The sequence below is a fragment of the Balaenoptera physalus genome, assembly GCF_965194825.1.
Source record: "Balaenoptera physalus genome assembly, chromosome: 17".
Taxonomy (NCBI): Eukaryota; Metazoa; Chordata; class Mammalia; order Artiodactyla; family Balaenopteridae; genus Balaenoptera; species Balaenoptera physalus.
Genome location: NC_138895.1, coordinates 41,414,486 through 41,486,574, shown reverse-complemented (window position 1 = coordinate 41,486,574; position 72,089 = coordinate 41,414,486). Strand labels below are relative to the sequence as shown.

At 37.7% G+C, this 72,089-nt stretch overlaps 1 long non-coding RNA gene across 1 annotated transcript; it reads left to right on the top strand.

The window, feature by feature from the left end:
- Nucleotides 1-28,477: 28,477 nt before the first annotated feature.
- Nucleotides 28,478-46,853, top strand: LOC309647161. The gene is made up of 2 exons (XR_014255842.1): nt 28,478-33,316; nt 33,643-46,853. It is a non-coding gene; the product is annotated as an uncharacterized lncRNA (long non-coding RNA).
- The last annotated feature ends 25,236 nt before the right edge of the window (nt 46,854-72,089 follow it).

Below are 72,089 nucleotides of genomic sequence, written 5' to 3'. Positions count from 1 at the left end.
AGTATTGATTTTTTTACTTTTTACTTTTCTGAGAAGCTCTTTATCTCTCCTTCCATTCTAAATGATAAACCTGCTGGATGGAGTATCATAGATTGCAGGTTTTCCCCTTTCAGCACCTTGAATATATTATGCCACTCCCTCTAGCCTGCAATGTTTCTGCAGAGAAATTAGCTAATAGCCTTAGGGGGATTCCCTTGTGTACATATGACTCTTTGTTTTTCTCTTTCTGCCTTTAGAGTTATCTCTATATCTTTAATTTTTGCCATTTTAATTATGATATGTCTTAGTGTGGGTCTGTTATGCTTCATCTTGTTTGGGACCCTCCATGCTTACTGAACCTGGATATCTGTTTCCTTCTTTAGTTTTGGGAAGTTCTCAGTCATAATTTCTTCACATATATTTTGATACCCTTCTCTCTGTCTATTCTCCTTCTGGAACCACGATAACGTGACTGTTGGCATGTTTAATGTTATCCGATAGATCTTGTATGTTGCACTCTTTTTTTCTTAAATCTGACTTTCTGTTTGCTGTTCTGATTGGGTGATTTTCATTATTCTGTTTTCCTGATCATTTATGCATTCTTTGTCATTTAGCCTGTTATTCATTGCTTCTAGAGTGCTTTTTATCTCAGCTATTGAATTATCTATTTTTGATTGGGTCTTCATTGTAGTTTTTAGTTCCTTGTTAAAATGAGCTCTCTCAAATCAGTTCTCTTCCCTAATTCAATTCATTTTTATTACCAGTGTTTGAATTATTTGTCAGGTAGATTGCTTATTTCTGTTTCATTATTAATTTATTTTCATTCATTTTCTCTTATTATTTCAATTGAGAGTGGTTTCTCTGCCTTTTCATTTTATTTAACTTTCTCTGTCTCAATGAATTTAGGTGAAAACAACTGTGGTCTTGAAGGGGGTTTCTTATGTGTGAGTGTCCCCTGTGTATACTGCATTTGCCCAATGCCTTTGGTAAGAGGACAGGATTTGATGTGGACACCAGTCACATCTTTCTTCAGGGTGTGCTGATCACTATTACTTCAGTAGGGGGTGTGGCTGGTGATGGAGGAGCTAGAGCCTGCACAGTGTGTGAGGCAGGACTTCTTCTCTGCTCAGTGGCCATCCCCACCTTGTCAGGGGTGGGGTCTGCTCCCAAGTTGCTGTAGCAGAAGCCCTGATGGTTGAGGTGAAGTTGGCTCTGTTTCCTTTAAGTTTGTGTTTTTCCTTCTCCCTGCACTGGGGCCTCTGTCCCAAAGGAGAGGAGTGCTGAAGAAAATGCAGCTTGTGAACTTACTAAGTCTGATGCACTACTTCTGTATGCATCTGCAGCTCTGCTGAGATGCAGCCCATGGTTGCATCTTTTCCCCTGTCATGGCTGACCCAGCTCTAGTGCTAGGCTGTGGTGTGCAGTGGGCAGGGATGGTGCATTGCCTCAGCTTGGGCTGAGGCTTACAGCAAGGCAGTCGCAGGGATTCTGGCAGATGTGCTACAGTCAGAAGTGTGAGCTAATTCTGGGAATCTGCTTGAGTAAGTGCTGACAATGGCTGCTGCCACCCCACTGGGGCTATGTCTCGGGCTTCTGGTCACCTCTGCATCCCTAGATCAAGTCTTTTGCCAGATTCTCTCTACCCTAGATGCAGTGCCAAGTTCTGGCATGGAGTGTTGTTCACTTGGCTTGGAATGGAGAGTGTGATGAGGCAGCAGCTACTAGGGCAGATCCCTTTCTGCCTGCCTGGAGGCAAGCCAGCACCTATGTGCTCCTCACAAGTGGAATCTAGTCTTCTTCAGTCTTTCTATCTGTCCCAGTGGGTCTCCAAGCAGCCAATGGGGCTTGTCTCTTATGCATAGGACCCAGAACTGGGATGCCCAATATGTAGCTCAACCCACTTACTCTCTAGTGCAAGTGTACACCAGTGTGGTCTTTTTCCACTTAGTCCCCTCTCAGGGGTACAGGTCCTGACCCAATGCTTTTCTTCCCATCCTACCTGATTATGTGTATAATCTTTTTTATAGCCTCAGTTGTTTAAGAGTCTTTCTACCAGCTTTCAGTTAGTTTTCTGTGGGAATTGTTCCACATGTAGATGCATTTTTGATGTGTTCATGGAGGGAGGTGAGCCCCACGTCCTCTTACTCTGCCATCTTGATCTCTTTGCCTTTCTTGTCTTATAAGGACACCAGCAATATTAGATTAAGCACTCCCTCAACTCCATTATGACCCCATCTTAACTTACATTTGTAAAGACACAAGTTCCAACATTCACAGAGGTTAGGACTTTACTATTTGGGGGGCACACAATAATTCAACTCACAGCACCCCAATACTTACCACTTCTATTGCTCTTCCTCCATTCCCAAAGATATAATTTTCCTCTAGTATCAGTTTTATTCATCCTGAAGAACTTCTTTTAGCATCTTTTGTAGATCAATTCATAGGAAAATTGTCTTTAATTTTTCTTTATCTGAAAATATCTTTATTTTTATTTTTGAAAGATAATTTCACTGGTTATAGAAATATGGTTTGACATGTCCTTTATTTCTTCACTTTGAAGATGTTCTACCTTATAGCCTCTGTGGGTTTTAATGAGAAATCCAGGGTCATTTGAATTGTTGTTTCCCTGTAAGTACCTTATAATTCCTCTCTAGTTGCTTAATTTTTTCCTGTATCTTTATTTTCTATCAGTATGTATTTGATGTGTTGAGGGGTGATTTTCGTTGAACTCATCTTGTTTGGGGTTTGTTGAATGTCTTGAGTCTGTAAATTTATGTATTTTAGTAAATCTGGGATAATTTCAGCCATTATTTTTCAAATACTTTTCCTGACTTAGTTTTTCTCTTTTTCACATGAAACTCTAATTACATTCATATTAAACATTTGATATTGTCCCTCACATTATTTAGGCTCTGTCCATTTATTCAATATTTTTTCTCTGTTTTTCAGATTGGATAATTTCTATTCACCTAGCTTCAATTTCACTTACTATTCCCTCTGACATTTTTATTCTGTTATTAAATCCTCACAGTGAGACTTTTTTAAATTTTCAAATATTGTATATTTTTTCCTAAAACCTGCACTTATCTCTCTTTTATAGTCTCCATTTCTCAGCTGAGTTTCTATCTTCATTAAATTCAAGTGTGCTTTCTATTACTTCAATGAGCATAGTTGTAATAGCTGCTATAAAATCCTTGTATTACAGCTCCAGCATCCAGGTCATCTCAGGGTTGGTATCTGTTGGTTGTCTTTTCTCTTGAGAATCTGTCACATTTGTTTTGTTTTGTTTTTTTATTTTTAAACATCTTTATTGGAGTATAATTGCTTTACAATGGTGTGTTAGTTTCTGCTTTATAACAAAGTGAATCAGCTATACATATACATATGTTCCCATATCTCTTCCCTCTTGCGTCTCCCTCCCTCCCACCCTCCCTATCCCACCCCTCTAGGTGGTCACAAACTACCGAGCTGATCTCTCTGTACTATGTGGCTGCTTCCCACTAGCTATCTATTTTACGTTTGGTAGTGTATATATGTCCATGCCACTCTCTCACTTTGTCACAGCTTACCCTTCCCCTCCCCATATCCTCAAGTCCATTCTCTAGTAGGTCTGTGTCTTTATTCCCGTCTTACCCCTAGGTTCTTCATGACCTTTTTTTTTTTTCCTTATATTCCATATATATGTGTTAGCATACTGTATTTGTTTTTCTCTTTCTGACTTACTTCACTCTGTATGATAGATTCTAACTCCATCCACCTCACTACAAATAGCTCAATTTCGTTTCTTTTTATGGCTGAGTAATATTCCATTGTATATATGTGCCACATCTTCTTTATCCATTCATCCGATAATGGACACTTAGGTTTCTTCCATGTCCTGGCTATTTTAAATAGAGCTGCAATGAACATTTTCGTACATGACTCTTTTTGAATTATGGTTTTCTCAGGGTATATGCCCAGTAGTGGGATGGCTGGGTCGTATGGTAGTTCTATTTTTAGTTTTTTAAGGAACCTCCATACTGTTCTCCATAGTGGCTGTATCAATTTACACTCCCACCAACAGTGCAAGAGTGTTCCCTTTTCTCCACACCCTCTCCAGCATTTATTGTTTCTAGATTTTTTGATGATGGCCATTCTGACCGGTGTGAGATGATATCTCATTGTAGTTTTGATTTGCATTTCTCTAATGATTAATGATGTTGAGCATTATTCCATGTGTCTGTTGGCAATCTGTATATCTTCTTTGGAGAAATGTCTATTTAGGTCTTGAGCCCATTTTTGGATTGGGTTGTTTGTTTTTTTGTTATTGAGCTGCATGAGCTGCTTGTAAATCTTGGAGATTAATCCTTTGTCAGTTGCTTCATTTGCAAATATTTTCTCCCATTCTGAGGGTTGTCTTTTGGTCTTGTTTATGGTTTCCTTTGCTGTGCAAAAGCTTTTAAGTTTCATTAGGTCCCATTTGTTTATTTTTGTTTTTATTTCCATTACTCTAGGAGCTGGGTCAAAAAGGATCTTGCTGTGATTTATGTCATAGAGTGTTCTGCCTATGTTTTCCTCTAAGAGTTTTATCGTGTCTGGCCTTACACTTAGGTCTTTCATCCATTTTGAGTTTATTTTTGTGTGTGGTGTCAGGGAGTGTTCTAATTTCATACTTTTACATGTACCTGTCCAGATTTCCCAGCACCACTTATTGAAGAGGCTGTCTTTTCTCCACTGTATATGCTTGCCTCCTTTATCAAAGACAAGGTGACCATATGTGCGTGGGTTAATCTCTGGGCTTTCTATCCTGTTCCATTGATCTATATTTCTGTTTTTGTGCCAGTACCAAACTGTCTTGATTACTGTAGCTTTGTAATATAGTCTGAAGTCAGGGAGCCTGATTCCTCCGGCTCCATTTTTCGTTCTCAAGATTGCTTTGGCTATTCGGGGTCTTTTGTGTTTCCATACAAATTGTGAAATTTTTTGTTCTAGTTCTGTGAAAAATGCCAGTGGCAGTTTGATAGGGATCGCATTGAATCTGTAGATTGCTTTGGGTAATAGAGTCATGTTCACAATGTTGATTCTTCCAATCCAAGAACATGGTATATCTCTCCATCTATTTGTATCATCTTTAATTTCTTTCATCAGTGTCCTATAATTTTCTGCATACAGCTCTTTTGTCTCCTTAGGTAGATTTATTCCTAGATATTTTATTCTTTTTGTTGCAGTGGTAAACGGGAGTGTTTTCTTAATTTCACTTTCAGATTTTTCATCATTAGTGTATAGGAATGCAAGATATTTCTGTGCATTAATTTTGTATCCTGCTACTTTACCAAATTCATTGATTAGCTCTAGGAGTTTTCTGGTAGCATCTTTAGGATTCTCTACGTATAGTATCATGTCATCTGCAAACAGTGACAGCTTTACTTTTTCTTTTCTGATTTGGATTCCTTTTATTTCTTTTTCTTCTCTGATTGCTGTGGCTAACACTTCCAAAACTATGTTGAATAATAGTGGTGAGAGTGGGCAACCTGGTCTTGTTCCTGATCTTAGTGGAAATGGTTTCAGTTTTTCACCATTGAGGACAATGTTGGCTGTGGGTTTGTCATATATGGCCTTTATTATGTTGAGGAAAATTCCCTCTATGCCTACTTTCTGCAGGGCTTTTATCATAAATGGGTGTTGAATTTTGTCGAAAGCTTTCTCTGCATCTATTGAGATGATCATATGGTTTTTCTCCTTCAATTTGTTAATATGATGTACCACGTTGATTGATCTGCGTATATTGAAGAATCCTTGCATTACTGGAATAAACCCCACTTGATCATGGTGTATGATCCTTTTAATGTGCTGTTGTATTCTGTTTGCTAGTATTTTGTTGACGATTTTTGCATCTATGTTCATCAATGATATTGGCCTGTAGTTTTCTTTCTTTGTGACATCTTTGTCTGGTTTTGGTATCAGGGTGATGGTGGCCTCGTAGAATGAGTTGGGGAGTGTTCCTCCCTCTGTAATATTTTAGAAGAGTTTGAGAAGGATAGGTGTTAGGTCTTCCCTAAATGTTTGATAGAATTCTCCTGTGAAGCCATCTGGTCCTGGGCTTTTGTTTGTTGGAAGATTTTTAATCACAGTTTCAATTTCAGTGCTTGTGATTGGTCTGTTCATATTTTCTATTTCTTCCTGGTTCAGTCTCAGGAGGTTGTGCATTTCTAAGAATCTGTCCATTTCTTCCAGGTTGTCCATTTTATTGGCATAGAGTTGCTTGTAGTAATGTCTCATGATCGTTTGTATTTCTTCAGTGTCAGTGGTGACTTCTTTTTCATTTCTAATTCTATTGATTTGAGTCTTCTCCCTTTTTCTCTTGATGTGTCTGGCTAATGGTTTATCAATTTTGTTTATCTTCTCAAAGAACCCGCTTTTAGTTTTATTGATGTTTGCTATCATTTCCTTCATTTCTTTTTCATTTATTTCTGATCTGATCTTTATGATTTCTTTCCTTCTGCAAGCTTCGGGGTTTTTTTGTTCTTCTTTCTCTAATTGCTTTAGGTGCAAGGTTAGGTTGTTTATTCGAGATGTTTCCTCTTTCTTGATGTAGGCTTGTATTGCTATAAACTTCCCTCTTAGAACTGCTTTTGCTGCATCCCATAGGTTTTGGGTCGTTGTTTCTCCATTGTCATTTGTTTCTAGGTATTTTTTGATTTCCTCTTTGATTTCTTCAGTGATCACTTCGTTATTAAGTAGTGTCTTGTGTAGCCTCCATGTGTTTGTATTTTTTACAGAGCTTTTCCTATAATTTTTATGTAGTCTCATAGCGTGGTTGGAAAAGATACTTGATACAATTTCAATATTCTTAAATTTACCAAGGCTTGATTTGTTACCCAAGATATGATCTATCCTGGAGAATGTTCCATGAGCACTTGAGAAAAATATGTATTCTCAAGAATGTGAGAGGTGGAATGTCCTATAAATATCAATTAAGTCCATCTTGTTTAAAGTATCATTTAAAGCTTGTGTTTCCTTATTTATTTTCATTTTGGATGATCTGTCCATTGGTGAAAGTGGTGTGTTAAAGTTCCCTACTATGATTGTGTTACTGTCGATTTCCCCTTTTATGGCTGTTAGTATTTGCCTTATATATTGAGGTGTTCCTATGTTGGGTGCATAAGTATTTACAATTGTTATACCTTCCTCTTGGATCAATCCCTTGATCATTATATAGTGTCCTTCTTTGTCTCTTGTAATAGTCTTTATTTTAAAGTCTATTTTGTCTGATATGAGAATTGCTACTCCAGCTTTCTTTTGATTTCCATTTGCATGGAATGTCTTTTTCCATCCCCTCACTTTCAATCTGTATGTGTCTCTAGGTCTGAAGTGGGTCTCTTGTAGACAGCATATATATGGGTTTTGTTTATGTATCCATTCAGCCAGTCTGTGTCTTTTGGTGGGAGTATTTAATCCATTTACATTTAAGGTAATTATCGATTTGTATGTTCCTATTCCCATTTTCTTAAATGTTTTGGGTTTGTTATTGTAGGTGTTTTCCTTCTCTTGTGTTTCTTGCCTAGAGAAGTTCCTTTAGCATTTGTTGTAAAGCTGGTTTGGTGGTGCTGAACTCTCTCAGCTTTTGCTTGTCTGTAAAGGTTTTAATTTCTCCATCAAATCTGAATGAGATCCTTGATGGGTAGAGTAATTTTGGTTGTAGGATTTTCTCCTTTATCACCTTAAGTATATCCTGCCACTCCCTTCTGGCTTGCAGAGTTTCTGCTGAAAGTTCAGCTGTTAACCTTATGGGGATTCCCTTGTGTGTTATTTGTTGTTTTTCCCTTGCTGCTTTTAATATGTTTTCTTTATATTAATTTTTGATAGTTTGATTAATATGTGTCTTGGTGTGTTTCTCCTTGGATTTATCCTGTATGGGACTCTCTGTGCTTCCAGGACTTGATTAACTATTTCCTATCCCATATTAGGGAAGTTTTCAACTATAATCACTTCAAATATTTTCTCAGTCCCTTTCTTTTTCTCTTCTTCTTCTGGGACCCCTATAATTCGAATGTTGGTGCATTTAATGTTGTCCCAGAGGTCTCTGAGACTGTCCTCAGCTCTTTTCATTCTTTTTTCTTTATTCTGCTCTGCAGTAGTTATTTCCACTATTTTATCTTCCAGATCCCTTATCCATTCTTCTGCCTCAGTTATTCTGCTATTGATCCCTTCTAGAGTGTTTTTAATTTCATTTATTGTGTTTTTCATCGTTGCTTGGTTCCTCTTTAGTTCTTCTACGTCCTTGTTAAATGTTTCTTGCATTTTGTCTATTCTATTTCCAAGATTTTGGATCATCTTTACTATCATTATTCTGAATTCTTTTTCAGGTAGACTGCCTATTTCCTCTTCATTTGTTAGGTCTGGTGTGTTTTGACCCTGCTCTTTCATCTGCTGTGTGTTTTTTGTCTTCTCATTTTGCTTATCTTACTGTGTTTGGGGTCTCCTTCTCACAGGCTGCATGTTCGTAGTTCCTGTTGTTTTGGTTATCTGTCCCCAGTGGCTAAATTTGGTTCAGTGGGTTTTGTAGGCTTCCTGGTGGAGGGGACTAGTGCCTGTGTTCTGGTGGAAGAGGCTGGATCTTATCTTTCTGGTGGGCATATCCACGTCTGGTGGTGTGTTTTGGGGTGTCTGTGGCCTTATTATGATTTTAGGCAGCCTCTCTGCTAATGAATGGGGCTGTGTTCCTGTTTTGCTAGTTGTTTGGCCTAGGGTGTCCAGCACTGTAGCTTGCTGGTCGTTGAATGAAGCTGGGTCTTGATGTTGAGATGGAGATCTCTGAGAGATTATCACCGTTTGGTATTACGTGGACCTGGGAGGTCTCTTGTGGACCAGTGTCCTGAAGTTGGCTCTCCCACCTCAGAGGCACAGCCCTGATGCCTGGCTGGAGCACCAAGAGCCTTTCATCCACACGGTTCAGAATAAAAGGGAGAAAAAATAGAAAGAAAGAAAGAGGATAAAATAAAATAAAATAAAATAAAGCTATTATAATAAAAAATAAGAAAAAAATTATTAAGAAAAAATTTTTTTTAATTTTTAGAAATAAATTTATTAATTTTGTATAATAAAAATAAGAGAAAATTAAGAAAAAATTTATTAAGAAAAATTGTTTAATTTTTAAAAATAAAAAATAAGAAAAAACTTATTGAGAAAAAAAGTTTGTTAATTTTTTAAAATAGACAATAAGGAAAAAATTATTAAGAAAACATTTATTAAGAAAAAAAAATTTTTTTAAGTAAAAAAAAAAAAAACAAAAAAAACGGACAGACCAAACCCTAGGACAAGTGGTGAAAGCAAAGCTATACAGACAAAATCCCACCCAGAAGCATACACATATACACTCACAAAAAAAGGAAAAGGGGGAAAATTAATATATCCTGCTCCCAAAGTCCACCTCCTGAATTTGGGATGATTCGTTGTCTATTCAGGTATTCAACAGATGCAGGTACATCAAGTTGTTTGCGGAGCTTTAATCCGCTGCTTCTGAGGCTGCTGGGAGAGATTTCCCTTTCTCTTCTTTGTTCGTACAGCTCCCGGGGTTCAGCTTTGGATTTGGACCCGCCTCTGCGTGTAGGTCGCCTGAGGGCATCTGTTCCCCACCCAGACAGAATGGGGTTAAAGGAGCAGCTGCTTCGGGGGCTCTGGCTCACTCAGGCAGGGGGCCGGGCGGGGGAGGGAAGGGTACAGATGTGGGGCGAGCCTGCGGTGGCAGAGGCCAGCGTGACGTTGCACCAGCCCGAGGCATGCCGTGCGTTCTCCCGAGGAAGTTGTCCCCGGATCACAGGAGCCTGGCCGTGGCGGGCTGCACCAGCTCCCGGGAGGGGCGGTGTGGAGAGTGACCTGTGCTTGCACACAGGCTTCTTGGTGGCGGCAGCAGCAGCCTTAGCATCTCATGCCCGTCTCTGGGGTCCGCGCTGATAGCCGCAGCTCGCGCCCTTCTCTGGAGTTCGTTTAGGCGGCACTCTGAATCCCCTCTCCTTGCGTGCCTCGAAACAAAGAGGCAAGAAAAAGTCTCTTGCCTCTTTGGCAGCTGCAGACCTTTTCCCGGACTCCCTACTGGCTAGCTGTGGTGCACTAGCCCCCTTCAGGCTCTGTTCATGATGCCAACCCCAGTCCTCTCCCTGCGATCCGACCGAAGCTGGAGCCTCAGCTCCCAGCCCCTGCTCGCCCCGGCAGGTGAGCAGAAAAGCCTCTCGGGCTGGTGAGTGCTGCTCGGCACCGATCCTCCATGTGGGAATCTCTCTGCTTTGCCCTCCACACCCCTGTGGCTGCGCTCTCCTCCGTGGCTCCGAAGCTTCCCCCCTCTGCCACCCGCAGTCTCCGTCCGCGAAGGGGTTTCCTAGTGTGTGGAAACCTTTCCTCCTTCACAGCTCCCTCCCACTGGTGCAGGTCCCGTCCCTATTCTTTTGTCTCTGTTATTTCTTTTTTCTTTTGCCCTACCCACGTACGTGGGGAGTTTCTTGCCTTTTGGGAGGTCTGACGTCTTCTGCCAGCGTTCAGTGGGTGTTCTCTAGGAGCAGTACCACGTGTAGAAGTATTTCTAATGTATCTGTGGGAAGGAAGGTGATCTCCGCATCTTACTCTTCCGCCATCTTGCCTGTTTTGTTTTATTTATTGGTATGTTAATGGTAGGATATATAACCTTGTAACTCATATTGTGTAGACTCTAGAACTTGTTATAATCTTCTGGAGAATGTTGATTTTTTTTTTTCAATCCGGCACTCTACCTAGGAGGGACAGACAGAATGCCCTGTAAAGGACTGGGAACATGGTGGCACCCAGTGGAGGTCCACTGTGCACTGCTCCTCCACAGAGGACTTTGTTACTATCCAGACTCCAAATACCTCTAATGGGAAAATAACCTCAAAGAGAGTCAACCTAGAAACAGCTGTTGAAATGCCTGTTGAAATAGCAGCAACACCTGGAAGGAAAAACTTATTGATGAATAAGCATATATGATCCTCTGGGGTCTCTTATTGGGGTAGTTGGGATCTTCCTAGGAAATCAAAGATCTGACAGGAGTACTTGGTGGCAAAGGCCAGTGAGATCTGATTTGGTTCTGTATCAGAGTTCATTATATAATAATGAATTACATAAAATACATAAACTGATGACACTTGCAGAAACTTGGTTGCACTAAGGTAATGTCATTAAGTAGTTTTGCTATTTTAGTGTGGTTTTAGTTCCATCCACCTTTTAAGTAGTTAATAATCTCACTATTGTGATTCTCACTTCAAATTCTCTTAACATGCTCTTGCTACAAGAGCTGATAAAGAGAAAATTTTTTTGACAAAGTCACCTCCTTGATTTCTTTATCTGTGCTACATCTGCCTTAGAGATTAAATAATTATATACTTCTGGAAAGTAATTAATCTTCTGGGAGGACAAAAATCCAAAGAGGCCTCTTGGAGAGATCATCTTGTTTAACCTCTGACCTATTTAGGGAGAGAACTCCATTGGATGGAGCATTTCTGGTTTCTCTATTATAGTTACTCTGTTGTTGTTGATTCCAAAAGTGCTTCTGCAAAGAGGGAAGTGAAGTCAGTGAGCCACTTTATTAAACAAGATATGGGCTTATTCTAGAACTTTCTGTGTCTTTTCATACAGGCTTGAGTTTATGCTCTCCTGGCTCCTTTGATTCTAATTTTTAAATAATCTAAAAGGGACTTCTTCCTAAGGGACAGGGAGTGGGTTAATCTTTATTTGCATATTTGAAACAAACACACTTACTCTCTGCCCTTCACTTTTTTCTCCCAAATTTTCTTCACCCTGTTCAACTAGATTATCACATTACTCTAGTTTTTACTACCTCCTGACTTAATGAGATACAATGCACTGCACTCATGGTGTGAAAAAAAAAGTGATTAAAGCATACTGTAGCAGATGTGTCAGGGAGAATACTATTTCTAAGCCTGAGGGAAGCCACTGGAAATTTCCCAAAGAATTATTTAATAAATCCTTCTGCTCATGCAACTAAGAATGAGATTATTACTGATATATTCATTCAAGACAAAAAGTAACATAGAAAAGAGAAGATTGTTTGGTTAGAGAAAGAAATGAAAGCAAAAAGAAGATTTTAAGACATAGTTCTAAAATGAGTTTATAGATAGTCTGAAGAACATCTGGATAGCCTACAGTGAATAGTTAAACTCTTTTTAAAAAAATCACAAGGTGAAAAAGAATAAAAAGAAAAAAAAAGACTTTCCAAGTAGCTTCCATGCTGTTGGTGAGTGGATCAGTGTGAGTGCTGGAGGAAACTGTGGAGATGTTTTTGTGTAAATAATACAGGTAATCGAGGTTTTAAAGCAGTTTGTTCTAAAGTTCCCAAAGGAAGGTCTTATTTGATGAATAGTGAAGACAAACAGAACCTTTAGGTTTTTAATAACAACTCTACTTTTGACCAATTTAGTTCAGGATTTTTCCTGTAGCCAAGTGACACAACACATTTGACAGTCAGTTTGGGGTTATTTAGAGTCTGCATGTTTCTGTACCTTTCCTCTCCATTGATTCATTTACTTTTATGCAGGGAAGGGAAGTGAAACCAGTTATTTGGTTCTATGTTATAACAAATGTTTGATTGGGTGAGAATTGTTGACTAAAATGATATTTTGAAGTCTATTTGTAATTCCAATAATTAGGAAAGCAGTGACACCACCACTTTCATATTGATTTATCTGAAATTTAACATTCAAGACTAATTATTCTAAGCGTCATAAGAATAGTTCAGATAACACCTACAATTTTATACCAACAAATTCTGTCTATAATATAATATTTTTGAATGATTCTTCTGATGGTTTTATATACATTTTGAACTGCTTTTCATATCCTCATTCATATTCTATTATCCTCTATGATAGAATTATTTTCACATATCCAATAATGGCTACTTCACATTATGTATTTGGAAAATGTTGATGTTCATGCTTTTGTACATCATAATGAGTAAAGTAGTGAAAAGCATATGTGGCCAGGTTGTCTGTCTTCTAGAAAACTTTCTACCAGTCAAGTAGACAGCCTAATCATTCCTTTTTTTCTCTTCACCCTATAGATATATGCACTCACATACATACCTTATCCATTACTGTTTTAGCTTCTTAAAAATACTGTTTTCGTTAAGCATCTTCTGCCTAAAAGAATTAAAAAACAAACAAACAAACAAACCCAGTGAAGTTCTAATAGTCTGAAATTTGTCTAAGCTGGTCAACGTTTCTTCTTGCTCACAAGTTCTCCATTTATAAGTTTGGCTCAAGCCACAATATATGCTTAATAGAGTTAAGATTGAAGAGGGCTTAGAAAAATGCCTAGAAAGCATGCTGGAAGGTGTAGATCTCAGAAAAATTAGTTAAGAACAGCTCTACAAAGTAAGCACAATCTGAGAGAAAAAGGAAATAATTTCCTATTTCAAACAGTTAAAAACAGGGTATATGGACCAGTGGTCAGAACTTCCATCCTATTCGGGTGGGATGATGGAATAAGGAAATGGGGATGATGCAGTGGTGATGGTGAGGAAACCAATAGATGTGCCATTTTTGCAGGGAATAATGGTAAAGGCAGAGCGCAAGAGGATATCTTTGAGTGATAGTAGCCTTACGCTGACAACCTGTTGTGAGAGAAATGTAAATACTAAAACAGTTCACTCACATGCACAATTTTTATTTAAAGAAACCTCAAGGTATACCAGGGAGAATTTCTGCTGGCCTGGAATTCTGACCTGGTCTCTCCCTCTACACAGATCTCTTCCAGATTGATGATCCAGGGAGAAATATTATCATTCAAAAATGATATAAACCAGATAATAGCACAGGATCAATATAAAAACACTATAAGTAAAACAGAAGAAAGGAATAAGGAAAATAAATGACAGATGAAGAACATTCACTAGAAAAATGTTACTAAAAAGTGTATAAAAAAAGAGACCAAACATGTTGCTATGACTTATAAAACAAATATATTTTGCAAGTATGAATCCAGAGTAGATATTTGGGAGTGTAGGGGAGACATAATGATAACCAGAGGAGATAAACAGAAGCAGTTATAATTCAGGAATGAAAGAAAAGAAAAAAAATACCATTCTCGATATAAAGACAATTTTGTAAGTAGCACAAGGGAGACTCGGCACTATTGAAAATGTAAGGTATAAGGACAGGATTGAGATGAAGTAGTAATGAACAAAGGATTAAAAATAGAGAGAAAGATAGATACTGGGCACAAGGAAAATTCAACCCAAGTGTAATAGGTGGTTTTGCAAAAGAGAATAAAACATAGGAGAAATACTTTAAAATTGTCTTCATTTTCTATTGCTGCATAACAAATTCCACAAATTTAATAGCTTAAAACAACACTCATTATTATCTCATAGCTTCTGCAGAGTAGAAGCTTCTGCATGGTTGTACTGAGTTCTTCTGCTTAGGGTTTCACGAAGCTGAAATCAATTTGACCAAGTTCTTACCTGAATGATCTGGGAATAAACCTGCTTCCAAGCTTATTCAGGTTGATGGCAAAATTCAGGCTTTTGGCAACTATAGGACTGATGTCCCTTTTTCTTGGCTGTTAACTGTGGGTCACCCTCACCTTTTAGAGGGCTGCATGCCTTCCTCATTATGTGACTCCATCTCTCTTCAAAGCCAGCAACAGCACATCAGATTATTCTTGTGCTTCCAATCTCTCTGACTTTTTCTTCTGCTATTAACCTGAGAAAACTCTGCTTTTTAAAGGGCTCATGTGATATTTGACTCATCCCGATAAACTCCTTATTATGAGATAAATTGTGCCATTAATGTAACATGCTCATGAGAGAGATAACTCATCATAATCACAGGATCCAAAGATTGGAATGGGGAATAATGGAGGTGATTTTTAGAATCCTGCCTAACACAAAGATATAACTATAAAAAATTCCTCCAAACTAAAGGAAGAATTAAACTTATAGTTTCAAAGGGCAAGTTGTCCTTAAAAATAAATGCGGATAACGTAATGATGGATTCATGTCATTGTGCATTTGTCCAAACCCATAGAATGTACATCAAAAGAGAATGGTAATGTAAACTATGGACTTTGGATGATAATGATGTGTCAATGTAGGTTCATCAGTTGTAACAAATGTACTGCTCTGGTGGGGCTATTGATAATGGAGGAGGCTATACATGTGTGGGAGCAGGGGTATATGCAAAATCTCTGTACATTCACCTCAATTTTGCTGTGAACTTAAAACTGTTCATAAAAAGTCTTAATAGTAAGTAAATAAATAAATGCAGAATAATAAAAATTGACACATATCCTAGAAATATTACTGGACTTCAAGAAAAAAAAAAAAAAGAGAGCAGCACTATTCACAATAGCTAAGATATGGAAACAACCTAAACGTTCATTGATGGATGAATGGATAAAGAAGCCTCATAAAAGAAGTAAATCCTGTCATTTGTAACAACATAGATAAACTATGAGGACATTATGTTAAGTGAGAGAAGTCAGAGAGAGAAAGACAAGTACTAAATAATTTCACTTATAGGTGCAATCTAAAACAGTAAAACTCATAGAAGCAGGGAATAGAATGGTTGTTGCTAGGGGAGAGGGGGAAATGGGGAGATGTTGGTCAAAGTGTAGAAAGTGTCAGTTATGCAAGATTAATCAGTTCCTGAGATCTAACATACAACATAGTGTCTATAGTTAACAACACTGTAATGTATATCTGGAATTTGCTAAGAGGATAGTTTTACATTAAGTTTTCTTATCACACACACACATACACACACATACACACACACACAAAGAAAATAAAAAGAAGTGGTAACTATGTGGAGGTGATGTATATATTAATTAGCTTGGTTGTGATCATTTCACAATGTACATGTATCAAAACATAAAGTTGTAGACCTTAAACATAAACAATGTTTATATGTCAATTGTACCTCAATGAAGATGTTGGAAAAAAGAATTCTCTTTGCCTACAGTTAAAAAAAAAATCAGCTCACCCAAAAAGCATAAATATTCAAACTGGCCTCAGATCTCTCACTAGTGACATTAAACGTCAGAACAGAATTTAATATTGCTTGTTAATTTCTCAGGGAAAGAAAGTATAAACAAAGAATTTTATGCACAATAAAACCATTATTTAAGCATAAAAGCCACAGGCAGGCATTTAAAACTATGCCAGAAAACAAGTAATATAGTTTCAATTAAGCTTCCTTGATAAAAGTATTAGACAGAGGACTTCAGTCAGCCAAGTAATGAATAGAAATACTCCAAAAATGGGCTTGTATTCACATAATCAGTGTTATCTGCTACAATATAATATATCCTCCCCCAAGTTTCAATGGCTTAACAAAATAAAAGTTTATTTATTGTTCATATCTCTGTTTACGTTGTGACAGAGATTTCGGCTCCTTCTGTGTTGTAGCATTATTTCCTAAAGCCTCCTCAGAGACCTTCTTGGATATTCTGCATTCTACCGGCTAATGAGCAAAGTGAGAGAGGATAGGATCATGTGACACATTAAATTTCTAGATCAGGAAGTGATACACTTTTCATTGGTTAGAACTTAATCTGGTGGCCCCAGCCTAATCCAAAAGTTTGCTGGGATACATAATCTTCCTGTGTGTCCAAGAAGACCAAATGGAACTGAGGGCTATCTGGCACTAGGAATTGACTTCAGAATTTTCCGTTCTTGTCACAATGTGTCTGTTTCTCTTTTCCTCCCTCACAAAGAATACATTCACTATCCCATCCAACCACTGCATCTAGTTCAAGGTCAAGGCAATCTTCTCATCAGATTCAGATATGGCTCCTATGACCTAAATAAAAATAAATTTAAGAATGTTATATAGAAACATCTAAATAAAAATAAATTTTAAAATATATGTTCCCTTCCCCCACTCGTTGAATATACAGTGATAAGTTGGTCCTACCATGCTGTTAAGATGTAGCATGTGGAAGTCTTGTCCCAAGTATGGAGTCTTGGCCCAAGTATGCATTATAGTTGGTCCAATGATCATTTCCCTAGTTCATTACAAGCATAATTGGGATGGGCATACTTAGCATTAAGCAGTTCACTCACATTGGTTCCCAGACTAGTGGAATATGAGCTATAATAAAGGAAAACCCAACTGGAGACCCCTGAAATTGTCCTCTCCCCCATAGCCAATATAGTAAGTGAATCAGCAGAAGCTATACAGTATCCTGAGTGCAGTGGCCTCATAAAGGCCCAACTAAAGCACTATCTTGGAGAAGATACCCTGCATATTTGGGGCAAGTCCTTTAAGAATGTGGTGTGCACATTGAAATAATAGCCATTATGTGTTTTTTCTGTGGTTATAGGATGCTGAATGCCTGACTATGGAACATCAAGTGACTATGCAATCAGAACTGCTTACCACACCCTAAGTATTTTCATACCAACAAAGTCATAAGGTACAGCATTAATCCACACTGCAATGGAAATTGTACCTTTGGGATCGAGCCCAAACAGGTCTGGATGGCACAAATAAGTCACAAGCATGGATATCACAGGGCCCAAGTCACCTACCTCTGCTGCATCTGTGCAGCTCACATTTATGTCTTTTCTTTGAAATACCATCCCTTCAGGACACTAGTCATCCAGTGATGGCAAGTTGATTATGTCAGACCATCATCACCATGAAGGTGTGATACAATCCTTCAAGATCACAAGCCGGCCACTCAATGGCAGATTCATACCAGAGTCCTTCCCTAGACAGGGAGTGAGTCAGACTTATGGTTTGCTTTGCCAACCACGGTACTTTGGCCAGCCGCACTTTCCAAATGTGCACAGAGTGTCTGATTTATTGTCATGAGATACTGTAGAATGATGTTTCAGACCAAGGAAGATGGTGAAGAAGATACAGCAATGGGCACATGGTCGCAGGATCCACTAGTTGTACCATATAGACATATACACTAAACCCTTTAGCTGTCAGCCTATTAGAACATTGAAACGACCTCATAAAGCCTTGACTAAAGCACCAGTTCAGTGATGACATCCTGTTATTTGGGGTGCTGTCCATCAAGATGTAGTATATATATTTAAGCAACAGTTATTATATAGAATTGATCTCTGACTGGTGGAATACCTGAAAGTAAGAACCAAGGAGTAGAGGTAAGAGTGGCCCCTCTCAGTCAGTAACCCTCATAGTGACTTTGTGTTTCTTGTCCCCTTAAGTTTATTGTCTGCTGGACTAGACATACTAGTTTGGGGAAGGATTCCTTCTATAGGTGACAGAGCAAATATTTTATTTTATTTTTATTTTTATTTTTATTATTTGTTTGGTGTATGATGGGAACATTTAAGACCTTTATTTTCCTTTTTAAAATAGTTTTTCCAACTTTCCCTTAACTTTATTGAGATATAATTGACATATAACATTCTGTAAGTTTAAGGTGTACATGTTGATTTGGTACACTTGTTTATATATTGCAAAATGATTACTACCATAACTTTAGCTGAGAACTCAGTCATCTCACATAATTACCATTTCTTTTTTTGTGGTGAGTATATTTAAGGTCTACTTTCTTAGCAACTTTCAGTAATATAATACAGTATTGTTAACTATAATCAACATGCTGTACATTAGATCCTAAGAACTTACTCATCTTATTACTGGAATTTTGTACCCTTTAACTTACATCTCTCCATTTCCCCCACCCCTCAGCCCCTGGTAGCGACCACTCTACTCTCTGTTTCTCTGAATTTGGCTTTCTATATTCCACGTATAAGTGATGATGTTCAGTAATTGTCTTTTGCTGTTTGACTTACTTTACTTAGCATAATGCCCTCAAATATTTCCATGTTGTTACATGTAGCAGGATTTTCTTTTTTCTCATAGCTGAATAATATTCCACTATATATATGTACACATCTTCTTTATTCATCTATTAATGGGCACTTAGGTTGTTTCCATATCTTGGCTATTGTAAATAATGCTTTAATGGACATAGGGTTCATATATCTCTTTGAAATCTTGTTTTCATTTCTTTTGGATATATACCCAGAAGTGGGATTGGTGGATTTTATGATAACTCTAGTTTTAAGTTTTTGAGGAATCTCCATTCCGTTTTCCATGGCACCAATTTACATTCCCACAAACAGTGCACAAGGGTTCCCTTTTCTCCACATCCTCACCTATGCTTATCATTTTGATGATAGTCATTCTAAGGGTATGAGGTGATATCTCATTGCAGTTTTGATTTGCATTTTCCTGATAACTAGTGAAGTTGAGCACCTTTGCATGTACCTGTTGGTCATTTGTATGTCTTCTTTGGAAAAATGTCTATTTAGCTTCTCTGCCTATTTTTTAATTGGATTATTATTTATTTATTTTTTTGCTATTTTTTTTCTTGCTGTGTGATATGTGGGATCTTAGTTCCCTGACTGGGGATCAAACCTACAACCCCTGCAGTGGAAGCACAGATTCTTAACCACTGGGTCTCCAGGGAAGTCCATTTTTTTGTTATTGGGCTGCATGAGTTCTTTATATATTTCGAATATTAGCCCCTTCTGAAATATATGATTTGTAAATATTTTCTCCCATTCCATACATTACTTTTCCATTTCACTGATTATTTCTTTTGCTCTGCAGAAGATTTTTAATATGACGTAGTCCCATTTATTACATTTTGCTTTTGTTGCTTGTGTTATTGGTGTCATATCCAAAAAGTTGTTTCTAGGAACAATGTCAAGGAGTTTTTTCCTATTTGCTTCTAGGAGTTTTATGGTTTCAGTTCTTATATTTTAAAGTCTTTAATCCATTTTGAGTTAAGTTTTGTGTATGGTGTAAGATAAGGTCCAGTTTCATTCTCCTGCTTGTGGTTATCCCATTTACCCAACACCACGTATTGAAGAGATTATTTTTTTCCTTGTTGAGTATTCTTGTCTCCCTTGTCAAATATTAGTTGTGCAGGTTTATTTCTAGGCTCTCAACTCTGTTACATTGGTCTATGTGTCTATTTTTATGCCAATCTCATCCTATTTCATTACTATAGCTTTGTAGTACAGTAGGAATTGTGATGCCTACAGCTTTGTTCTTTTTTCTCAGGATTGCTTTGGCTGTTTGGGATCTTTTATGGTTCCATACAAATTTTAGGATTTTTTTTTCTATTACTGTGAAAAATTCCATTGGAATTTTGATTGAGATTGCATTAAATCTATAGGTGGATTTTGCTAGTATGGAAGTTTTAACAATATCATTTCTTCTGATCCATGAGTAAGGGATATCTTCATATTTATTTGTGTCTTTCTCAATTTCTTTCATCAAAAAGTGTTGTAGTTTTAAGTATCGGGTTGGCCAAAAAAGTTCATTCAGCTTTTTCTGTAAGATGTTATGGAAATTTTTCACCAACACAATATATAGATCTTCTACCTCATTGGTTAAATTTATTCCTAAGTATTTTATTGTTTTTGATGCTATTGTGAATGAGATTGCTTTCTTTATTGCTTTTTTAGAGGTTTTGTTGCTAGTGTATATAAACAACTGATTTCTACATGTTGATTTTATATCCTGCAACTTCACTAAATTTGTTAATTTGTACTAACAGTTTACTGGGGAGTCTTCAGGATTTTCTTATAACTTTTTAAAAATAAAATCATATTAGAGGAGTGGCTAAGATTTCAGAGTAGGGAGACTTTGACCGTAGCTCCTTCCACAGGCACACCAAAATTGCAACAATTTTCAGAGCAACTATCTATGAGAGCAACCAGAAGACTAGCAGAAAAGATCTTCTACAGTTAAAGATATAAAGAAGGAGCTAAAATGAGACTGATAGAAGGGGTAGGGTTGTGGTATAGTCAAGAACCATAAAAATAACTATAGACTACCCACACATAAGAGGATAATTACAATTGCAGAGGTTCTCCCCAAGAAGTGAGGGGTCCAATTGCCACATAAAGCTCCCAAGTCTGGGGCTCCTGCACCAGTAAGATGAACCCCCAGAATGTTTGGCTTGGAAGGTCAGTTGGATTTACTTTGGGAGACCCAGAAGGCTGTGGGAAATAGAGACTACAATCTTAAGTTGTACACACAAAATCTCGCATGCCCCGAGACCCAAGACCCAGGGCAGAAACAGCAATTTAAAAGAAACCTGGGTCAGATCCATCTGCTGATCTTGGAGAGCCTACTGGAAAAGGAGGATGCAGTTAAAACTTACCCTGGGGACATAGACGCTAGCAGCAGCTATTTTGGGGAGTTCATCCTGCCACCAACTGGTCAAAACCGGTACTGAGACACCCCAGCCAGGCAGCTAGCTAGGTGGGGACATAGTCCCACCCACTAGCAGGCTGGCTGCCATAGGACTCCTTAAGACCTCTGCCACCCTAGAACACAACCCTGCCCACCACAGGGCCTGCATTAGCCCTGGAACACCCAGGGTTTCCTGCAGCAATCTGTCAGACATGGCCCTGCTCACTAGCAGTCCAGCACTATCCTGAGGACACAGCATCACACACCAGGGACAGGCACCAGCCTCAGGAGTACCTATGCCCTGGTCCTGCCCACCTACAGGCTGACACTAGCTCTGAGACACTTTTGGACCCACAGCCAGCCACCCTGGGATCCAGTCCCACTCACTAGCAGGCTAATATCAGCATTGGGACACATCAGATCCCACAGCCAGCCATATCAGGAACTGGCCACCAGCAGGCCAAAACTAACTCTGGGACCACCCCCCCAGTCCCATAATTGGCCATCTTGGTAGGCCAGAATTACCCCCAAGATCCTCCAGAGCTCCACAGCTGCCTCATGATCCAGCTCTGCCCACCAACAGTCATCAGCCTCTTCACTAGGCAGGATGTGGCAACCAAAAGGACCAGGGGCCAGCCACACCTACCAAACTGCCCACAGTAGTCAGCCTTCCACAATAGAAGGACCCACACAGCCCACATAGGGGGCATAACCTAGAGCATATAGCTCTTGAGACTAGAGGTGTGTGTGCTGCTGGGACCCATGGGGTGTTTCCTACATAAGGCCACTTATTGAAGATTAGGAAATATAACCAACCTAACCAATGAATTAGAAATTAAAACAGCAAATGAGGTGACAGAAAAATATGTTCCAGATGAATGAACAAGATAAAACCCTAGAAGAGGAACTAACTGAAGTGGAAATAAACAATCTAGCACAAAAGAGTTTAAGGTAATGACCATAAATATGATCAAAGAACTCGGGAAAAGAATGTATGTTTACAGTGAGAAGCTAGAGGTTTTTATCCAAGAGTTAGAAAATATAAAGAGTCAAACAAAGTTGAGGAACATGAAAACTGAAATTAAAAAAAAAACACTAGAAGGAATGAACAAGTAGATTCGATAATACAGAGGACGGTAGCAGTAAACTGGAAGACAGAATAGTGGAAATGACAGAAACTGAACAGAAAAAAGGAAAAAGAAAAGAAATTGGGTCAGTTTAAGAGAATTCTGGGACAACATCAAGCATATAACATTTGCATTATGGAGGGTCCCAGAAGGAGAAGAGAGAGAAAGGGACATTTGAAGACATAATAGCTGAAAACATCCCTAACCTGAGAAAGAAAACAGACATCCAGATCCAGGAAACACAGAGACTCCCAAACAGGATCAATCACCTCAAGATGCATTGTTATTAAAATGGAAAAAATTAAAGATAAAAGGAGAATATTAAAGGCAGCAAGGGAAAAACAAGTTACATACAAGGTAACTCTCAAGACTGTCAGCTGACTTTTCAGCAGAAACTCTGCAGGCCAGAAGGGAATGGCATGATATATTGAAAGTGATGAAAGGAAAAAAACCTACAACCAAGATCACCCTACCTAGCAAAGATTTCAATCAGATTTCATGGAAACATCAAAAGTTTTAAACAAGCAAAAGCTAAAAGAGTTCAGCACCACCAAACCAGTTTTACAAGAAATGTAAAGAGACTTCTAAGTGAAAAAGAAAAGGCTGCAACTAGAAAGGTAAAATTATGGAAGAGAAAGTCTCACTGGTGAAGGCAAATATACAGTAAAGGTAGTAGATCAAACACTTATAAAGCTAGTAAGAAAGTTAAAGACAAAAGTAGTAAAATCATCTATATCCACAATAAGTAGATAAGGGATACACAAAACAAAAGGATGTAGAATGTAATGTCACAAACAGTAAACATAGTGGTGGGGATTAAAAATGAAACGTTTTTAAAATGCATTCAACTTAAGAGATGAGTAACATAAAATAATCATATATAGAGATAGAGATAGATACATATAGATTTCCATATATGAACCTTGTAGGAACCACAAGCCAAAAATCTATACTAGATACATACACACAAAAAAAGAGAAAGAAATCCACACATAACACTAAAGATAGTCATTACATCACAAGGAAAGAGAAAAAAATAAGAAAGGAACAACTTAAAAAAAAAAAAGTCTACCCCAAAACAATTAGTAAAATGACAATAAGTACATACGTACCAGTAATTACTTTAAATGTGTAAAGGATAAATTCTCCAATCAAAAGACATAGAGTGGCTGAATAATTATAAAAACAAGACCCACATTATATACTCCCTACAAAAGAATAATTTCATATCTAAAGACACACAGACTGAAAGTGAGGGGATGGGAAAAGGCATCCATGAAAATGAAAACAAAAAGAAAGCCAGGGAGGCAATACTTATATAAGACAAAATAGACTCTAAAACAAAGTCTATAACAAGAGACAAAGAAGGACATTACATAATGATCAAGGGATTGATCCAAGAAGAAGATATAACAGTTGTAAAAATATATGCACCCAACACAGAAACACCTAAATTCATAAAGCAAATATTAATAAACATAAAGGAGGAAATTGACAATAACACAATAACAGTAGGAAAATTTAACATCACACTTACATCAATGGACAGATCATCCAGAGAGAAAATTAATAAGGAAACACAGGTTTTAAAAGAAACATTAATCCATAAGGACTTAATAGGTATATCTAGAACATTCCATGCAAAGCAGCAGAATACACATTCCTTTCAAATGCACATGGAACACTCTCCAGTATAGATCATATGCTAGGCCACAAAACAAATATCAGTAAATTTAAGAAGATTGAAATCATATCAAGCATCTTTTCCAACCACAGCAGTATGAGATTAGAAATCAACTACTAGAAAAAACTGCAAAACAACAGAAACACTTAGATGCTAAGCATAAATAGTATGCTACTAAGCAACCAATGGATCACTGATGAAATCAAAGAGGAAATAAAAAAAAAGACCTGGAGACAAATAAAAACATAAAGATCCAAAATCTATGGGATGCAACAGATGTAGTTCTAATAGGGAAGTTTATAATGAAACAAGCCTACCTCAGGAAACAAGAAAAATTTTAAATAAACAATCTAACCTTACACCTAAAGCAACCAGAAGAAGAACAAATAAAATCCAAAGTTAGTAGAAGGAAAGAGATAATAAAGATTAGAGCAGAAATAAATATAAAGTAGAGACTCTATAACCAATAGAAAAGATCAATGAAACTAAGAGCTGGTTCATTGAAACTATAAACAAAATTGATAAACCTTTAGCCAGATGCATTAAGAAAAAAAGAGAGGCCCCAAATCAATAAAATCATAAATGAAAGAAGATAAGTTACAGCCAACACCACATACATACAAAGGAATATAAGAGATTACTGTGAACAATTATGTGCCAATAAAATGGACAAATTAGAAGAAATGACAAATTTCTAGAAATATACAATTTCACAAGACTGTATCAGGAAGAAATAGAAAATATGAACAATCAAATTACCAATAAAGAAATTGATGCAGTAAACAACAACAACAACAACAACAAATCAACAAACAAAAATCTAGGACCAGACGGCTTCACAGGTAAATTCCACCAGATATTTTAAGAACAGTTAATATCTATCCTTTTCAAGCTATAACAAAGCATTGCAGAGGAAGGAGTGCTTCTGAACTCATTCTATGAGGCCAACATCACCCAGATAACAAAACCAGTTGAAGATATCACACACAAAAATTACAGGCAAATATCACAGATGAACAATAACACAAAAATCCTCAACAAAATATTAGCAGACCAGTTTCAACAATATATTAAAAGGAACACACACCTTGATCAAGTGGGATTTATCCCAGGGATGCAAGGATGGTTCAATATCCACAAATCAATCAATGTGATCACATTAAAAAAAACGAAGGATAAAAATTACATTATCATATCAATAGATGGAGAGAAAGCATTTGACATAATCCAATATCCACTCACAGTAAAAACTCCTAACAAAGTTGGTATAGAGGGAACATACCTTAACGTAATAAAGGTCATATATGACAAGCCCGCAGCTAACATCATATTCAATGATGAAAAGATGAAAGAATTTCCTCTAAGATCAGGAACATGACAAGGATGTTCACTCTTACCACTTTCATTCAACATAGTATTGCAAGTCCTAGCCACAGCAATCAAACAAGAAAAGAAATAAAATAAATCCAAATTGGAAACGAAGAAGTCTAACTTTCACTGTTTGCAGATGACATGCTACAATACATAGAAAGTTCTAAAGACATTACCAAAAAATTACTAGACTTCATCAATGAGTTCAGTAAGGTGGCAGGATACAAAGTTAACATACAGAAATATGTTGCATTTCTATCCATTAACCATAAACTATCAGAAAGAGAAATTAAGGAAACAATTCCATTCACAATTACATCAAAAAGAATAAAATACTTGGGAATAAATCTAACTAGGATTTAAAAGACCTGTACTCAGAAAACTATAAGACACTGATGAAAGAAATTGAAGACAACACAAACAAACAAACGGAAGACACACTATGCTCATGGCTTGAAACAAGTAATATTGTTAAAATGACCATCCTACCCAAGTCTATCTACAGATTCAATGCAATCATTATCAAAATACCCCTGGCATTTTTCACAGAACTAGAACAAATGATTCTAAAATTTGTATGGAACCACCAAAGATCCTGAATAGCCAAAAAATCTTAAGAAAGAAGAAAAAAATCCAGGTGATATCTCACTCCATGGTTTCAAACTATACCACAAAGCTACAAAAAAGGTAATCAAAACATTATGGTACTGGCACAAAAACAGAAACACAGATCAACAGAACTGAGTAAAGAGCCCAGAAATAGACCCATAGTTATATGGGTAATTAACATATGACAAATGAGGCAAGAATATACGATGGGAAAAAGATAACATTTTCCATAAATGGTCTTGAGAAAACTGGTCAGCTACACGTAAAAGAACTACACTGGACTAATTTCTCACACCATATGCGAAAATAAGCTAAAAATGGATAAAAAACCCAATACTATACACCTCCTAGAAGAAAACATAGGCTGTACACTCTTTGACATAGGTCTTAGCAGTATTATTTTGGATCTGTCTCCTCAGGCAAATGAAATGAAAGAAAAAGTAAACAAATAGGACTACAACAAGCTTTTTAGCTTTTGCATAGCAAAAGAAACTATCACCAAACCAAAAAACAACTTACTGAATGGGAGGAGATATCTGATAAGAGGTTAATATCCAAAATATACAATGAACTCATACAATTCAACATCAAAAATACAAACAACCCAATTAAAAAATAGGCAGAAGACATGAATTGACATTTTCCCAAAGGAAACCCACAGTTGGACAACAGACATATGAAAAGATGCTCAACATCATTACTCATCAGGGAAATGCAAATGAAAACCACAATGAGATATCATCTCACATCTGTCAAAATTGCTGTTATCAAAAAGACAACAAATAAGAAGTGTTGGTGAGAATGTGGAGAAAAGTGCATTCTCATGTACTGTTGGTGAGAATGTAAAATGATGCACCCACAATGGAAAACAGTATGCAGATTCCTCAAAGAATTGCAAATAGGACTGTCATATGATACAGCAAATCCACTCCTGGGTATTCATCTGAAGAAAACAGATAATTCAAAAATCTTAGTTGGAAAAGATGTATGCACCCTTATGTTCATTGTAGTATTTTTTACAATAGCCAAGATATGGAAGCCACCAAGGGTTGACACTGATAGATGAATGGATAAAGAAGATGTTGTATATATATACAATGTATACATGATGGAATATTTTTCAGATATAAAAATGAATGAAATCTTGCCATTTGCGATAAATGGATGAACTTTAGGGTATTATGCTAAGTGAAATAAGTCAGAGAAAAACAAATATTATACGATTTAACTTTTCTGTGGAATTTCAAAAACAAAACAAATGAACAAATACAACTAAACAGAAACAGTCATAGGTACAAAGAACAAACAAGTTGTTGCCAGAGCAGAGGGGGTGGGAGGGGGAAGGAAAGAAATAGGTAAAAGAGATTGAAAGGTACAAACTTTCAGTTACAAAATAAATGAGTCACAGGTATTAAATTTACTGTGTGGGGAATATAGTCAATAATAATGTAATGCATTTATATGCCAACAGATGACAACTATACTTATCATGTTTATCATTTTGATATGTATAGAATTACTGAATCACTCTGTTGTATACCAGGAACTAACATAGTGTTGCAGGTCAACTATACTTCAAACACAAACAAACTCATAGAAAAAGACATCAGATTTTTCGTTACCAGAGGCACAGGGTTGGGGGAGGGAGAATTAGATGAAGGTATTTCAAAGGTACAAATTTCCAGTTATAAGATAAATAAATAGTAAAGATGTAAGGTATAACATGAAAAAGATAATTAACAATGCTATATGTTAAAAATGAAAGTTGTTAAGAGAGTGATACTTAGGCTTTCTCATCAAAAGGAAAAAAAATTTCTTTCTTTAATGTTATATCTATACGAGAGCAGGATGTTCACTAAATCTATTGTGATAATTATTTCATGATGTATGTAAGTTAAATCATTACGTTGTATACCTTAAGCTTATACAGTGCTGTATGTCAATTTTATCTCAATAACTCTGGAAAAAAATTCTAGAAAAGTCAAAACTATAGTGGCAGTAGGTCAATCTGTGGTAGCTAGGTGTTGGCGCTAAAAGAAGGAGACTAATTGCAGAGGGGCATGATGAAACTTTGTGGGTGAAAGAACTATTCTATATCAGAGATCAGTAAACTTCTATAAAGGTCCAAATAATAAGTATTTTAACCTTTGCTGGTCACATAGTCTCTGTTGCTTCTACACAACTCTGCCATTGTAGTGCAGGAACAGCCACAGACAATACATAAATGAAAGGGTGTGGCTGTGTTCAAATAAAATGCTATTTGTAAAAATAGGCAGCAGGCTAGATGTGGCTTGTGAGCTGTAGTTTGCTGACCTCTGTTTTATATCATTAGCATTGTAGCTACACAACTATATCTGTTTGTCAAAATTTTCAAATTCTTATCTTAAGATTGGTGAATTTTTACCTAAATTATACCTCAATAAAGCTGGGGTTTTATTGTTTGTTTGTTTACACCTCTCTAGGCTGTGAGCTGTCCAAGTTAAGGACCAAATCTCATATATATATATGTACTTTTAATAACCTGAGACAATGCATAGCAAAGACACATTCTTTTTTTTAAAATTAATTAATTAACTATTTTTTGGCTGCACTGGGTCTTTGTTGCTGGGCGAGGGTTTTCTCTAGTTGCGGCGAGAGGGGGTTACTCTTCATTGCAGCGCACAGGCTTCTTATCGTGGTGGCTTCTCTTGTTGCAGAACACAGGCTCTAGGCGCACAGGCTTCAGTAGTTGTGGCATTCAGGCTCAGTTGTTGTGACTCACAGGCTCTAGAGCGCAGGCTCAGTAGTTGTGGCACACGGGCTTAGTTGCTCCTCGGCATGTGGGATCTTCCTGGACCAGGGCTCGCACCCCTGTCCCCTGCGTTGGCAGATGGATTCTTAACAACTGCACCATGAAGGAAGTCTCAAAGCTGTTTTTTTAAGTGAAAAAGTCATATTGTCTGCAAAGAAAGAAAGCAAGGATTTTTAGTAAACTTAAAGTTATAGATTCTGTGTGGTCATTTTGGACCTTCGTTCCAGTAGATCAGCAAATAGATTAAAGAACCCTGATTATCAGGGACCCTATCAGCTGCCTCTAATAATGGCAGCACGGTGGAGTATGTCTGGAACTCAGGAGATTAACTGGGGCATTTCTTGCTACTTCCATATTCAGTAAAAACCATAAATGGGTAATTGCAGCAACAATGACCTGACAAGGGCCTGACAACTAAGGGCACAGACTCCTCAAGCATAAAGGTCTAGACTACCTCACCAGAGAAGCGACCAAGACAAGCTGAAGGGCAGGCTGAGGGAGAAAGAATATAGAAGGGGTAGTGGAAAGGGACTGATTGTAACCACATGCACTGCAATTTAACCCACTAAACCTTCTGGGGTTTCTTTGCTTGTTTTTGTTTTAGAATTGTGGTAAGCTATCAGTTTGAGCAAGCAGATACCAGGAGTGGACTGAGCAGGTAAGTTTGTGCTTCACTCATCTTGGATCTCACCACTCTGGTGTGCACCAGCCCACTTCTAATCACTAGTATCTTCATTTCTGTGCCTAAAGACCTTTCAGGCTTCTCCCAGAACTGTATTATATACTTGAAAGTTGTTAGGAGAGTAGAGTTTTAATGTTCTCACAGTTACATCAACAACAACAAAATGGTAATTATGTGAGGTGAAGGGGGTGTTAACTAACCTTATTGTGGAAAACAGTTCACAATATGCATGTGTATAAAAATCATCACAGTGTACACCTTATACTTACACAGTGTCAAGTCAATTATATTTCAGTAAAGCTGGGAAAAAGTGATCGGAGGGAGTTGGTGTGTCAGTGTTCTTTACCCATTGGGTGATATATATGGAGGAAAAGGGGAGGAAGTGGGGAAGAGAGAGGGAGAAGAAGAGGGAGAGGGGGAGAGAAGGAGAGAGAGGGAGAGAGATTTTAAGGAAGTTGGTTCATTGGTTCATGTAGGAGCTGGCAAGTATGTTGTTTATAATATAGGCCAGCAGGCTGGAAATTTAAAATATTGCAGGTGAGTTGATATTGCAGTCTTGAGTTGATATTGCAGCCTTGAGTCCAAAATCTGCAAGGCAGGCCAGCAGGCTAGAAATTTGGGCAGGGTTTTTATATCACTCTCTTGGGGCAGAGCTCTGTCTTCTTCAGGAAACCTCAGTCTTTGCTCTTAAGGCCTTCAACTGATTGGATGAGGCTCATGAACATTTTGTAGGGCAATCTGTTTTACTGAAAGTCTACTGATTGTAAATGTTAATCACATCTAAAAAATACTTTCACAGCAACATCTTGACTAATGTTTGACCAAATGACTGGACACCATAGCCTAGACAAGATGACACATAAAATTAGCCATCTCATGTGGCTTGTGTTTTATACTGTTTGACAGCATTTTCTCATGAAATGTAGCCTTTGTTGCCCATATGGTGACTTAACACACCCTTTATTGGCTTCCTTCTTTTCTGTTTGTCACTATATTACTCCAATACCTCCAAAAGAAACTATGTGCTTTTGAATACTTAAAAGAGTATTTTATTATTAAATTTTGAAATATTTATACAAATCAAATCTTCTGTAATAGATAAATTAGATAAATAAATAGATAATTTTTTGGATATTTCTTACAAACTATCATAGGTTTCAAATATTATTATGAATGCCATTGTATAGGGAGCTGAAGAGTCCTACAGACTCAGAGAATAAGAGATGCTCTCTGAGGTTTGCAGTCAAGGGGAGGTGGAGAGGAGAATATGGAGAACCACACTTCTGATCACATGCAGAGGTCCAGGATACCTCATATGAGCCTGGGGAAGAAGTTTAAAAACTGGAAAATACTTTGATGTGGCTTTTGAAGGATCCCAGCCAGCAGATTGGCAACAGCACAGTGGGACTCCCTGCAATTCCCTGGCATTGCAGGGCTGGTGTTGACAGTGATGCTGCAGGCTGTGTTGATGCTATCTTGAGACATATAACAAAACGTTTATTTGTCTTGCTATCCTGGGGAGGGAAGGCAAGCTGCTGAGGTATCACCTCATTTTAACTGCCTTTTCTTTTATCCAAAACTAGGGGACTGAGGGTGGGATACTGGAAGGAGAGTCAAATGCTATAAACTAATTGATTTATGTTAAAACCATTGAAAAAATTTATATGTCTAAATGCATGAATAAGCATGAGAGAACTCAGGGCTTTTGAAATCAAGGTAAACAAATAGATTAAGGAGTTAATGAAGTTAGATCTTCCTTTTTTCTCTAACCTCAATTTGGTAACCAAAGTCAAGAGACTTTAAATTTTATAGACCTTGGATAAATGGATAACACTTATATAAGATTTTACATTCCTAGGTGTAGAAAAATAACATTTATTTTACACAAATTAAATACCGCACATAGTGGTAAACTGAAGATGTTATAACTGTTGACTCAGTTAAGCTTCTCAGTAGTCCTATTACATATGTACTATTTTATACCCAATTTACAGAAGAGAAAACTGAGACGGAGAGATCAAGTAAATGTCACATTATGTAATTGGAACAGGCAGATTTGGAACTCAGATTGTCCTCCAAAGTTTTAAATTTATTAGGACATTATGCATAATTGAATGAAAGTATTACATAGTTACTGGTAATCCATTGGTTAAATATGGACTACTTCTTAGCAGGGTTTAACCTGGACATTGGAAACAGTTTAGCTCTCATGGTCAAGAGTTTTTCTTTGAGAGTAAACTTATAAATCTCTTACGTTGAACATTTGAAACCAAAGCCCTCCTTTCACATGCACAATAGCACAAATTCACAGTGACACTGATATTTTGATATCAAAATATTTGATATTTTGCTTCTATTTCATCTTAAGGAACATATCATGATAAGGGGTAAATGGAGAAGCTGAACAACTTTTCTTAGACCTAATGGGAATCCATAGTGGGCCCTTTATAAGCAGACATCACTGCTTGGCGCCAGCCTCAGCTAGGTTACATTAAATATTTTAAATATTGCATTATCTGTGATCCTAAGCAATTAAGAGACTCTCAATTCTTATAAAAGGAAACAAACAAAAAAAATGAACAATAGATTTAGCCAGATACTGTCATACAGAAGATAATGTTCTCTTTTCCCAAAAGTTCTGTGTGTCTATGACAGAGATTTGTCCTGAGCCAGCCTGGGAAAGCTCAGAGAGTCTCAGGGCCTTTAGCTCCGTCCCTTACTTCCTGACAGCTTAGAAAGTGCAGGGCAGTTGTTTCACTTTAGTGCTTGGTTTGTCCCATATTTGTTTTTGCGTCTCTGAGACAGTGACTACAGAGGATGTAGGAGGGAATGTCAAGTTGTTAATGATTTTGTTTCAGCCTACATCAAAAGATGTTTTCCAATGGCTAATCACTGTCAACCATTTAATGTGGATATAATTCAATTAAGAGCGCTTTATTTCCCTATGAAAATAACTAAGAACACCATTCTGTTGTGGTGGGCATCTTATTATACACAATGCAAAGGAAGTCTAGGAAATTGTTGTATTGGCCACCAGGAAATGGAGAAGAAACTATCAAACCTTCAGCAAAATAATCACTGGCTGGGGCAAAAACCGATTTGGTCTGACCCCATCTTAAATCAGTGGTAGTATGTACCATCAGAGACACAGTGATCTCACAAAACTTCCAAGCATTAATAAAATCTCTTTACACTTATATAATTATTTTTACATATTTATTGGAGTATAATTGCTTTACAATGTTGTGTTAGTTTCTGCTGTACAACAAAGTGAATCAGCTATAAGTATATATATATATATATATATATATATATATATATATATATATATATATATATATATATATATATATCTCCCCATATCCCTTCCCTCTTGAACCTCCCTCCCACTCTCCCTATCCCACCCCTTTAGGTTGTCACAAAGCACTGAGCTGATCTCCCTGTGCTATGCAGCAGCTTCCCACTAGCCATCCATTTTACCTTTGATAGGGTATATATGTCATTATTACTCTCTCACTTCACCCCAGCTTCCCCTCCCCTCCCCCACTGTGTCCTCAAGTCCATTCTCTGCATCTGTGTCTTTATTCCTGGACTGCCACTAGATCATCAGTACCATTAGTTTAGATGCCATATATATGCATTAGCATACGGTGTTTGTTTTTCTCTTACTGACATACTTCACTCTGTATGAGAGACACTATATCCATCCACCTCATTACAAATAACTCAATTTCGTTCCTTTTTAAGGCTGAGTAATATTACATTGTATATATGTGCCACATCTTCTTTATCCATTCATCTGCTGATGGACATGTAGGTTGCTTCAATGTCTTGGCTATTGTAAATAGTGCTGCAGGGAACATTGTGGTACATGTATCTTTTTTTTTTTTTTTTTTTTTTTTTTGTTCTTTTATTTATTTATTTATTTATTTATGACTGTGTTGAGTCTTCGTTTCTGTGCGAGGGCTTTCTCTAGTTGCGGCAAGTGGGGGCCACTCTTCATCGCGGTGCGTGGGCCTCTCACCATCGCGGCCTCTCTTGTTGCGGAGCACAGGCTCCAGACGCGCAGGCTCAGTAATTGTGGCTCACGGGCCCAGTTGCTCCGTGGCATGTGGGATCTTCCCAGACCAGGGCTAGAACCCATGTCCCCTGCATTGGCAGGCAGATTCTCAACCACTGCGCCACCAGGGAAGCCCCATGTATCTTTTTGAATTATGGTTTTCTCAGAGTATATGCCCGGGAGTGGGATTGCTGGGTCATATGGTAGTTCCATTTTTAGTTTTTTAAGAAACCTCCATACTGTTCTCCATAGTGGCTGTATAAATTTACATGCCCACCAACAGTGCAGGATGGTTCCCTTTTCTCCACACCCTTCCAGCATTTATTGTTTCTCGATTTTTTGATGATGGCCATTCTGACCAGTGTGAGGTGATACCTCATTGTAGTTTTGATTTGCATTTCTCTAATGATTAGTGATGTTGAGCATCTTTTCATGTGTTTGATGGCAATCTGTATATCTTCTTTGGAGAATGTCTATTTAGGTTTTCTGGCCAGTTTTGGATTGAGCTGTTTGTTTTTTTGATATTGAGCTGCATGAGCTGCCTGTATATTTTGGAGATTAATCCTTTGTAAGTTGCTTCATTTGCAAATATTTTCTCCCATTCAGAGGGTTGCTTTTCATCTTGTTTATGGTTTCCTTTGCTGTACAAAAGCTTGTAAATTTCACTAGGTCCCATTTGTTTATTTTTGTTTTTATTTCCACTACTCAAGGAGGTAGGTCAAAAAAGATCTTGCTGTGATTTATGTCATAGAGTGTTCTGCCTATGTTTTCCTCTTAGAGTTTTATAGTGTCTGGCCTTACATTTAGGTCTTTAATCCATTTTGAGTTTATTTTTGTGTATGGTGTTAGGAAGTGTTCTAATTTTATTCTTTTACATGTAGCTGTCAAGTTTTCCCAGCACCACTTACTGAAGCAGCTGTCTTTTCTCCATTGTATATTCTTGCCTCGTTTGTCAAAGATAAAGTGACCATAAGTGTGGGTTTATTTCTGGGCTTTCTATCCTGTTCCATTGTTATATATTTTTGTTTTTGTGTCAGTACCATACTATCTTGATTACAGTAGCATTGTAGTATAGTCTGAAGTCAGGGAGCCTGATTCCTCCAGCTCCGTTTTTCTTTCTCAAGATTGCTTTGGTTATTCGGGGTCTTTTGTGATTCCATACAAATTGTTAACTTTTTTTTGTTCTAGTTCTGTGAAAAATACCATTGGTAATTTGATAGAGATTGCATCGAACCTGTAGATTGCTTTGGGGAGTATAGTCACTTTGACAATGTTGAGTCTTCCAATCCAAGAACATGGTATATCTCTCCATCTATTAGTATCGTCTTTGATTTTTTTCATCAGTGTCTTACAGTTTTCTGCATACAGGTCTTTTGCCTCCTTAGATTTATTCCTAGGTATTTTATTTTTTTGTTGCAATGATAAATGGGAGTGTTTCCTTAATTTCTCTTTCAGATTTTTCTCTGTTAGTGTATAGGAATGTAAGTGATTTCTGTGCATTAATTTTGTATCCTGCTAATTTAAGAAATTCATTGGATAGCTTTAGTAGTTTTTTGGTAGTGACTTTAGGATTTTCTATGTATAGTATCACGTCATCTGCAAACAGTGACAGTTTTACTTCTTTTCCAATTTGGATTCCTTTTATTTCTTTTTCTTCTCTGATGGCCATGGCTAAAACTTCCAAAACTATGTTGAATAATTGTGGTGAGAGTGGGCACCCTTGTCTTGTTCATGATCTTAGAGGAAATGCTTTCAGTTTTTCACTGTTGAGAATGATGTTGGCTGTGTGTTTGTCATAAATGGCCTTTATTATGTTGAGGTAGGTTCCCTCAATGCCCACTGTTTGGAGAGTTTCTATCATAAATGGGTGATGAAATTTGTTAAGCGGAGACATTCAAGATGGTGGAAGAGTAAGACGTGGAGATCACCTTCCTCCCCACAAATACATCAGAAATATATCTACATGTGGAACACTCCTACAGAACACCTACTGAATGCTGGCAGAAGACCTCAGACTTCCCAAAAGGCAAGAAACTCCCCACGTACCTGGGTAGGGCTAAAGAAAAAAGGAAAAACAGAGACAAAAGAATATGGACAGGACCTGCACCTCAAGGAGGGAGCTGTGAAGGAGGAAAAGTTTCCACACACTAGGAAGCCCCTTCACTGATAGAGATGGTGGGTGATGGGGGGGAAGCTTTGGAGCCACGAAGGAGAGTGCAGCAACAGGAGTGCAGAGGACAAAGTGGAGAGATTCCTGCACAGAAGATCACTGCCGACCAGCACTCACAGACTGAGAGGCTTGTCTGCTCACCTGCCGAGATGGGTTGGGACTGGGAGCCGAGGCTCCAGCTTCGGAGGTCAGATCCCAGGGAGAGGACGGGTGTTGGCTGTGTGAACACAGCCTGAAGGGGGCTAGTGCGCCACAGCTAGCCAGAAGGGAGTCCGGGAAGATGTCTGGAACTCCCTAAGAGGCAAGAGACCATTGTTTCAGGGTGCACGAGGAGAGCAGATTCAGAGCACCACCTAAATGAGCTCCAGAGATGTGCACAAGCCACGGCTATCAACATGGGACACCAGATGGGCATGAAACAGTAAGGCTGCTGCTGCAGCCACCAAGAAGCCAGTGTGCAAGCACAGGTCACTATCCACACCTCCCCTCCTGGGAGCCTGTGCAGCCCACCACTGCCAGGGTCACGTGATCCAGGAACAACTTCCCCAGGAGAATACATGTGCACCTGTTGCAACGTCACGCCAGCCTCTGTCACTGCAGGCTCACCCCGCATTCTGTATCCCGCCCTTCTCCTGGCCTGAGTGAGCCAGAGCCCCCTAATCAGCTGCTCCTTTAACCCTGTCCTGTCTGGGCAGGAACAGATGCCCTCAGGTGACCTACACATAGAGGCGGGGCCAATCCAAAGCTGAACCCCAGCACCTGAGGGAAAAAAGAAGAGAAAGGGAAATTTCTCCCAGCAGCATGAGGAGCAGCAGATTAAATCTCCACAATCAACTTGATGTACCCTGTATCTGAGGAATAACTGAATAGACAATGAATCATCTTAAAATTGCAGTGGTGGAATTTGGGAGCAACTGTAGACTTGGGGTTTGCTGTATGCGACTGACTGGTTTCGGGTTTTATGTTATCTCAGTTTAGTATTTACACTTTATTATCATTGGTAGATTTGTTTATTGATTTGGCTGCTCTCTTCCTTTTTTGTTTAATACAGATATATATATATTTTCCTTTTTCAATTTTTGTGAGTGTGTATTTGTATGCTTCTTTGTGTGATTGTGTCTGTATATCTGTGCTTTTATCATTTGTCCTATGGTTCTGTCTGTCCGTTTTTAAATTTTTTTTTTAATATAGCACATGTTCTCATTGCTGAATTTGCTTTTATGGTTTGGTTTCTCTCTTCTCTCTTTCTTTTTTTTCGTTTTTTATTACTTTTTAATTTTTTAATTTTTAATAAATTTTTATTTTTATTTTAATAACTTTATTTCTTTTTATTTTACTTTTTTTCTTTATTTCTTTTGTTCTCTCTTTTGTTCTGAGCCATGTGTCTGACAGGTTTTGGTGCTTTGGGCAGGTGTCAGACCTGTGTCTCTGAGGTGGGAGAGCCAAGTTCAGGATATTGGTTCACCAGAGACCTCCCAGCTCCATGTAATATCAAACAGTGTAAGCTCTCCCAGAGACCTCCATCTCAATGCTAAGGCGCAGCTCCACTCAATGACCAGTAAGCTACAGTGCTGCACACCTTATGCCAAAAATCTAGCAAGACAGGAACACAACTCCACCCATTAGCAGAGAGACGACCTAAAATTATAATAAGGTCACAGAAAACCCAAAACACACCATCGGACGTGGTAGTGCCCACCAGAAAGACAAGATGCAGCTCATCCACCAGAACACAGGCACTAGTCTCCTCCACCAGGAAGCCTACACAGCCCATTGAACAAAACTTAGCAACTGGGGGCAGACACCCAAACAATGGGAAATATGAACCTGCAGCCTGTGAAAAGGAGACCCAAAACACAGTAAGTTAAGCAAAATGAGAAAACAAACACAACAGCAGATGAAGGAGCAGGGTAAAAACCCACCAGACCTAACAAATGAAGAGGAAATAGGCAGTCTATATGAAAAGGAATTCAGAGTAATGATAGCAAAGATGATCCAAAATCATGGAAATAGAATGGAGAAAATACAAGAAACGTTTAACAAGGACCTAGAAGAACTAAAGAGTAAACAAACAATGATGAACAACACAATAAATGAAATTAAATATTCTCAGGAAGGAATGAAGAACAGAATAACTGAGGGAGAAGAATGGATAAGTGATCTCGACAATAAAAGAGTGGAAATAACTACTGCAGAGCAGAATAAAGAAAAAGAATGAAAAGAACTGAGGACAGTCTCAGAGACGTCTAGGACAACATTAAACACACAAACATTTGAATTATATGGGTCTCAGAAGAAGAAGAGAAAAAGGAAGGGACTGAGAAAATATTTTAAGAGATTACAGTTGAAAACTTACCTAGAATGGGAAAGGAAATAGTCAATCAAGTCCAGGAAGTGCAGAGAGTCCCATACAGGATAAATCCAAGGAGAAACATGCCAAGACACATATTAATTCAAACTATCAAAAATTAAATACAAAGAACAAATATTAAAAGCAGCAAGGGAAACATAACAAAAAAATACAAGGGAATCCTTGGTAAACAGCTGATCATAACAAATAAATACAAGGGAATCCAGGTAAACAGCTGATCTTTCAGCAGAAACTCTGCAAGCCAGAAGGGAGTGGCAGGACATATTTAAAGTGATGAAAGGGAAACACCTACAACCAAGATTACTCTATCCAGCAAGGATCTCATTCCTATTTGACAGAGAAATGAAAATCTTTACAGACAAGTAAAAGCAAAGACAGTTCAGCACCACCAAACAAGCTTTACAACAAATGCTAAAGGAACTTCTCTAGGCAGGAAACACAAGAGAAGGAAAAGACCTACAATAACAAACCCAAAACAATTAAGGAAATGATGATAGGAACATACATATCAATAATTACCTTAAATATGTATCAATTCAATGTTCCCACCAAAGACATAGACTGGCTGAATGGATACCAAAACAAGACATGTATATATGCTGTCTACAAGAGATGCAGTTCACACCTAGGGACACATACAGACAGAACGTGAAGGGATGGAAAAAGATATTCCATGCAAAAGGACATCAAAAGAAAGCTGGAGTAGCAATTCTCATATCAGACAAAATAGACTTTAAAATAAAGACTATTGCAATAGACAAAGAAGGACACTACATAATGATCAAGGGATCAATCCAAGAAGATATAAAAATTGTAAATATTTATGCACCAAACATAGGAGCACCTAAGGAGCACATAGGCAAATGTTAACAGCCATAAAAGAGGAAATCGACAGTAACACAATCATACAAGGGGAATTTACCACACTACTTTCACCAATGCACAGATCATTCAAAATGAAAATAAATAAGGAAACACAAGCTTTAAAGGATACATTAAACAAGGGGGACTTAATTGACATTTATAGGACATTCCATCCAAAAACAACAGAAAACACTTTCTTCTCAAATACTCATGGAACATTCTCCATGATAGATCATATCTTGGGTTACAAATCAAGCCTTGGTAAATTTAAGAAAATTGAAATCATATCAAGTATCTTTTCCGACCACCATGCTATGAGATCAGATATCAATTACAGGAAAAAATCTGCAAAAAATAAAAATATATGGAGGCTAAACAATACACTACTTAATAACCAAAAGATCACTGAAGAAATCAGAGGAAATCAAAAAATACCTAGAAACAAATGACAATGAAATCATGATGACCCAAAACCGATGGGATGCAGCAAAAGCAGTTATAAGAGGGAAGTTTATAGCACTACAATCCTGCCTCAAGAAACAAGAAACATCTCATATAAACAACCTAACCTTACACCTAAAGCAAGTAGAGAAAGCAGAACAAAAAAACCCCAAAGTTAGCAGAAGGAAAGAAATCATAAAGATCAGATCAGAAATAAATGAAAAAGAAATGATAGAAAAGATCAATAAAACTAAAAGCTTGTTCTTTCAGAAGATGAACAAAATTGATAAACCATTAGCCAGGATCATCAAGACAAAATGGGAGAAGACTCAAATCAATAGAATTAGAAACAAAAAGGAGAAGTAACAACTGACGTTGCAGAAATACCAAGGATCATGAGAGATTACTACAAGCAACTATATGCCAATAAAATGGACAACCTGGAAGAAATGGACAAATTCTTAGAAAAGCACAACCTTCTGAGACTGAACCAGGAAGAAATAGAAAATATAAACAGACAAATCACAAGCACTGAAATTGAGACTGTGATTAAAAATCTTCCAAAAAAAAAAAAAAAAACCTGCAGGACCAGATGGCTTCACAGGAGAATTCTATCAAACATTTTCAGAAGAGCTAACACCTATCCCTCTCAAAGTCTTCCAAAATACAGCAGAAGGAGGAGCACTCCCAAACTCATTGTACAAGGCCACCATCACCCTGATACCAAAACCAGACAAAGATGTCACAAAGAAAGAAAACTGTAGGCCAATATCACTGATAAACATAGATGCAAATATCCTCAACAAAATACTAGCAAACATAATCTAACAGCATATTAAAAAGATCATACACCATGATCAAGTGGGTTTTATTCCAGGAAGGCAAGGTTCTTCAATATATGCAAATCAATCAATGTGATACACCATATTAATAAATTGAGGGAGAAAAACCATATGATCATCTCAGTAGATGCAGAAAAAGCTCTCAACAAAATTCAACACCCATTTACAATAAAAACCCTCCAGAAAGTAGGCATAGAGGGAACTTACCTCCACATAATAAAATCCATATATGACAAACCCACAGCCAACATCGTTCTCAGTGGTGAAAAACTGCAACAATTTCCTCTAAGATCAGGACCAAAACAAGGTTGTCCACTCTTACCACTATTATTCCACATAGTTTTGGAAGTTTTAGCCACAGCAATCAGAGAAGAAAAAGAAATAAAAGGAATCCAAATCGGAAAAGAAGAAGTAAAGCTGTCACTGTTTGCAGATGACATGTTACTATACATAGAGAATCCTAAAGATGTTACGAGAAAACTACTAGAGTTAATCAATGAATTTGGTAAAGTAGCAAGTACAAAATTAATGCACAGAATTCTCTTGCATTCCTATACACTAATGATGAAAAATTTGAAAGAGAAATTAAGGAAACACTCCCATTTACCATTGCAACAATAAGAATAAAATACCTAAGAATAAACCTACCTAAGGAGACAAAAGACCTATGTGCAGAAAAGTATAAGACACTGATGAAAGAAATTAAAGATGATACAAACAGATGGGGAGATATACCATGTTCTTGGACTGGAAGCTTCAACATTGTGAAAATGACTATACTACCCAAAGCAACCTACAAATTCACTGCAATCCCTATCAAACTACCAATGGCATTTTTCACAGAATTAGAAGGAAAAATTTCAGTTTGTATGGAAATACAAAAGACCCCGAATAGCCAAAGCAATCTTGAGAAAGAAAAATGGAGCTGGAGGAATCAGGCTCCCAGACTTCAGACTATACTACAAAGATTCAGTAATCAAGACAGTATGGTACTGGTTACACAAACAGAAATATACATCAATGGAATAGGATATGAAGCCCAGAGATAAACCCACGCACATATGGTCACCTATTTTTGATAAAAGAAACAAGAATATACAATGCAGAAAAGACAGCTTCTTCAATAAGTGGTGGAAAAACCGGACAGCTACATGTAAAGAATGAATTTAGAACACTTCTTAACACCATTCAAAAAAACAAACGCAAAATAAATTAAAAACCTAAATGTAAGGCCAGACACTATAAACCTCTTAGAGGAAAACATAGGCAGAACACTCTATGACATAAATCACAGCAAGACCCTTTTTGACCCACCTCCTAGAGAAATGGAAATTAAAACAAAAATAAGCAAATGGAACTTAAGAGCTTTTGCATTGCAAAGGAAACCATAAACAAGATGAAAAGACAACCCTCAGAATGGGAGAAAATATTTGCAAATGAAGCAACTGACAAAGGATTAATCTCCAAAATTTACAAGCAGCTCATGCAGCTCAATATCAGAAAAACAAACAACTCAATCCAAAAATGAGCAGACCACCTAAATAGAGATTTCTCCAAAGAAGATATACAAATTGCCAAAAACCCCATGAAAGGATGTTGAACATCACTAATCATTTGAGAAGTGCAAATCAAAACTACAATGTGGTATCACCTCACCCCAGTAAGAATGGCCATCATCAGAAAATCTACAAACAATAAATGCTGGGAGGGTGTGGAGAAAAGGGAACCCTCCCACTGTTGGTGGGAATGTAAATTGATAGAGCCACTATGGTGAACACCATGGATGTTCCTTAAAAAACTAAAAATAGAACTACCATATGGCCTAGCAATCTCACTACTGGGCATATACCCTGAGAAAACCATAATTCAAAAAGGGTTATGTACCACAATGTTCATTGCACCTCTTTTTATAATAGCCAGGATATGGAAGCAATCTAAGTGTCCATTGAGAGATGAATGGATAAAGAAGCTGTGACACATATATACAATGGAATATTACCTAGCCATAAAAAGAAACAAGATTGAGTTATTTGTAGTGAGGTACATGGACCTAGAGACTGTCATACAGAGTGAAGTAAGTCAGGAAGAGAAAAACAAATACCGTATGCTAACACGTATATATGGAATCTAAAAAAAAAAAAAAGTTTCTGAAGAACCTAGGGGCAGAACAGGTATAAAGACTCACATGTAGAGAATGGACTTTAGGACATGGGGAAGGGAAGGGTAAGCTGGAATGAAGTGAGAGATTGGCCTGGACTTATATATATTACCAAATGTAAAATAGATAACTAGTGGGAAGCAGTCACATAGCACAGGGAGATCAGCTCAGTGTTCTGTGACCACCTAGAGTGGTGGGGTAGGGAGGATGGGAGGGAGATGCAAGATGGAGGAGATATGTGGATATATGTATATGTATAGCTGATTCACTTTGTTATAAAGCAGAAACTAACAAACCATTGTAAAGCAATTATACTCCAATAAAGATTTTTTTAAAAAAAGAAAGTTTTGGAAAGGTTTTTCTGCATCTATTGAGATTGTCATATGGTTTTTATCCTTCAGTTTGTTAATATGGCGTATCAAATTGATTGATTTGCATATATTGAAGTACGCTTGCATTCCTGGGAGAAAGCCCACTTGATCATGATGTATGATCCTTTTAATGTGTTGTTGTATTCTGTTTGCCAGTATTTTGTTAAGAATTTTTGCATCTCTGTTCATCAGTGATATGGTCCTGTAATTTTCTTTTTTTGTGACACCTTTGTCTGGTTTTGTTATCAGGGTGATGGTGGCCTTGTTGAATGAGTTTGGCAGTATTCCTCCCTCTGCTGTATTTTGGAAGAGCTTAAGAGCATAGGTGTTAACTTTTCTTAAATCTTTGATTGAATTTGCCTGTGAAGCCATCTGACCTTTTGGTTTTGTTTGTTGGCAGGTTTTTAATCACATTTTCAATTTCAGTGCTTGTGATTGGTCTGTTTATATTGTCTATTTCTTCCTGGTTCAGTCTTGGAAGGTTGTACTTTCTAAGAATTTGTCCATTTTATTGGCATATAGTTACTTGTAGTAGTCTCTCATGATCTTCTGTAGCTCTGCAGTGTCAGTTGTTACTTCTTTTCCATTTCTAACTCTATTGATTTGAGTATTTTTCCTTTTCTTTCCTGATGAGCCTGGCTAATGGTTTATCAATTTTATTATCCTCTCAAAGGATCCACTTTTAATTTTATTGATCTTTGTTATTGTTTACTTCATTTCTTTTTCATATATTTCTGATCTGATCTTTATGATATCTTTCCTTCTGCTATTTTTGGGTTTTTTTTCCTATTGTTCTTATTTTTATTTATTTATTTTTTACAGCAGGTGGTTATTAGTTATCTATTTTATACATATTATTGTATTTTTTTTTGTTTTTCTTCTTCTTTCTCTAATTGTTTTAGGTATAATATTAGGTTGTGTATTTGAGGTTTTTGTTGTTTTTTGAGGTAGGGTTGTATTGCTATGAACTTCCCTCTTAGAACTGCTTTTGCTGCATCCCATAGGTTTTGGATCGTGTTGTTCTTGTCATTTGTCTGTAGGTATTTTTCGATTTCCATTTTGATTTCTTCAGTGGTCTCTTGGTTTTTTAGTAGTGTGTTGTTTAGCCTCCATGTATTTGTATTTTTTTTACAATTTTTTTTCCAATAATTGATATTTAGTTTCATAGACTTGTTGTGAGAAAAGATGCTTTATATGACTTCAATTTTCTTAAATTTATCTAGGTTAATTTGTGACCCACGATGTGATCTATCCTGGAGAATGTTCCATGTGCCCTTGAGTAGAAAGTGTAATCTGCTCTTTTTGGATGGAATGTCCTGTAAATATCAATTACATACATCTGGTCTAATGTGTCATTTTAAACTTGTGTTTCCTTATTTTTTTCTTTTTGGATGATTTGTCCATTGGTGTATGTGGGGTGTTAAAGTCCCCTACCATTATTGTGTTACTGTCAATTTCCTCTTTTATGGCTGTCAGCATTTGCCTTATGTATTGTGGTGCTCCTATGTTGGGTGCATATATATTTATAATTGTTATATCTTCTTCTTGTATTGATCCCTTGATCATTATGTCGTGTCCTTCTTTGTCTCTTGTAATAATCTTTATTTTAAATTCTTTTTTTCCCCTGGTATTAGAATTGCTACTCCAGCTTTCTTTTGATTTCCATTTGCATTGAATATATTTTTCCATCCCCTCACTTCAGTGTGTATGTGTCCCTAGGTCTGAAGTGGGTCTCTTGACAGCATACATATAGGTCTTGTTTTTGAATCCATTTAGCCAGTCTGTGTGTTTCGTTTGGAGAATTTAATCTATTCACATTAAAGGTAATTATTGATATGTATGTTCCTATTACCATTTTCTTAATTGTTTTGGGTTTGTTTTTGTAGGTCCTTTTCTTCTCGTGTTTCCCGCTTAGAGAAGTTCCTTTAGCATTTGTTGTAGAGCTTGTTTGGTGGTGCTGAATTCTCTTAACGTTTGCTTGTCTGTAAAGCTTTTGATTTCTCCATTGCATTTGAATGAGATCCTCACTGGGTAGAGTAAGCTTTGTTTTAGTTTTTTCTTTTTCATCTCTTTAAATATATCCTGCCCCTCCCTTCTGGCCAGCAGAGTTTCTGCTGAAAAATCAGCTGTTAACATTATGGGGATTCCCTTTTATGTTATTTGTTGCTTTTCTTTTGCTGCTTTTAATATTTTTTCTTTGAATTTAATTTTTGATAATTTGTTTAATATGTGTCTTGGCATGTTTCTCCTTGGGTCTGTCTGGTATGGGACTCTGCTCTTCTAGGACTTGATTTTCTATTTCCTTTCCCATGTTATGGAAGTTTTCAAGTAAAATCTCTTCAAATATTTTCTCATACCCTTTCTTTTTCCTTTCTTCTTCTGGGACCCCTATAATTTGAATGTTGGTGTGTTTAATATTGTCCCAGATGTCTATGAGACATCTTTTCATTCTTCTTTCTTTATTCTGCTCCATGGCAGTTATTTCCACAATTGTATCTCCAGTTCACTTATTCATTCTTCTGCCTCCATTATTCTGCTATTGTTTCCTTCTAGAATATTTTAAATTTCATTTATTGTGTTGTTCATCACTGTTTGTTTTTTCTTTAGTTCTTCTAGGTCCTTGTTAAACGTTTCTTGTATTTTCTCTCTTCTATTTCCAAGATTTTGCATCATGTTTACTATCATTATTCTGAATTCTTTTTCAGGTAGTTTACCTATTTCCTCATCATTTTTTTGCTCTTGTGGGTTTTTTATCTTCTCCTTTGCCTGTAAGATATTTCTCTGTCTTCTCATTTTGTCTAATTTACAGTATTTGAGGTCTCCTTTCCCTAGGCTGCAGGGTCATAGTTCCTCTTTCTTCTGTTCTCTGCCCCTGCTGGATACGTTGGTCCAGTGGCTTGCATAGGCTTCCTAGTGGGAGGGACTTGTGCCTGTGTTCTGGCAGGTGGAACCTGCCAGGTGGAGTCTTTTCCCTCTGATCAGCAGGGCCATGTCAGGTGGTGTATTTTGGGGTGTTTGTGAACTTAGTATGACTTTAGGTAGTGTGTGTGATGAGTGGGTTTGTGTTCCTGTCCTGTTTGTTGTTTGTTGTTAGACGTCCAGTGTTGATAGATGCTGACTCTTGGGTGGAGCCAGGTCTTGGATTCAGATAGAAACCTCTGTTCAAGCTCTCGGTGATTAGTCTTCTCTGGGGCCAGCAATTCTCTAGTTTTCCAGTGTCCTGAACTCATTATTCTCACACCAGAGCCTTGGGGCCGACTTCTGGTCGAGGAAGTAAGACCCCACAAGTTTCTCCTCCTGGAAATAAAGGGGATTAAAAAAAAAGACTAACAAAACCCCAGAAAAATGGTAAAAAGTAAAATCAAAGAAATAAAAACAGAAACAAGGAAGCATGCACACACACAAAAGAAACATAAAACAAAAAACAGGAGAATAACCAGACAAACCCAAGAACAGAATCAAACAATTAAAAAGAAAACTGACAAAAACACAAAACCAAAAGCAAAACCAGAGTGCCCACTGAAGAATTATGTAAAAAAAGAAAACAAACTGATGAAAATGATAAAAAAAGAAAGAAAGAAAAAGAGAAAGGGGAAAAAACACAGAACAACAGAGGAGCAACGTGGAAATATAAATATAAAAAAAGAAAATAGAAAATATATTAGAGAAAAAAAGACAAACAAAAACCGAGAGAAATGGTAAAAACCAAATCGAAAAAAACAAAAACAGAAAGAAGGAAACACACACATGCAAAACAAACAAAAACAGAACCAGATAAAACAAAAAGAAGAGAATAACTAGACAAATAGAAGAACTCAAAAAGAAAATCAAACAGTTAGGATCAAAAGTAACCAAAACACAAAACCTGAAAACAAAAGCAAAGCAGTGTGCCAACTGAAGAATAAAGCAAGGAAACAGAACAAACTGATACAAATCATTTAAAAAATAATAATAATAAAATAAAATAAAAAGGGAAAAAACACAAGACAACAGAAAAGCAAAGTAGAAATGGAAATATTAAAAAAATAAAAATATACTAAAGAACAAGAAGAAGACAAAAATTAGGGAAAAGAACACAAAGCAACAGAAAAGCAAAGTAAAAATAGAAATATATAAAAAATAAAAAATATATTATAAAAGTGAAAACCCCAAAAGACAAAAAAAACCAAACTAAAACAACAAACAAAGAAAAAAAACCCAGAACCAACAACAGAATGAATCAAATCATAATAAAATTAATAGTAATAATTAGGTTTCCATGGGGTCTCAGCTGTAAGTGTTCTTGCACATGCTGTGAGACACAGCCCACCTCCACCTCTCCAAGAAGCTCTCCTCTGCCTCTAGGCTGGTCTCTGGACCTTCTGTGGGCCCTGTGTGGACCACTCAGACTCTGATCTGGCCCAGTTCTTGCGTGTGTTTTCCCCCAAAGTCCACAGCTGCCAGAGCTAGACTGTTTTCATTTGTGGGAACACTCATTGTCTACTCAGATATTCCATAGACACAGGGTCTACCTAACTGATTGTGGGGATTTAATCTGCAGCTTGTACAGCTGATGGGAAGATTTTTGATCTTCTTCCTTAGTTGCCCCATCCCTGAGGTTCAGCTTTGGTTTTATCCCCACTTCAGTGTGTGATTCACCCACAGGAGTCTCGCCCTGAGGCTGCCTTGGAGCTCTTGGATCTGCCCCAGTGAGGACAGGGCACAGAGGTCATATGACTTCTTGGATCTCAGGAGCCCCAGTGGCACCAAATGTGCAGGGAAGCCGGCAGCCACTGGCACAAGAGATATGACCCTAGTGAGGGCCTTTTCTGGCACCCAGCATAGGTGTGTGAGGGGCATCCTGGCACGGGCATTTTCTGGCACCCAGCAACAGGCTCATGAGGCCCAGCCCTGAGGGAGTTTTTTCTATTGCTTGGCAGCTGGAGCATGAGAGCCAGCCCTGAGAGGGCTTCTTTTATTGTCCACCTGCAGGTGCTGGCGTGTGGGGAGAGAGAGTCTACAATAGTGGCTCCTCCTCTTGTGTGTGACTCAGCGCTGCTACTGCTGCTTCCATGGCAGTCTGGTCTTCCTCCTTAGGCATTCCCTGTTGTGGGTTTCCTCCTTCCCTTCCCCTCAGTCCATCTCCCCACAGCCAACAGCTGTTCTTGCTCTGGGCCTGTTCTCCAATCCCCAATCTCCAGTTCCCAGCCCCTTGCACACCTTTGAACATACATCCCAGTCTGGGGCACATAGTGCCATGGTACGGACCGTCTGTGTATTTCTCACTCTGTCAGGTCTGCTACAGATCGACCTCTTCACCCTCTTCTGACAGCCTCAAGTGCTTCCCTCTTGTCCCAGTCGATTTCCCCACCAGCGAGAGGGTTTCCCTGAATTCAGGAATCTTTCCTCTGTTTCAGCTGCCCCACCCTGGGGTGCAGGTCCCATCCTGCTTCCTCTCCTCCTCCTCCTCTCTTCTTTTTTTCATCCTAGCCAGTTATGCAGGGATCTTTATAGTCATTTCTGGTGTCCAAGGTCTTCTGCTAGTGTTCAGCCAGTGTTCTGTGAGAATTGTTGCATCTATAATTGTATTCCTGATGTATCTGTGGAGAGATATGAGCTCCATGTCCTCCTACTTCTCCTCCATCTTCAACCCAGAAAACAACTTATATAATATTTTTAAAAACTTTTTATTTTGAAATAATTTGAAACTTACAGAAAAGTCAGAATAATAGTACAAAGAACTCCTATATACTCTTCTCAGATTCACCAATTATTAACATTTTGCCACATTTGCTGTAATATCTCCATCTCTGGCCCCCTCCTCCCATATGTGTGTGTGTGTGTGTGTTTCTCTTCAGAACCATTTGAGAATAAGTTGCAGGTATCATGCCCCTTTACTGTTAAATATTTTGGGGTATGTTTCCTAAGGTTAAGGATATTCATGTATATAAACACAGTACATTGATCAAAAACAGGAAACAATGTTAATACAATTATCTAAAGATCTTATTAAAATATTTTCAGTTGACATATGTCCTTTATAGTGGTTTTTGCTTGTTTTGGTTTGGTTTTCTTGGCTTAGGGTCCAATTCTGGGGCATTCATTGCACTTAATTTTTGTTTCTTTGTCTTTCATGACATTTAAAAAAAATATGCCATTTATTTTGTAGAACTTTCCCCATGAGGGGATTCAGGTTATGCATTTGAGGCAAGAATGCTGTGTAAATTATGAGTGTCTTTTCAGAGTCTCATACCAGGAAGCCCATTATGGCACTTTATCCTGGTGTCTACCAGATGTCTCCAGTGAAAATATTTTTTCTTCTTTGTAAACAACATATACGACTTTTAAACCACTAAATGCAGGCCATTTCAGAGATTATTCTATGATAAGTCAGGTGTAGAAATATGAAATAAGGCTATTTGAATTGAGGACTGAGAAGAATAACTGGGTTCCTCATTTTGGGCTTGAAAGTAGTAACGTGGAATGCCATCTTTTTTTCCAGTAGGTGATGAAATAACTCAACGCTGGTGTTCTTTACTAGGAGAAAAACCTGATAGAATTTGTTTCCCCAAGAAGGTTTGCTTTGTTTCCCATTTAGGTAAATCTGAGGGTGTACCAATCTTATTATAGTTGGGGAGCTTATCAAGAATAATTGATGTGGTAACCATGGAACAGAATAAGAAATTACAATTTCTCATTTACTTTAGTTTATTGGAATCGATATAGCAAAATGTAAGGTTTTTGTATGTGTCTGTCATTTTATTTTCTGATATCATTATGAGAACAGCTTCAACACAGAACACCCCTAGAATCCTTGAAAGCTGTATCCTATAAAGCAATAGAAGTTTCAAGAAACATTGGAAATTGGAACTTAGGTTCCAAAATTCAGTAAACTAATGATAATTTTGGAATCCTCAAAAGCATCATGAGTAAATGTTTTCTGATTAACTTGGATAACATAAAATATTACATATTTTTCATCCCATTAAGAACAGAGGAAAAATATGTTTTATCTAAGTGTCTCATCCATTAGAATTTAAAATCTCTATGAAGTCTCTTTTTCATGAAACTTTAATAATGACTTATTGATGGACTCCATGGCTGGATTTACATGTGCTGAGCTTATATCTTATGATTCAAAAGTGAAGATCACTTTTGTCTTCCATCTTAGAGAAAAACCTACTATTTTCAGTAAGGTTGGGCATAGTTATATCCAAGTGGAATGGCATTTGTACTTTCACATTTCCTTGGAGAATAATTTATAGTTTTCTATAATTATGATGTTCTAGTGGTGGCTCTACTAGGGAGAGGCTATTTTTTAGTGGTGTGTAGTGTTCTTACCTAAGAACTTTTGGCCTTATGTTACTACACTTTAAAGAAAAAGTTTTATAAGTATATATAAAGATAAACAGCCAATAAATGAGATACAGTGGATATTTTTTGACGTATAAGAAAAGGACAGGAAATCAATGTGTTAATTTGAGCCTAAAGTAAAAATAAAATTTGTAGATGTTCTACTGTGTGTGTGTGAGAGAGAGATGGGGAGAGAAAGTGGGGAGGACAATTATTTTTATTCTTCAAAGTTTTTCAGCTGAAAAATTAGTATTAGACATACCTTCCTTTTGAACTAGGACATAGGCATGTTTAAGATAATACATTTTAGTGGGTCCTGTAATGGTCCTAAGGAAAAACTGTTGTAAATAGAAGGCATTATTATATACTGAACTAAAAAATATAAGGTCACGATCTACTCAGAGTTTCCAAGTTGTGTGGCATTTCGGGGGGATGAAGGAAACATACACAGCAAGGAGAATTACTCTTGGGGAGATGATACTGTTCACTAAACCCCATTCAAGCTTTAGGAACAAATCGAAATCATCAGAGTTCAATGCCTGAATCAATGCAGTATAACATCCCAGAGACAGCAATAATTACTAAACACTTGCTGATGTGAAAGGAATGCAGAATCCATTTTATTTAGCACAAGCAATTTTAGAATATTCACATTTAAGGTTACTTTGTAAAATGAACCAAAAAATGAAGAGCAGCAATACTATTCAGTTTGCATTAAACATCAAAATTCTGTGCTGTAGTCTAAGGAATTTGTGAATTTCATTTATTTTACTCCAATGCAGTTTTCAAATTGTATTATCTTCCTATTACTGATAACATAGTCTTGATGGATTGATTTTTAAAAAATAGCTAGTACTTCCAAATAGGCTCCCTTAATGTTTTGTAGGCATTTCAATGAATCCTTGGTCTTGATAACAACCTACTTTAAATGAAATTATATTATGTCCTATGCTTACTCAAATCTCAAGAAGGACTTTATCATAAAACTAGAAATTAAAGAGAAATAATCTCTCTCTCTTGAGTGGCAGATTAGTATCATGACCAGTGATAGGTGTCCAGAGACGTTCTCTTTCCTCTTATTCTCAGCCTTGCTGTCTCGACATTTTTTTTTTTTTTGTGGTTTCAAAAATATTCTTATGTAAAACATACTCCATAAGTAACATTATTCAGGAAAAGCATTAATTATCTGGTGTGTCTGAAATAATTACTTTCCCCACTTTCACCTCAAGGGGGTATGTCTAAATTTCCAAGGGCACTGCTATGAAAATGAAATCCCAGATAGTCTGATACAAAAGTCTCTTAAATTGTCTCTGAAGAGTTAAATCATTCCATGATTATATTTGCTTTTCATTTTTAAGTAAAGATTTGGGTATTTTTTGAGAAATACCTGTAAACACAAATATTAGCCCCTCATAATTTCCAACCACAATTGAGCTCTCAGTGTTCTTATCAGTTCTGACTCATGCTTGGTGAGCTCTCTCTTTCTATTCCTTTGAAGGAGTTAAATGGACAGGACTTTATAAATAATTGATTGGATATGGTTACTGCCCTGGTTCGTAACTTAGGTGACTGAATGGAACCTAAGAATAGAGAGAATACAGAAGAAGAATATTTAAGGTAAGTGATGATGTGTCACTTTGGCCCTTGTTGAGTTTGAAGTTTCTATAGGACATTCAGTAGGATATGTTTACAGGCAGTTGTACATGTCCACTCCTGTTGATTTAGTTCAGCAATTGTCTCCTCTGGAAAATATTCTATAATTACCCAGTGTAATTTGGTTACTCCTTTATGCTCCTACAATATTTTGTTTGTTTCTCTATTTCTCTATTGCTCTTATACATTGTATTCTGCTTTATGATTATGTTTCTGCCTCCACCACTAGCTGTGAGTTTCTTGAAGGCAGAGATTGTATCCTATTCATTTTTGAAATCTGTAAACCAAGCATAGTGCCTGACATACAGTAGACACTGATTACATGTTTGACAAGTGAATCAATAGAAAAATGATTCAGTTTAACTTTGAAGGGTTGTTTTTATATTCTGTAGATGCAAAAGCTATTGCCATAAGTATTCCAGGGTCAGTTAAGAGATTCAAAGCAACTGACATAGGTAAGAATTATCAGTAGGGATGTATGTATACATATAGCTGATTCACATTGTTATGTAGCAGAAACTAACACAACATTGTAATGCAATTATACTCCAGTAAAGACGTTTAAAAAAAAAAAAAAGAAACCTCTGTACCATGAAACTTTTTTCACCTAAAACACATTAGTCTCAAGTGACAAAGCCACTTTCACATCAGCACTCATTTGCATATAGCACTACATGTGTTATCAAGCCACTTGCAAATAGCAAAAGTCATTTATGCCATTTGCAGTTTATATTCACAGGGAATTTTGAGTCTTTGTAATCCATTTGGCTGCAGTAGATTTTTACCTTCAGAAAACTAAACTATGATTATGGTCAGAACAGTAATAATGTGGTTCAAAGCTAAAAAAAAAAAAAAGCTAACAAATGGATAACAAGAGAGGGGATCACAGCCTTCTGAAAGGTGAGAGAAAGTTGAAGGCAGAAAGGTAAAGATCAGGAGGTTTAACATGGGGATTAAAAATAAAAAAAACTCTAAAAAAGGATGATGGAGAAGGCAGACACAATAAATCTAGGGCTGTTTTATGCCTGAGGGGTTGATGTTTCTGTCCAACAGAAAACGGATAGGGCATTCAAAACAGATAATTCAGTGTGGGTTTCTTTATAATGGGTTGTTTAAAAGGGTATGAATGTAGAGTTACCACAAGGGGAAATGTAGTAGCTTGGAGATGACTATTATCATTACTAGGTCTGAGGAAATGAAGGAGAGGAGTCAGTGGCCTGAACCTGGAAGGAAAGAGACCTTCAGTCACAGGACATAGGTTGGCCCAAGCCAGCCTTTCAGGGAGAGAGGCAAATGAACAAATACCAACCCTCACTCTTCTTCCACCACTGTTCTCCTAATGGTGCTTTTCATAGACCTTCTTCAACCAGAAACCAGAAGTCACAGTAATTCTGGTGATGTGAAAGATAATCTCCAGTAATTTCCAGTAAATTTTCGTCTTCATAAAAACTCATATTTGACTTTCTATTATAACACATCTACAAAACATATTTTTCTTGGCAGAAAGTCAGCTCTCCATACTGTGAAAAGAAATTGAGTTCACTGAATCATAAACGTGTAATTTCATTAAGTCTTAGTCACAGATACCCCAACTTTCCAGATTTGGGACTTGAGTGGTCCTGATTTTATCAGCCTTGATGTTAATGGATAGCTCAGGGTCTTTTATGGCATGTGTTAAACCCCGAGACAGGATGTTCCAAAAATCTGACTGAAGTTGCCGTGAATTAGCCTTAACTTAAAGCACCAAGAGAGACATAAATGTAAGCAATTCATAGTCACTGTCCTAGAGGAGTCACCATTGTGCAGACTTGGCAGTGGTTCCTCAATTTTAAGGTATAGTGAGGAGTGTTACAGTGTAGCAGTTGGCTCTGATAAAGACATCCTCAAGGAAATGTGTAAATCATTCCCCTGTGAACACACATTAAGTGGGTTGACATGGGAAAGATTTACTAATTTGCTGATTGCTCTTGGACATTAGCCAGTTGACAGACAAAACTCATCTACTAAGTTTTTCTTTCAGTTTTAACCTGAAGCATTTTTTAAAATCTCTGCATCTCTAATCCTACCTACCCAACGCCACTATCCCAGACATATAACCACTGGCAAATTTGGGATAACATATCTCCCTATAGGATTGTTCTAATTTGAAATGCTTTAATGTATGTGGCATATTAAGCACAGGGTCTAAGAGGCAGTCACTTGTTATATTTTTTTCTTAAAATCTTTATTGGAGTATAATTACTTTAAAATGTGTTAGTTTCTGCTGTACAAGAAAGTGAATCAGCTATATGCATACATATATCCCCATATCACCTCCCTCTTGCATCTCCCTCCCACCGTCCCTATCCCACCCCTCTAGGTGTCACAAAGAACCGAGCTGATATCCCTGTGCTATGCGGCTGCTTCCCACTAGCTATCTATTTTACATTTGGTAGTGTACATATGTCAATGCCACTCTCTCACTTCCTCCAAGCTTACCATTCCCCCGCCCTGTGTCCTGAAGTCCATTCTCTACATCTGCATCTTTATTCCTGTCCGGCCCCTAGGTTTGTCAGAACCTTTTTTTTTTTTTTGTAGATTCCATATGTATTTGTTAACATACAGTATTTGTTTTTCTCTTTCTGACTTACTTCACTCTGTATGACAGACTCTAACTCCATCTACCTCACTACAAATAGCTCAATTTTGTTTCATTTTATGGCTGAGTAATATTCCATTGTATATATGTGCCACATCTTCTTTATCCATTCATCTGTTGATGGACACTTAGGTTGCTTCCATGTCCTGGCTATTGTAAATAGTGCTGCAATGAACATTGGGGAGCATGTGTCTTTTTGAATTATGGTTTTCTCTGGCTATATGCCAGTAGTGGGATTGCTGGGTCATATGGTAGTTTTATTTTTAGGTTTTAAACAAACCTAGATATTGTTCTCCATAGTGGCTGTATCAATTTACATTCCCACCAACAGTGCAAGAGAGTTCCCTTTTCTCCACACCCTCTCCAGCATTTATTGTTTGTAGATGTTTTGATGATGGCCATTCTGACTGGTGTGAGGAGATACCTCATTGTAGTTTTGATTTGCATTTCTCTAATGATTAGTAATGTTGAGCATCCTTCCATGTGTTTGTTGGCAATCTGTATATCTTCTTTGGAGAAATGTCTGTTTAGGTTCTGCCCATTTTGGGATTGGGTGGTTTGTTTTTTTTTGATATTGAGCTACAAGAGCTGCTTGTAAATTTTGGAGATTAATCCTTTGTCAGTTGCTTCATTTGCAAATATTTTCTCCCATTCTGAGGGTTGTCTTTTCGTCTTGTTTATGGTTTTGTTTGTTGTGCAAAAGCTTTTAAGTTTCATTAGGTCCCATTTGTTTATTTTTGTTTTAATTTCCATTACTCTAGGAGGTGGGTCAAAAAGGATCTTGCTGTGATTTATGTCATAGAGTGTTCTGCCCATGTTTTCCTCTAAGAGTTTTACAGTGTCTGGCCTTACATTTAGGTTTTTAACCCATATTGAGTTTATTTTTGTGTATGGTGTTAAGCAGTGTTCTAATTTCATTCTTTTACATGAAGCTCTCTAGTTTTCTCAGCACCACTTATTGAAGTGGCAGTCATTTATCCATTGTATATTCTTGCCTCCTTTATCAAAGATAATGTGACCATATGAGCGTGGGTTTATCTCTGGGCTTTCTATCCTGTTCCATTGATCTATATTTCTGTTTCTGTGTCAGTACCATACTGTCTTGATTACTGTAGCTTTGTAGTATAGTCTGAAGTGTGGGAGACTGATTCCTCCAGCTCCGTTTTTCTTTCTCAAGATTGTTTTGGCTATTCAGGGTCTTTTGTGTTTCCATACAAATTGTGGAATTTTTTGTTCTAGTTCTGTGAAAAATGTAATTGGTAGTATGATATGGATTGCATTGAATCTGTAGATTGCTTTGGGTAGTATAGTCATTTTCACAATGTTGATTCTTCCAATTCAAGAACATGGTATATCTCTCCATCTATTTGTTTCACCTTTAATTTCTTTCATCAGTGTCTCATAGTTTTCTGCATACAGGTCTTTTGTTTCCTTAAGTAGGTTTATTCCTAGGTATTTTATTCTTTTTGTTGCAATGGTAAATGGGAATGTTTCCATAATTTCTCTTTCAGAGTTTTCATCATTAGTGAATAGGAATACAAGATATTTCTGTGCATTAATTTTGTATCCTGCTAACTTTACCAGATTCATTGATTAGCTCTAGTAGTTTTCTGGTAGTATCTTTAGGATTCTCTATGTATAGTACCATGTCGTCTGCAAACAGTGACAGCTTTACTTCTTCTTTTCTAATTTGGATTCCTTTTATTTCTTTTTCTTATCTTATTGCTGTGGCTAAAACTTCCAAAACAATGTTGAATAATAGTGGTGAGAGTGGGCAACTTTGTCTTGTTCCTGATCTTAGTGGAAATGGTTTCAGTTTTTCACCATTGAGGACGATGTTGGCTGTGGGTTTGCCATATATGGCCTTCATTATGTGGAGGTAAGTTCCCTCTATACCTACTTTGTGGAGGGTTTTTATCATAAATGGGTGTTGAATTTTGTCAAAAGTTTTTCCTGCATCTATTGAGATGATCATATGGATTTTATCCTTCAATTGTTAATATGGTGTATCAAAACGATTGATTTCCATATATTTAAGAATCTGTGCATTCTTGGGAGAAAACCCACTTGATCATGGTGTATGATCTTTTTAATGTGCTGTTCGATTCTTTTTGCTAGTATTTTGTTGAGGGTTTTTGCATCTATGTTCATCAGTGATATTGGCCTTTAGTTTTCTTTTCTTGTGACATCTTTGTCTGGTTTTGGAATCAGGGTGATGGTGGCCTCATAGAATGAGTTTTGGAGTGTTCCTCCCTCTGCTATACTTTGGAAGAGTTTGAGAAGGATAGGTGTTAGTTCTTCTCTAAATGTTTGATAGAATTCCCCTGTGAAGCCATCTCATCCTAGGCTTTTGTTTGTCGGAAGATTTTTAATCACAGTTTCAATTTCAGTGCTTGTGATTGTTCTGTTTACACTTTCTTCCTGATTCAGTCTTAGAAGGTTGTGCTTTTCTAAGAATTTGTCCATTTCTTCCAGGTTGTCCATTTTATTGGCATATAGTTGCTTGTAGTAATGTCTCATGATCCTTTGTGTTTCTGCTGTGTCAGTTGTTACTTCTTGTTCATTTCCAATTCTGTTGATTTGAGTCTTCTCCCTTTTTTCTTGATGAGTCTAGCTAATGGTGTATCATTTTTTTCTCTTCTCAAGGAAGCAGCTTTTAGTTTTATTGCTCTTTGCTATCATTTCCTTCATTTCTTTTTCATTTATTTCTGATCTGATCTTTATGATTTATTTCCTTCTGCTAACTTTGGGGTTTTTTGTTCTTCTTTCTCTAGTTGCTTTAGGTGTAAGATTAGTTTGTTTATTTGAGATTTTTCTTGTTTCTTGAGGTAGGTTTGTATTGCTATAAATTTCCCTCTTAGAACTGCTTTAGCTGCATCCCATCAGTTTTGGGTCATCATCTTTTCATTGTCATTTGTTTCTAGGTATTTTTTGATTTCCTCTTTGACTTCTTCAGTGATACCCTGGTTATTTAGTAGCATATTGTTTAGCCTCCATGTGTTGGTAATTTTTACATTTTTTTTTCCTGTAATTGATATCTAGTCTCATAGGATAGTAGTTGGAAATGATACTTGATAAATTTCAATTTCTTAAATTTACCAAGGCTTGATTTGTGACCCAAGATATGATCTATCCTGGAGAATGTTCCATGGGAAGTTGAGAAAAATGGTATTCTGTTGTTTTTGGATGGAATGTCTTATAAATATCAATTAATATCATCTTGTTTTATTTGTCATTTAAAGTTTCTGTTTCCTTATTTATTTTCATTTTGGATGATCTGTCCACTGGTGAAACTGGGGTGTTAAAATCCCCTACTCTTATTTTGTTACTGTCAATTTCCCCTTTTATGGCTGTTAGCATTTGACTTATATATTGAAGTGCTCCTCTGTTGGGTGCATTAATATTTACAATTGTTATATCTTCTTCTTGGATTGATCCCTTAATCATTAGTTAGTGTCTTTCTTTGTCTCTTGTAATAGTCTTTATTATAAAGTCTATTTTGTCTGATATGAGAATTACTACTCCAGCTTTCTTTTGATTTCCATTTGCATGAAATATCTTTTTCCAACCCTTCACTTTCTGTCTGTATGTGTCCCTAGGTATGCAGTGGGTCTCTTGTAGACAGCAGATATATGAATCTTTTTATTGTATCCATTCAGCCAGTCTATGTCTTTTGGTTGGAACATTTAATCCATTTACATTTGAAGTAATTATCAATATGTATGTTCCTAATACCATTTTCTTCATTGTTTTGTGTTTGTTTTTGTGGGTCTTTCCCTTCTCTTGTGTTTCCTGCCTAGAGAATTTCCTTTAGCATTTGTTGTAAAGCTGGTTTGGTGGTGCTGAATTCTTTTACATTTTGCTTGTCTGTAAAAGTTTTAATTTCTCTGTCGAATCTGAATGAAATTCTTGCTGGGTAGAGTAATCTTGGCTGTAGGTTTTTCCCTTTCATCACTTTAAATATGTCCTGCCACTCCCTTCTGGCTTGCAGAGTTTCTGCTGAAAGATCAGCTGTTTACCTTATGGGGATTCCCTTGTATGTTATTTGTTGCTTTTCCCTGGCTGCTTTTAATATTTTTTCTTTGTATTTTATTTTTGATAGTTTAAATAATATGTGTCTTGGCATGTTTCTCCTTGGATTTATCCTGTACGGGACTCTCTGCACTTCCTGGACTTGATTGACTATTTCCTTTTCCATACTAGGTAAATTTTCAGCTGTAATCTCTTAAAATATTTTCTCAGTCCCTTTCTTTTTCTCTTCTTTTTCTATATAATTCGAATGTTGGTGTGTTTAATGTTGTCCCTATAATTCGAATGTTGGTGTGTTTAATGTTGTCCCTATAATTCAAATGTTGATGTGTTTAATGTTGTCCCAGAGGTCTCTGACACTGTCCTGAATTCTTTTCATTCTTTTTGTTTATTCTTCTCTGCAGTAGTTATTTCCACTATTTTACCTTCCAGGTCACTTATCCGTTCTTCTGCCTCAGTTATTCTGCTATTCATTCCTTCCTGAGAATATTTAATTCCATTATTTATTTGTTTATTTTATTTATTTTATCATTTTTGGCTGCATTGGGTGTTTGTTGCTGTGTGCCGGCTTTCTCTAGTTATGGCAAGCTGGGGCTACTGTTCGTTGTGGTGCACAGGCTTCTCATTGCAGTGGCGTCTCTTGTTGCAGAGCACAGGCTCTAGGCACACGGGTTTCAGTAGTTGTAGCATGTGGGCTCAGTAGTTGTGGCTCACGGGCTCTAGAGCACAAGCTCAGCAGTTGTGGTGCATGGGCTTAGTTGCTCCATGACATGTGGGATCTTCCCAGACCAGGGCACGAACATGTGTCCCCTGCCTTGGCAAGCGGATTCTTAACCACTGTGCCACCAGGGAAGCCCTAATTTCATTTATTGTGTTGCTCATCATTGTTTGTTTGCTCTTTAGTTCTTTTAAGTCATTGTTACACATTTCGTGTATTTTCTCCATTCTATTTCCAAGATTTTGGATCATCTTTACTATCATTACTTTCAATTCTTTTTCAGATAGACTGCCTACTCCCTCTTCATTTGTTTGGTCTTTGGGTTTTTACCTTGCTCCTTCCTCTGTTGTATGTTTCTCTTTCTTCTCATTTTGCTTAAATTACTGTGTTTGGGGTCTCCTTTTCACAGACTGTAAGTTTGTAGTTCTTGTTGATTTTGGTGTCTGCCCCCAGTGGGTAAGGTTGGTTCAGTGGGTTGTTTAGGCTTCCTGGTGGAGGGGACTGCTGCCTGTGTTCTGCTGGATGAGGCTGGATCTTGTCTTTCTGGTGGACATGACTGCATCCAGTGGTGTGTTTTGGGGTGTCTGTGACCTTATTATGATTTTAGGTAGCCTCTCTGCTAATGGGTGAGGTTGTGTTCCTGTCTTACTAGTTGTTTGGCATGGGTTATCCAGCACTGGTGTTTTCTGGTCATTGAGTGGAGCTGGGTCTTAGCGTTGAAACAGACATCTCCGGGAGAGCTCTTGCCAACTGATATTACATGGGGCTGGGCGGTCTCTGGTCATCCAATGTCCTGGAATTGGCTCTCCCACCTTGGTGGCTCAAGCCTGACACCTGGCTGGAGCACCAAGACCCTGTCAGCCACATGGCTCAGAAGTAAAGGAAAGAAAGAAAGAAAGAAAGAAAAAACATTATAATAAAATAAAATAAAGTTATTAAAATAAAAAAATTATTAAAATAAAAAGTAATAAAAAGGAAGAGAACAACCAAACCAATAAACAAATGCACAAGTGATAACAAGCATTAAAAACTAAGCTAAGATAAACATAAAAATCAGATGCTATTCAGTTGCATACAGCAAACCCCAAGTCTACAGTTGCTCCCAAAGTCCACCACCTCAATTTTGTGATAATTTGCTGTTTATTTATGTATTCCACAGATGTAGGGTGCATCAAGTTGATTGTGGAGATTTAATCCACTCCTCATGAGGCTGCAGGGAGAAATTTCCCTTTCTCTTCTTTGTTCGCACAGTGCCTGGGGCTCAGCTTTGGATTTGGCCCTGCCTCTGCATGTAGGTCTCTCTCTGCCCTCTGTTCTTCACCCAGACAGGAGGGGGTTAAAGGAGCGGCTGATTAGGGGGCTCTGGCTCACTTTGGCTGGGGGGATGGAGAGGTACAGAATGTGGAGTGAGCTTGTGGTGGCAGAGGCCAGAGTGACATTGCAACAGCCTGAGGCACACCGTATGTTCTTTCATGGAATTTGTCCCTGGATCACGGGACCCTGGCAGTGCTGGGCTTCACAGGCTCCCAGGACGGGAGGTGTGGATAGTGACCTGTGCTTGCACACAGTCTTCTTGGTGGCTGCAGCAGCAGCGTTAGCATTTCATGCCTGTCTCTGTTGTCAGCACTGATAGCCGTGGCTCGTGCCTGTTTCTGAAACTCGTTTCTGGTGCTCTGAATCTCCTCTACTTGTACACCTTGAAACAATGGTCTCTTGTCTCTTAGGCAGTTCCAGGATTTTTCCCGGACTCTCTCCTGGCTATTTGTGGTGCATTAGCCCCCTTCAGGCTGTGTTCACAGAGCCAATTACTGTCCTCTCCCTGGATTCTTACCTCTGAAGCCTGAGCCTCAGCTCCCATCCCCCACCTGCCCCAGCGGGTTAGCAGACAAGCCTATTAGGCTAGTGAGTGCTGGTGGACACCCATCCTCTGTGTGGGAATCTCTCTACTTTGCCTTTACACTCTCCTCCATGGCTCTGAAACTTCCCTCCCCCCACCTCCACGTCTCTGCCAGTGAAGGGGATTCCTAGTGTGTGGACACTTTTCCTCCTTCACAGCTCTTCCCAGTGGTGCAGGTCCCATCCCTATTCTTTTGTCTCTGTTTTTTCTTTTTTTCTTTTGCCCTACGTAGTTACGTGGGGAGTTTCTTGCCTTTTGGTAAGTTTGAGGTCTTCTGCCAGCGTTCAGTAGGTGTTCTGTTGGAGTTGTTCCACATGTAGATGTATTTATGGGGAGGAAGGTAATCTCCATGTCTTACTCCTCTGCCATCTTGAAGGTCTCCCCCAATCTTATTAATCTATTACTTTTATTGTCATTGCTCTTAACTGATAGTCTACTTATTGTTTTATCATTTATACTTTCATATTTTAAAATTTTCTACCTTTACCCGTAAAAGAAACCCATCATATGAGCCCACTTAGTCTACTCTCACAAGTATTTAACTCAGAAACTAAAGGCAGGTAGCCAGTGAACTGGTCTGTGATGCTTGTGGCTGAGGAGGCAGGGAGGTCATAGGCTTGAATCTATGTCTCAGGTATCCAAAGCTCAACACTGATTATTCCAAAGTCAGAGGTGAGCCCAAATAGATTGGGAACACTAACACTACATCAAAAGAAGACATAGCTAAGCCTTAAATGCAAGGGAGATCAAGGACTTCATGAGGGACTGTCTTATCCTATGTGTACCTGGCTTCGGTTCATAGGTACAGGAGACATGGGTTGTTGGTGAAGGATAAGTGCAGAACCCTTCAACCACTATCGTACTAGAGCTGGAAATAAGACTGAAGTAATTTGATTTCCCAGAGATATGTCAGGTGCTGAAACTTGCTAGTAAGTTGCAAGCATGAGGTAAAAATCAAGAACCAGATGCAGACTCTGAGGATCATGATGAAAGTACCCCCATTGCTCATTTGCTTTAAGTATACTTGAATTATGGCAGATACCACTGAAGGAATCCTCTTCTAGAGGTTATGGAGAGGGCACTACCCTGCTCAAGAGCATGCTCTAGCAACTCTTAAAGGAGACCTGAACATTAGAGATGCTATATTTTATGGTCACCCTCTCCCATGCACCACACACTGGCACTGGACCTATGTCCATGACACATTAGCGACTTGAAAAACTTAAACAATGTTTTGGGGTATTCTGTCATTGTTCTCTACTGTTTCCAAAAACTCAGATAATCTGTGGGATAAGCTTCTGAGAAAGAAAACTAATTGTCACCTCTCCACAATGAAGCTCCTCTTCTTAGTAGAGTTACTGGATTCTTGGCTCAGGCCTGAGTTCCTGAAAATAAAAATTGGAAGATGAAAAGGGATAGTTTCTATTTTGTGGTTATTTGCTCACTTCTTAAAACTTTTTAAAATTTAGATCCAAAGGCAATCAATACAGTGAAAATTAATTGAAAAATGTGACTAAATTTGTTCTAGAGAAATGTATGCATGAATATAAGTAACTGACTGGTGTTTCTTGAGATAATATTGTATAATTATCTTTGTATTGAATTAATCTAACACAGTGGGAGATGAAACTTTTACTATTTTGTGAGCCAAATAATCTTTTCAAGGCACTCATGGAGAAAAAAATTATTAGTTCTTCATCAAGACCTTTAAAGATTGCTAGTTTTCCCTATGTTTATATTTTTCAGGAAAATAGCTTCTAATATTTATAAGGTTATATAGAAAACTTTTAAGAATGATGCACTTATATTTTCACTTAAACATTTATAGGATATATTTATATTTATTTGTTTCAATTTCCCCAAACATAAAAAGTCTCCAATGGTGAAAATAGAAAATATGTGCATCTACGGAAGCACTACCCATAGTCTACCTACTATCTGCTTCAATTAAAAAAAAAAAAAAAACTCATAGTTTTGGCAACATAGCCAAGAAATTTCCAAGTAAAATTTCTGTAGATTATGTTTTTTCTTTATTTATAAATTCATTTATTTATTTATTTTTTACTGCATTGGGTCCTCATTACTGCGCACGGGCTTTCTTTAGTTGCAGCGAGTGGGAGCTGCTCTTCATTGTGGTGCGCAGGCTTCTCATTGTGGTGGCTTCTCTTGTGGCGGAGCATGGGCTCTAGGTGCACGGGCTTCAGTAGTTGTGGCTCACAGGCTCTAGAGCACAGGTTCAATAGTTGTGGCACACAGGCTTAGTTGATCCACGGCATATGGGATCTTCCCAGACCAGGGCTCGAACCTGTGTCCCCTGCATTGGCAGGTGGATTCTTAACCACTGCACCACCAGGGAAGCCCCTGTAGATTATGTTTAACCTAGAAGGATAGTCTTTGGGTATATGTTGCTGAGAAATCAAGAAGGTTGGGGACCATATAATAAAGATGGAGATAAATTTGTCAAGGAGCATCATTCCATCCTAAGCAGCAAAGTTGCCATCACCTGCTACAGCTGCTAAAGAGCTGAGTGTCTCTGTGTGAGTGTGTGTGTGTGTGTGTGTGTGTGTGTGTGTGTGTGGTCTCTTGAATTTAAACAGTAAGAACTGGGGTTCAGAGAAGTGAAATACATTATTCATGGCCACAGAGCTGGATAGTGGCTCTGGCAACAACTGATTCAAGATTTCCCAAGTTTAGTTCACTATCTCCTCCATATGATGATAACACAATAAGGAACTGAGGAGTTCTGAAACTTGATCACTATTTAATAGGGAAAAAATTCATTAAGGTTTTTGTTTGTTTGTTGTTTTTTTTAATTTTTTAAAAATTAATTTTCATTGGCATATAGTTGATTTACAATGTTGTGTTATTGTCTGATGTACAGCAAAGTGAATCAATTATACATATACATATGTCCACTCTTTTTTAGATTCTTTTCCCTTATAGGTCATTACAGAGTATTAAGTAGAGTTCCCTGTGCTGTACAGTAGGCCCTTATTAGTTATCTACTTTGTATATAGTAGTGTGAATATGAGTCAGTCCCAATCTCCCAGTTTATCCCTCCCACCACTTTCCCCCCTGGTAACCATAAATTTGTTTTCTACATCTGTGACTCTATTTCTGTTTTGTAAATGAGTTCATTTGTACCTTTTTCTCTTTTTTTAAGATTCCACACATAGGCGATATCATATGATATTTGTTTCTCTGTCTGACTTACTTCACTTAGTATGGTAATCTCTAGGTCCATCCATGTTGCTGCAAATGACATTATTTCATTCTTCTTTTTATGGTTGAGTAATATTCCATTGTATATAACTACCACATCTTTATCCATTCATCCATCGATGGACAATTAGGTTGCTTCTATGTCCTGCCTATTGTAAATATTTCTGCAATAAACATTGGGGTGCATGTATCTGTTCGAATTATAGCTTACTCTGGATATATGCCCAGGAGTGAGACTGCTAGAACATATGATAGCTCTATTTTTAGTTTTTTAAGGAACCTCCATACTGTTCTCCATAGTGGCTGTACCAATTTACATTCCCACCAACAGTGTAGAGGATTCCGTTTTCTCCACACGCTCCATGAAATGTTTCTTCTAAATTGCCTAAAAGATATAGGATTTATGATGACAAAATATATATTGGAGCTTAATATCTATGAATAAATAATATATATATTTTGGAGCTTAATCCCTGGTCAGTTGCTTCATTTGCAAATAGTTTCTCCTATTACATATAAGTTGTCTTTTTGCTTAGTTTGTGGTTTCCTTTGCTGTGAAAAAGCTTTTAAGTTTAATTAGGTTCCATTTGTTTATTTTTGTTTTATTTTCATTACTCTAGGAGGTGGATCAAAAAAGATTTTGCTGTGATTTATGTCAGAGAGTGTTCTGCCTATGTTTTCCTCTAAGAGTTCTCAAGTATCCAGTCTTACATTTAGGTCTTTAATCCATTTTGAGTTTATTTTTGTGTATGGTGTTAGAGAATGTTCTAATTTAATTATTTTACATGTAGCTGTCCAGTTTTCCCAGCACCACTTATTTAAAGAGACTGTCTTTTCTCCATTGTAAATTCTAGCCTCTTTGTCTTAGATTAGGTGACCATAGGTGCATGGGTTTATCTCTGGACTTTCTATCCTGTTCCATTTATCTATATTTGTGTTTTTGTTCCAGTACCATGACTGTAGCTTTGTAGTATAGTCTGAAGTCAGGGAGCCTGATTCCTCTGGCTCTGTTTTTCTTTCACAGGATTGCTTGGACTATTTGTGATCTTTTGTGTTTCCATATAAACTGCAAAATTTTTTGTTCTAATTCTGTGAAAAATGTTATCAGTAATTTGATAGAGATTGCACTCAATTTGTAGATTAATTTGGGTAGTATGGTCATTTTTGCAATATTGATTCTTCCAATACAAGAACATGGTATATCTCTCCATCTGTTTGTGTCATCTTTGATTTCTCTCATCAGTATCTTACAGTTTTCTGCATATAGATCTTCTGCCTCCTTAGGTAGGTTTATTCCTAGGTATTTTATTCTTTTTGTTGCAATGGTAAATGGGAGTGTTTCCTTAATTTCTCTTTCAGATTTTCATCGTTAGTGTAGAGGAATGCAAGAGATTTCTGTGCATTAATTTTGTATCCTGCTACTTTACCAAATTCATTGATTAGCTCTAGTAGTTTTCTGGTAACATCTTTAGGATTCTCTATGTATAGTATCATGTCATCTGCGAACAGTGACAGGATTACTTCTTCTTTTCCAATTTGGATTCCTTTTCTTCTCTGATTGCTATGGCTAGGACTTCCACATCTATGTTGAATAAAAGTGGCAAGAGTGGACATCCTTGTCTTGTTCCTGATCTTAGAGGAAATCTTTCCGTTTTTAATTGTTGAGAATGATGTTTGCTGTGGGTTTGTCATATATGGTCTTTATTATGTTGAGGTATGTTCCTTCTATGCCACTTTTTGGAGAGCTTTTATCATAAATGGGTGTCAAAATTTGTCAAAAGCTGTTTCTGCATCTACTGAGATGATCATATTCTTCTTATTCTTCAGTTTGTTAACTTGGTGTATCACATTGATTGAATGAAGATGAAGAATTGGTGAAGAATCCTTGCATCCCTGGGATAAATTCCACTTGATCATAGTGTATGATCTTTTAAATGTGTTGTTGGATTCAATTTGCTAGCATTTTGTTCAGGATTTTTGGGTCTATGTTCATCAGTGATATTGACCTATAGTTTTCTATTTTGTGTGCTGTCTTTGTCTAGTTTTGATATCAGGGTGGTGGTGGCCTCATAGAATGAGTTTGGGAGAGTTCCTTCTTCTGCAATTTGTTGGAATAGTTTGAGAAGGATAGGTATTAACTCTACTCTAAATGTTTGATAGAATTTGCCTGTGAAGCCATCTGGTTCTGGACTTTTGGTTATTGGAAGTTTATTAACCACAGTTCAATTTCAGTACTTGTGATTGGTCTGTTCATATTTTCTGTTTTTCCCTGGTTACGTCTTGGAAGGATGTACCTTTCTAAGAATTTGTCGAGTTCTTCAAGGTTGTCCATTTTATTTTTATATAGTTACTTGTAGTAATCTCTTATGATCCCTTGTATTTCTGTGGTGTCCATTGTAACTTCTCTTTCTCATTTCTAATTTTATTGATTTGAGTCCTCTCCCTTTCTTTCTTGATGAGTCTGGCTAAGGGTTTAACAATTTTGTTTACCTTCTCAAAGAATCAGCTTTTAGTTTCACTGATATTTGCTATTGTTTTCTTTGTTTCTATTTCATTTATTTCTGCGCTGATCTTTATAATTTATTTCCTTCCACTAACTTTGAGTTTTGTTTGTTCTTCTTTCTCTAGCTGCTTTACATGTAAGGTTAGTTTGTCTATTTGAGATTTTTCTTGTTTCCTGAGGTAAGATTGTATTGTTATAAACTTCCCTCTTAGAAGTGCTTTTGCTGCATCCCATAGGTTTTGGATCATCATGTTTTCATTGTCATTTGTTTCTAGGTATTTTTTGATTTCCTCTTTGATTTCTTCAGTGACCCATTGGTTATTTAGTAAAATATTGTTTAGCTTCCATGTGTTTGTGTTTTTTACAGTTTTTCCTGTAATTGATTTCTAATCTCATAGTGTTGTGGTGGAAAACATACTTGATATGATGTCAATTTTCTTAAATTTTTCAAAGCTTGATTTGTGGCCAACGATGTGCTGTATCCTGGAGAATATTCCATGTGCACTTAAGAAGAAAGTGTATTCTGCTGCTTTAGGATAGAATGTCCTATAGATATCAATTAAGTCTATCTGGTCTAATGTCATTTAAGACATGTGTTTCCTTATTGATTTTCTGTCTGGATGATATGTCCATTGTTGTGTGTCAGGTGTTAAAATCCACCACTATTATTGTGTTACAGTTGATTTCCACTTTTATGGCTGTTAACATTTGCCTTATGTATTGAGATCTCCTATGTTCAGTGCATATATATTTTAGATTGTTATATCTTCTTCTTGGATTGATCCCTTGATCATTATGTAGTGTCCTTCTTTGTCCCTTGTAACAATATTTTAAAGTCTATTTTGTCTGATATGAGTATTGCTACTTTAGCTTTCTTTTGATTTCCATATGCATGAAATATCTTTTTCCATCTCCTCATTTTCAGTGTGTATGTGTCCCTAGGTCTGAAGTGGGTCTCTTGTAGACAGCATATATATGGCTCTTGTTTTTGTATCCATTCAGCCAGTTTATGTCTTTTGGTTGGAGCATTAATCCATTTACATTTAAGGTAATTATTGATATGTATGGTCCTATTGCCATTTTCTTAATTGTTTTGGGTTTGGTTTTGTAGGTCTTTTTTCTTCCCTTCATCTTTTGTTCTCTTGCAGTTTGATAACCATCTTTAGTGTTGTGTTTGGGTTGTTTTTTCTCTCTTGTGTGTGTAGCTGTTGTAGTTTTTGTGTTTGCTGTTCGCCTGAGGTTGATATAGCAGTCCATATATGTACAAGGTTGTCTTAATTTGCTGGTTTCTTTCCTGCCTAGAGAAGTTCCTTTAGCATTTATTGTAAAGCTGTTTTGGTGGTGCAGGAATTTTCTTAGCTTTTGCTTGTCTGTAAAGCTTTTGATTTCTCTGTCAAATCTGAATGAGACCCTTGCTGGGTAGAGTAATCTTGGTTGTACGTTTTTTCCCTTTCATCACTTTAAATATGTCCTGCCATTCTCTTCTGGCCTGCAAAGTTTCTGATGAAAAATCAGCTGATAACCTCATGGGGATTCCTGTGTATGTTATTTGTTGCTTTTCCCTCATTGCTTTTAATTTTTTTCTTTGTCTTTAATTTTGTCAGTTGATAAATTTTTGTCTTAGTGTGTTCCTCCCTGGAATCATCCTGCATGGGACTCTCTGTGCTTCCCTGACTTGAGTGAGTGTTTCCTTTCTCATGTTAGGAAAGTTTTTGTCTGTAATATCTTCAAATATTTTCTCAGGCCCTTTCTCTTTCTCTTCTCCTTCTGAGACCCTTATAATGTGAATGTTGTTACTTTTAATGTTGTCCCAGATGTCTATGAGACTGTCTTCATTTCTTTTCATTTTTTAAATTTATTCTGTTCTGTGGCAGTGATTTCCACCACTCTGTATTCTACCTCACTTATTGTTCTTTTGCCTCAGTTATTCTATTGATTTCTTCTAGTGTATTTTTTATTTCAGTTATTGTATCATTCATCTGTTTGTTCTTTAAATCTTCTAGCTCCTTGTTAAACATTTCTTGTATCTTCTTTATCTGTGTCTCCATTCTTTTTCTGAGATTTTTGATCATCTCTACCATCATTACTCTGAATTCTTTTTCAAGGAGATTGCCTATCTCTGCCTCATTTAGTTCTTCTTGTGGGTTTTTATCTTGTTTCTTCATCTGCAACATATTTGTCTGCCATTGCATTTTGTCCAGCTTTCTGTGTTTGTGGTCTCCTTTTCACAGGCTGCTGGATTGTAATTCCTCTTGCTTCTGGTGTCTGCCCCCAATGTGTGAGAATGATCCAGGGCCTTGTGCAGACTTCCTGGTGAGAGGGACTGGTGCCTGCCCTCTGGTAGGTGGAGCTGCATCTTATCCCTAGCAGGGACAGGGCCTCAGCCTTGATATGGGCAGGACCGTGTCAAGAGATGTGTTTTGAGGTGGCTGAGCTCAGTAAAACTTTAGGCAGCCTGTCTTCTGATTGGTTGGGCTGTGTTTCTGTCCTGTTGGTTGTTTGGCCTGAGGCTTGCCAACACTGGAGTCCGCAGGCTTTTGGGTGGTGCCAGGTCTTGGTGTCGAAATGGGGACCTCCAGGAGAGCTCACTTCACTCAATATTCCCTGGGGTCTCTGCTACCAGTGTCCTTGCCCCCACAGTGGAGTCTCTGTTTCCCACAGTCCTGTGGACCTCCTGCACTCAAGCCCCACTGGCCTTCAAGGCTAAATGCTCTGAAGGTTCTTCCTGATACCAGATACTTAGATTCTCTTGGAGGGCTATTTTTATGTGGGAACTTCCCTGTGTAGCCTGAGTGGGTTTAATATGTTTTGGTGTAAGGAGTATTTTTAGTATAGATGTCTGCCAACTTTTTCCTCAGTGTATGCTGGCCATTATCTTCTTGATAGTAGGTGTGACTGATGTTGTGGTGAAAAGAGCCTGTTCTGGATATTGAGCAGAACCTCCCCTTTGCTCTGTGGTTGTGACTGCCTTGTCATGATTGGGGTCTGCTCACTCGTTGTTGGAGTAGAGTCTCCCAGCTCTGTTTCTTAGTTGTGTTTCTGATCTGCAATGTGAGGTAGGCTGGATTGGAGCACTCCCATTGGGAGAGAAGCCACTGAGTATTCCTCCTCTGGAGGTGTTCACCTGTGGGTATGCTCTGTTGTGTCACCTTTCACCCATTGTGTGAGCTCTCAGATTACACTGTTTTTGTCACTGCTCTCAGCCCCATCATAACTGTGGTTATGCTGGCAATTGTCCTTGGTGTCTCTCAGGAGTTGTTTTCAACAGGCCATCAGCATAGATACCCTGAAATCAGGTCCCAGGATTGCAGTAATCATGGAAATGAACCCACTGTGGGTGCTGTGGGGACAGCTTAGACTCTGGCCTGACCCAACCCCCACAGGTACATGCCCACAAAGTCTACAGCTGCTAAAGGTAGACCCATTTTGGCTGTGAGAGCACTCGTTGTCTGTTCAGATGTTCTGTAGGTGCTGAGTGTATAAAGCTAGTCACGGGGGTGTCAATTTGCAGTTTGCCCAGCTGCGAGGAAAGACTTCATCTTTTCTTCCTTAGTTGCATGGCCCCTGGGGCTCAGTTTCAGCCCCACCTCTGTGTGTGGGACACCCACAGGGGGTCTGCTCCTGAGGCTGCCCCAGAGCACACGAGTCTGTCCCATTAAGAAGGGGGCATGGAGTCAGCAGTGGCTGGGGTCATGAGAGCACCTGCCATGGAGGAGATAAGGCATGGAAGAGGAGGTGGCAGACACCAGTGTCATGGGAGCACCCACCCAGGTGGGAGCCCTTCCTAATGCCCAGGGAGGCAGGGGTCAGTGTGTGGGAAGAGAGGTTGCAATGGTACCCCCCCCCCCCCGCACATCACTCAACAATTGCTGCTTTGTTTCTATGGCGGTCCAGGTTTCCTCCAAAACCATTCCCAGTTGCAGATTTCCTCACTCCCATCCCTTCAGGCTGTGTCCTCGCAGCTAACAGCGGTCCTCTGCTCGGGTTTGGTTTCCAAAAGCCCCTGTCTGCACTGGAGGGCACACATCTCAGGCTGGGGCAGTCAGGGCTGTGGCTAGGACCATCTGTGTAGGTCTCACTTTGTCCTGTCTGCCACAGACTGGCTGCTGCACTCTCCTCCAATAACCCCTGAAGCTTCCCTTCTGTCCCAACTGATATCGCTGCCTGTGAGGGGGCTTCCCCAGGTGCAAGAACCTCTCCTCTCCTTCAGCTCCCCACCAGAGGCACAGGTCCTGTCCCACTTCCTCTCCTCTTCCTTTTCCCTTCTTCTTTTTGGTCCTATCTGGTTATGTGGGAATCTTTCTTGTCCTTTTAAGTGTCTGAGGTCCTCTGCTCATGTTCAGCTGGTACTCTGTGAGAATTGTTTTATGTGTAGATCTATTCTTGATGCATTTATGGGGAGAGCTGAACTTCATGTCCTCCTACTCCTCCACCATCTTGACTCCTCTCCAAAGGTTTTTGAAATTAGAATCAATAGATGAAAGTTTTCAGAATTTGGGAGCTGTGATTAAATTCTTTGGTGATGATTGAGAACATAGGGCTTCAGTTCTTATAATTGAGGATTTAAGAAATTGAATGTAATTGCAATTGGTCTGAAGTAATACTTTTTCTTGAGTGAAGTAGTTTCTGTGGTTAGGATGTAACTTCTTGAAAGAAATAAATTATTTTATACCACTTGGTATCTTTCTAAGCACCCAGAAACAAATTATTTTATACCACTTGGTATCTTTCTAAGTTCTGTACACATTGTAGGGAGTCAACAAATATTTGATTGATGGGTCAGGAAGAACTGAAAAGTAAAGAACTGATGTCAGTGTGCTTTGCCCGGTAAACAATTCACAGCCTTCTATAATCCCTTTGGGAGGGCCTTGTCTATCTGAAGCCAAACAGCATCACCGTATTATGTGTGTGTGTGTGAGTGTGTGTGTGTGTGTGTATGTGTGTTAAAATAGCATTTATTGAGAGTTTATAATGTGTCAGGCACTTTGCTAAGCATTGGATATGGATTATTTCATTTAATTCTTATCACCAACTTATGAAGTAAGTTCTAAAAACAAAAGCAAAAACAACTAGACTGTGCACTGGGAAAGAAAGAGATAACCTATTTAGCCAACATGGTCACAGTCTGATAGTAACAGGAACTCCAAGAGAAATTCTTCACTAATAAGTCCAGTTTAGTCCAACTAATAATTGTCCAGTTTACAATGATCTAAAGTGTTATAAATAATTGTATTTTAACATTTCCTTAAATATAAACCAATGAAACCATAAATTTTACTTAAGAGTTAATTCAAAAATAACCACATATATGAGTTTTTGCAAATTTGAGAGTGATGGTCATTAAAAGAAACATGAGGTATAATTTCTTAAG